The sequence below is a fragment of the Oncorhynchus keta genome, chromosome 30 (genome assembly GCF_023373465.1).
Source record: "Oncorhynchus keta strain PuntledgeMale-10-30-2019 chromosome 30, Oket_V2, whole genome shotgun sequence".
Lineage (NCBI taxonomy): Eukaryota > Metazoa > Chordata > Actinopteri > Salmoniformes > Salmonidae > Oncorhynchus > Oncorhynchus keta.
Window position 1 is genome coordinate 45,554,434 of NC_068450.1, and position 72,089 is coordinate 45,626,522.

General features: G+C 42.2%; 2 protein-coding genes across 11 annotated transcripts in view; both read right to left on the minus strand.

Moving 5' to 3' along the window:
- Window positions 1-6,755, minus strand: part of LOC118363594 (glutamate receptor 2-like) — a 65,389-nt gene extending 58,634 nt beyond the window's left edge. For 4 of the 10 annotated variants that reach the window (XR_004821427.2, XR_008087599.1, XR_008087598.1 and 1 more), the window contains exons 1-2: window positions 6,370-6,754; window positions 6,034-6,174 (exon numbers count right to left, since the gene is read on the minus strand). Coding sequence is in view for 7 of the 10 variants with exons in the window: in XM_035744605.2 (XP_035600498.1) it covers window positions 6,034-6,174; window positions 6,370-6,502 (274 nt within the window). In the remaining 3 variants the exon portion in view is untranslated. Of the gene's footprint in view, window positions 1-6,033; window positions 6,175-6,369 lie in introns of all 10 variants that reach the window. The other 6 variants (XM_052488479.1, XM_052488478.1, XM_052488481.1 and 3 more) reach the window with 2 other exon arrangements.
- A 24,151-nt stretch (window positions 6,756-30,906) lies between these two features.
- Window positions 30,907-60,227, minus strand: LOC118363976 (glycine receptor subunit beta-like). The gene is made up of 7 exons (XM_052487020.1): window positions 60,223-60,227; window positions 57,672-57,754; window positions 48,155-48,304; window positions 38,144-38,296; window positions 36,523-36,621; window positions 35,720-35,910; window positions 30,907-32,266 (listed from the first exon to the last, which is right to left on the minus strand). The coding sequence occupies exons 1-7, from the start codon at window positions 60,225-60,227 to the stop codon at window positions 32,021-32,023; spliced, it is 927 nt and encodes a 308-aa protein (XP_052342980.1). The 3' UTR covers window positions 30,907-32,020.
- Window positions 60,228-72,089: the final 11,862 nt, after the last annotated feature.

Here is a 72,089-nt window from a genome sequence, read left to right on the forward strand (position 1 = left end):
AATATGTCAGGCTTTTTGATGAGGGGGGAGTGGGCTAAGTTGAGACATTTTTTACCTTCATCATCACTCCGCCAAGGGAAATATATTATTATTTCTAACAAAGATATTTAAATATACATTATTTCAGGATGTTGTGTATAATCAGAATTCATGTAAGTTTTGACATTTTTAAAACATAGCTTGTCCAAAAAAAGTGGTCCCTTGGCAGATCTTACGCCTAAAAATGTCTTCCCTGAATTAAATATTACCACTACCTTTTGTCTATCGTTACTTACCAAACACAATCGCTTATGTCTTTTAATAATTTTAAGCATATTTTAACACAGGCTTAACACCTAACAACATTGTACCTGTTTTTTAGTTTTTTTTTACACTTTTAACATAGGCCAGGCCCTGTTGTTGCCTCATATCCCAGCAACAATGTCTTGCATTATGCTTGGGAAGAAAACATTTCTATTTGATCAACTTGCCATTTCCTCAACTTACCCCAAGGCAAACATTTTGTGTATGGTTTCCTAGCAACAAGGGTGGCTTAACACACCCCTTTGGCTCCACTTACCCCACTCTCCACTAATAAGAAATAAACCTACAACAGCGTCCCGATTCAAATCGTAATCAAAACGAAAAATTCCTCTCCATCAGAGGGGTAGTGAGCTCGGCATCTAGTGTTGCTAATGAATGCACCCCTACAGCAAATATCCCGATTAGAACAAACAGAATAATAATATGCGTTTTCCAAATTGATCCAGCATCAAATCGACTATACAAATATTGTGTTACTGGAGCTCCTGAGTGGCGCAGCGGTCTAAGGCATTGCTTCTCAGTGCAAGAGGCCTCACTGCAGTCCCTGGTTCAAATCCAGGCTGCATCACATCTGGCCATTGTTGGGAGTCCCATAGGGTGGTGTGTAATTGGCCCAGAGTCATCCAGGTTTGGCGGGGGAAGGCTGTCATTGTAAATAAGAATGAATTCCCATAAGGTGGTGTGTAATTGGCCCAGCGTCATCCAGGTTTGGCCGGGGTAGGCTCTCATTGTAAATAAGAATTAATTCTTAACTGACTTGCCTAGTTAAATAAAGATGACATTTAAAAAACAACAAGACACCCTCTCGATGTTGATTTATGACCTTCATTTCCACACCGTACTAAGGATTTCACTGCATCTTACAAATTCTGAGCTAAATGGTGACCAGTGCATATCAAGGGGTAAAACCAGACAGAGAATTAATTATGAAGCATATAATGAATATGCTGTTGCTGAACCCGTAGCTATAGAATATATTTATATGACTGAACCCACTTAAGGCATGCATTGTATTACATATCACTCAACGTAAGTGGCTCTGAACACAAACATCTACCAATGGACTCCAATAAATATAGGGCTATGATCTGTCCACCACACTTGTACCTCTGTGCCCAAATGTGACAGAATTCGATCAGGTGAAGTGGGCAATATTAACCTGGTACTAGATTTGTTTGGTGCCGTCTTGCCGACTGGGTCCAGGCAGGACAATAAGTCCAGCATTGTTTTTACCATGTGTCGTAGATGCTGTTCTGAAGTGTAGCTATTTATTATAATGGTGATAAGTCTCAGATGTCAAGGACGGCTGGTACACAATCATAATTGTGCTCCATCTTCTGCCTTCGGAGTCTCGAGTGGAACAGTAAATAGGTGTCGCTACAGTGCCCTTGGTGTACCGTAAGCCTAGCTACAGTTTGATAAAGGATGAGCGATACTGGACGTGCGTAGGAGCCAGGCGTGTTTTTTAAAAATCAGGTCCTAGATCAGATTAAAGATCATCTTTATTTGAATGAACACATCAAGATCGCATCCTGTGGGATAAGGGTGAGACAGTATGGTCCGTTTTCTGTTTCCACCTATACTAGTTAAGGTTAGGAATGGGGAAGGGGATGATGATTTGAGATCTGCGACTTTAACTTTAGCTACAGGTTATTACGAAACACGGCTGAGTCCTCTCACTAGTTGAACATATAGTAGCAGCCCACAAATGCAAGAAAGCAATAACATCAAGCTCATTATTGTTTCGCTAATCTAACTTTCTTTGACGGACAAGTGACATACAGTGTATGCACTGTGACTCCATATAGAGCACATCAACGTGAATAGACTTGACCTCGCTGCCTCGGAAGCAGTGAGCGGGCTAAGCAATGTGATATGAGACAAGAGGAGACGACTTAGACTAGAAGTGAAGTCTTTGAACAAGCGTGTAATTGATATTTCAGCTCTGTGTAGTTTTTAAAAAGACATCCCACTTACAGTATGTGTGGATGGAGGATTATTAAAAGGAGATGTGTGTGCCAAATGGCACCCTTATCCCTATGTAGTGCACTAATTTTGGCCAGGGCCCATAGGGTTCTAGTGCACTACATTGGGAATAGGGTGGCATTTCGAATGCACTCTAGGTTAAGGAGAGTATTCAGGGCAGGCTAAGGTCCACAGAGGGCTGTCTATCCTCGATTTATGAAAGGCCCAACTTCCTAGCCTACTTAATATTTTACAGTGTCTTCTATAAGAGGGCATTTAAATGTATTTAATTAAGATTGTACAATAAACTGACCATGGAATATGCTTTCTGCATGATTCAGATTTTTGCATTTGATCATAAGTGAACATTTAAAATGACATGATTGCAACAAGGTAACTGCCAAAATAAAGGAAACACCAACATAAAGTGCCTTAATAGGTCATTGGGCCACCACAACCCAGAACAGCTTCAATACACCATGGCATAGATTCTGCAAGAGTCTGGAACTCTATTGGAGGGATGCAATCCCATTCTTCCACAAGGAATTTAGTCATTTGGTGTTTTGTTGATGGTGGTGGAAAACGCTGTTGCAGGCGCAGCTCCAGAATTTGTTCAATTGGTTCGAGATCTGGAGACTGAGCCGACCATGGCATATGGTTTACATCGTTTTCATGCTCATCAAACCATCCAATGACCACTCGTGGCTTGTGGATGGGGGCATTGTCATCCTATGGGGGTATTTTTGTGTCACTATTATTTTACCAGGTAAGTGGACTGAGAACACATTCTCACATACAGAAATGACCTGGGGAATAGTTACAGAGGGGAGAAGAGGGGATGAATGAGCCAATTGGAAGCCATGGTAGCCAAAATAATGACCTGACCAGCATTTCTAATACATGACCCTAAGCATGATGGGATGTTAATGACTTAATTAACTCAGAAACCACACCTGTGTGGAAGCACCTGCTTTCAATATACTTTGTAGCCATCATTTACTCAAGAGTTTCTACACTGAACAAAGATCTAAACGCAACATGTAAAGTGTTGGTCCCATGTTTCATGACCTAAAACAATAGTTCCAATAAATGATCCATACGCACAAAAAGTGTATTTCTCTTTAGTTTTGTGCACAAATTTGTTTACATCCCTTTTTGTGCGCATTTCACATTTTCCAAGACAATCCATCCACCTGACAAGTGTGGCTTATCAAGAAGCTGATTAAACAGCATGATCATTACACAGGTGCACCTGGTGCTGGGGACAATAAAAGGCCACTCTAAAATCTGCAGTTCTGTCACACAATACAATACCACAGATGTTTCAAGTTCTAAGGGAGCATGCAATAGGCATGCTGACTGCAGGAATGTCCACTAGAGCTGTTGCCAAAGTTGAATGTTCATTTCTCTACCAACGTCGTTTTAGAGAATTTGTAAGTACGTCCTGAATAAAAATGTACAAGCTCTTGTCTTTTCTTATGGTCACTATGAAAGCATATCCAACAATATTAGAGTAAAGGAATTATTATCTGACTCATTGCATAACCTGTACAGAATTGTCTGAGAAAATGTCAATCGACTTCCTTATGAATTAGCTTATCCCCACAAGGCAGACGTGTAAGGGAAGCTTATGCCTTCAATTTGACCTGGATTCTACTGTACTTTGGGCTACGATACAGCTTGGTGATTTAGCTAATCAGAGTGTATTTCATCCCAGGGATGTCATTCGTTCTATTCATGAAAAAATGTCCCATTGACTGGTTACATTGTTTCAGCTAATGTACAAGCAAAATGATCCATCTAATTTTTAATATGGCTTCTATAAATGTCTCTGTGCCCAGTTTTAATGTTGCTTTCACATCTGAAAATGTATGTTTTCAATATGAAGGGGAATTACTGTAATGCCTTCTAATGTATAGTGTCATGTATTGGATTAAAAGAGTAGCCTATATAGTCAAACGCTTGAGAAGAGCCTCTCACTCTCTAATAATATGTCTGCATACAGGAAACACACACACATATATATACATATATATACATATACATATACACATATATATATGTGTGTATATATGTGTGTATATATATATATATACGTGTGTGTGTGTTGACCAATTCGTCGACTAAAGGCAAGGTTATCACATATCTATCACAGGAGGTTGGGGCAGGGAGGACGGCTAATAATGGCTGGAATAGAGAGAATGGAATAGTATCAAACACATGGAACCATGTCCTTGCTACCATTCCATTACAGCCATTAGGAGCCCGTCCTTCCCAACTAAGGTGCGACCAGCCACCTGTGAGATCTATTGTCCCTATTCTTTTCAAATAAATGATGACACCTGTCAATAATAGGATACAGTAGGCCTATGTCCAAAGAACATACTTTCAGCCCTTTCCCTACCGAAGAGTTTAGAAATAATGATCCTAAAAGTTACTATTTTGTAAAGTGCATATGTGCATAATAAGTGAGGCAAATGTGTAAGTTACAATGATTCCATCTGCTTCTCATTTACAGTAGACTACTTACTGAATGAAGCCATGTGTAACACTACTGCATGAGAACAACCTCTGACATAACAGTTATGGGGATTGATGTTGTTGCTTAGAACCCAAAGCGGTCCCTGACATGTCGCTGTTCTCTTGATCCAGCATCATCAGGCATCTGACGCGTTGAGGCTATTCAACACAACAAGCTTTCATATGGAAAGTGTGGGAACGGTGATTCTAATCGATGCACATGGTATAAAAGTATCCTTGAGTTTTGATATAAAATACCTCAGAGACGTTTTTCCAAACGAACTGTCGCTTGGCAACAGCTAGATGAAATGGGGAGCCCATCCATTTTAGAGCTGCGCTCATTAATAGCTCAGTGAACAGATCAAATCGAACCTATTTTTTTTTACTATTACATAATGTCAGTTTGAATATATATATATATATATATATATATTGTTTCGGTTGATTGTTCTCAATATATATATCTATAAATAAATTGTGTTGAAGAACCTAATAACATAACGAATGTGGGCCAAGAAGTGGTAGGCAATAGGCTGGTCCAGAAGGCTATAACCTCCTCTCAATACCCAGAGGGAAACCTTAATGATTTAATTATTACACTTGGCCTATTTTTCTCATCCACAGAACTACATGTAATGCATAGGCTACCTGATATAGGTTAGTTCCTTTACTAAATACGGTTAATAAATGCCTATTAAATATGTGGAACAATAAACTCATGTTCAATTAACGGGCGTGAATGTATTTTAACCTAGGTCATGTCTATCATAGAGATGAAAAGCTATTGCAAATGGATACCATATTTGACGAAAGATAATAGAACTGTCTTGAATTTGATTAAAATACGTAATTACAATGGATACTCCCAGTGCCTACTTGTCATGCAAGACATTACGCGCGCCTGTGTCAATGGAGCATCACTGTGACTTACTGTTACTGTGGAAACCAACTTTACCTTGTCATTTCTCACACAGAGAAGATGAACACTAATCCACATAAGATATTATTTTACAAACAGCCTACTTGTCCATGTCTTTCCACAACAGATGTGGTTTCACCGACTTAAATAAACTCACAAATTACGCGCTAATTGAGTGGTTCCATGCACCGTTTCTAAGTAGCCTAATTGAATCCATCAATTGATAGTTTTGCTGTGTTTTCTATTGGTATATTTGAAGGGGATGACAATTGATTTCATTGTTAACTTTGTAAAGAGACCTGACATAGACTACATTTGTTACTTACAACAATTGGTGACGGCAAAACTGTTTGCTACTTCCAGATTGTCAATATGGGGCGTCAATCTGAATTCGGGTGTGCCGAATAGACCCATTCCTATCCGAAATGCACTGTATTCCTGATCAGCACCCCTTGGAAAGAGTCCACCTGTAATAGAAACAATTGGACATCTCAATATACTTGTGTATAGCATTTTCCAAAATGTTATATTGTTGATGTATTTGATTTAATTTGCATGACCAGCTTTCATCATGCATTGGCAAAATCCCTAGCCTACTTGCGGGACATATGTCCCAAAAATATAGGCTATCCTTCAAATGAACGAATTTGCTTGATACATACCAATTTGTACACTTTGAGAGCCACCAAGCACCAAACCCCATAAAACAGGTAGAACGAAAACCGATAAATTCATAAACTTAGGCATTTCCATGAAAAAAAGTGCCCACATCCACCCAAGAATGGAGATATTCATTGTTTCTCAACAATAGTCTATGTTAGATCCGACACATATCGGCGACTTGATGTCAGGAAAAATGCACTGGTGAGTATTTTCTGCAGGTGTTTTTTTTTTATAGAAAACGAGGGCTCCTGCTCCAGGTCCAACAGTGAAGGAATGCTATAATGTAAATTAACCGTCTCTTCCGGTCCTCCTCCTTGCGCTGTCCGCCTGAGAGTCGTAGATACCTCCTTTAAGCACTGGAACAATGCTCGTCTTCGCTCCGTGCGCTGGAGATCCTTTCAGCGTCATAGACAAGTGACGAATGTTAATGAGAAGCGTAAAGACACGAGAGGAGCCGAGCGTGCGCTCCACTTCAGTGCCTCGCGACTCATTAGTGTGTGTGTGTGTGTGTGTGTGTACATGTTTGTTCAGCATGTATATAATAGATGAAATGTGTGCCCTTGACTTTACATTTTTGAACTACGAGTCATGGCAAACCATGAGACAATCTCATTATCTCAGGGGTTTGCTTCGTGTTGTACAAATCATTATTTGACGGGTCAGGCCTCACTGTATCACTCTGCATTAACATGGAAAAGTATTGCATCAATACATCTTGTATTAATTAACCTGTGGTGCCCTGCTGATAATCAGACTCGGTCACAAAAAAATCATGCAGTTAAGCGACAAATAGCCATGCCCGTTTGAGTGGCAACTTACTTATTCCATAGGTAGTGTGTGCCATTCTCAAATGCAGGTAGCTGTGCCAGCTATTGACCAACACCTGCTTCTTAGGCCTGAAACACTGATGCATTGTTCTGTCTATGTCTCGGAGACATTTAAATTGCACCTGATGAACTAAACAAGATTCAATTTATCTCGCATGTCCAAAAAAAACTAAAAAACAATACTGTTGCATACCTTCCAACCAAAATAGGAGGAACGAACAACAAACTGAAGGTATTCAAGGTTGAATCAAACAGGAGCTCCCCTCCAGTCAATAACGGTTTGTACAGGCTGACATTTAGATGCATTTCACTTGTAGTGAATCTTGTCAAGGTGTGTGTGTATATGCGAGTGGGTGTGCAGGTATGTGTGTGTACATACGTGCGTATATGTGTGTGCGTGTATTTGCGTGCGTGCGGGTGTGCGTGTGCGTCCATGTGTGCTCAACGGCCCCGTGTGTGTGCATGAACAGGTGTCTCCTTCCACTCCCATCTCGCTGGGATTAACTACCAAATGAATGCGCTCTTTACCTTTGATCTATTGGTTGTTTTCCACTATTCCATGCATACTAATTGGAGCCGAATATGTGTGGCGCTTGTTATTGCCATTTTACTCGGGGTAAAATGGAACAGGAGCCCCACTCCTGTCAATAAAAATAAATGTCATCCCTGTTCCCCGGTTTATGATATACAGGCTACAGCTGCACCTTTCTCTCACAGTCTTACATCAGAATTAGACGTTCATCCACGTCTCAAATATCGAAGTTTGCAAACGTCAAATTTCCAAGTGTTTAAGGTTAAGGCTAGGCATGGACTCCGAATGGTTAAGGAACGGGTTAAGGTTTGGGATAGGTTTTTAAACCGAAATCACAAATCCAACTTTCTATCACTGGATTTGAATTTGCAACCTTTGTAATCAGAGGCAGATGCTTACGCCCATCCACCATCCCTGTCCACAATGACCCCCATCAAAACCGACACCTACTTGAAGGTGACAGCGCTCACTGTTGCCCCTAGTGGCCAGTTTCCATTTCATCTCCTGACGTCCTCAGATGTCGAATATTGTATCACGGGTGACCTGGCTGACACCTCAGCTTCCAGAGACATATACATATTAATCAATGGGAGCTGCAAGATGTTAGTTGTAAAAAGCTAATACGATTGAGAGTACAGGAGGTTAGGATGTTGGCAGTGGTGGGATGTTGTAGGCAGTACAGTGGGAGGGGAAATGAAACGGGCTCATATCGTTCAGCACCATGGACAGGGGTGAAATTATATTCTCTCCTAGCTTTCAGCAACATGGATAGTGGTTCACTCGCTAACTACTTGACCTTGCTGGGGTTGATGTATCTATGGGTGTCTATGATGTGAATGGGTGCACTTCTGTGTGTATGGGTGCACTTCTGTGTTTATAGTGTTAAGTCATGTTCCTCCTTGACTACATTACATATATTTCGTCACCAACAGCTGGGGCTCTGAATCCCTTCCACATAACTAAATAAGGGATTGTTTGGTTCACACATACACTGTAGCAGTAGATATGAAGTTATACTATGTTTAGTGTAAGCTATGTTTTTGCATAAAACATGATCTAATTAGAGATGCAAATAAGTGTATAGTCCAGTCAGTGTTTACGAAAATCTATAAACCAGAAATGTCAAGTGAGGTTTTACTCTGTACACTGTGTTGTGATTAAGCCAAATCCGAACATTTCATTTTTATACAAAAGACCCATTACACAGCCACCCATGTATGGTTCATGCCCACGTGTTACTGTCAAGTAAATATCAAGTAAGTCACACACCTTAGGACACATTTTCTCATCTGCTTCTCTTTGTAGCTTTGTAAATTTCAATTTACAAAAAACATAATGTATTTTTGATACTGTCGCAAAGCTAACTCAAGAGAGGATGTGCTTCACTTCAGCAACGATGAATTCTGAAAAGCTTGCTTCAGCGCTCTGGTGTTTTCTGTACACCAGGGAGCTAATTTCTTGTTACAAATGTTGTTTGTTTTTAAGGGTGGGACTGCATCTAGGCTATTACGCAAGGTTAAATTTAGATCCTCAGTTTGGTGGTTAACCGATGTTTGTACTCCGATGTCCTTGGGTAGATGGAGGGAGTCTAACGAGTTAGCTAGCTAACATACCGGAAGTACCTAGTGCAGTAATGATATGCTATGCGGTTCATAAAGTTAGCCTTGCCAACCAAATGTAAATCATTTGAAAAGTTATTACTTCATTACATTGCTCAACTTTTTCACATTTGACATAATTAGTTAAATAAATTAATTTGTATCCGCTGCATAATTTCTACGATTTTCTTCAAAATCTGAAAACGTTGTAAAGCCACGCCCATTTCCTGAAGGATTGCATTATGGGCCCTAAAAGTACAGAAATAGTGTCTACTGCGTGTATACTTCGTATTTTGACAAATGTAGTACGACATCCAGGAACTTTTGGCATACCAACTCTATCCATGCTATGACCAATATGCATACTACATACTCAATATATGTCACAAATAGTATGGTTAGTGCAGTTAGTATGAGTATTCGAACACAGCTACAGACTGCTCTCTCTGCTACCGTGCGGCAAGCGGAACCGGAGCGCCAAGTCTAGGTCCAAAAGGCTTCTGAGATATGTGGCGTCCCACCTCGCCAACAGCCAGTGAAAGTGCAGGGTTCCAAATTCAAAACAACAAAAATCGCATAATTCTACCCCAAGCCATAAGACCCCTGAACAGCTAATCAAATGGCTACCCATACTATTTGGATTGTTCACCCCCCTCCTCTTTTACACTACTGCTACTCTTTGTTTATTATCTATGCATAGTCACTTTAACTCTACCTACATGTATAGTGGTTCTTCCTGTAAAAGTTGTGTCATGTTGCAGCACACCCTGCGGGCTGCCGCACGTTGAGGGTCAGCCTTTGTTGCCATTAATGCAAGTTAGTGCTGGTTTGACCACAAGAGGGCATCTTTGAGAAGCATTTGACAGTATTTAATATTGGCTGTACTAGAGAATTTTTTTTTCGTAAGAACATAGCATATGGGATTGATTTTAAGAAATTTAGCTTTATTAATTTGATTAAAATGATGGTGTTTCTATTCCAAGAAAAACTAAACCCTCAGGGTTTCATTAGGAAAATATGGCGCTGTATAACTGACATCAATTACCTTGAGCGATCTCACTCACATCTGGTTTGTCTGCCATTGTTGATTTGAGTTCTGCTGACAGTCTAAACCATAAGCTATTGACGCATCCCATGGATCCCATGTACTGTATATAGCTTTGCTACTGTTATTTTACTGCTGCTCTTTAATTATTTGTTATTTAATTTTTTTACTTAACACTTATTTTCTTAGAACTGCATTGTTGGTTAATTAAGGGCTTGTAAGTAAGCATTACACTAAGGTTGTTATCGGTGCATGTGACAAATAACATTTGATTTGAGCGTGTCCTTGCCACCACCATGACACAACCATATATATAATATAATAAATAATAATATAATGCCATTTAGCAGACGCTTTTATCCAAAGCGACTTACAGTCATGTGTGCATACATTCTACGTATGGTTGGTCCCGGGAATCGAACCCACTACCCTGGCGTTACAAGCGCCATGCTCTACCAACTGAGCTACAGAAGGACCAACCATCTTTCAGAACCTTGCCCACAGCTGGTTCCCCTCAATCAATCACAACAAACAAACCTCTTGCAGGTTGATTACAATAACTACAGGCAGATATGAGAAAAATATAATTGCTTAATTTATGTAGATATTCTAAACTAGGTTTTTGATAACTGTCGAATGTAGTAACAGGTCCATGTAAAATAAACAACCCTTTACATAATACCATAGAACCAGTGTCAATTTAACAATGTGCACCTTTCATTATCATTCCCTGGCTGATACAGATACTGTGCCTATCTGCATTTTGTCTAGTTTCAATGGGACTACCTTGGCAAACATACCTTCCTGTGTGGTGTCCCTGTCTACAACAAGAGTTCCCTGATCTTGGTGCAGAATGTGCAGGGTTTCTCCATCCCCATATTAACTGATACTAAATCTTTTCAACAATAATTTAAAAAACAATACAAATAAAAATAGTCTGGTAAAATGTTGAAAATGAGTGCCAGGTCTCTCTATTCAGATACATCAGTATCAAGCCTGTCTGTCAGTCTAGACTTCATCACATCATCTTGCCATTCGTCATGTGTTAGATCCATGTTTCTCTGAACACATAGTCACTGTTATATTACCAATGGCAATTATGATAGGTAATATCTGACACACAAAACATATACTATGTTGACGTTTGAACAAGTCAGACTAAACCTACCTAATTGGATGACAGTTGGTGAGCAGGCAAGAGGTGAGGTCTTTGTCAGAGCCCCATTGATGTGCATAGCAGCATAGATCAGCTCCGGGCCCCTCAAAGTTACTGGTCAGTCACACACAAACAGAGCACTGATGACATTATCAGTGATGGTTATGATTATCTTATCACCAATAGTTTGCTAGTTACACAACACAGGAATGCATTTATGAAATGTTAATGAACCTGTATTCATTTTTTTAAACTTTCAAAACATTTGTACATTGGAGCGCTCGTGAATATAGCTATGCCGTGGTCGACACAAACTTTCATCACTGTCCCAAAATTGTCCTTAAGTGCAATTTCAACTGTCCCAAACTGAAGATGAACTGTTCCAAATTAAGATGCTTTGTTTATTTTTATGTTTTGAACTGCCAACATGGGTCTACATTCGATGTACAGGTAACCGACAAAATAACGGAAACACTTGAGTAAATGAGGGATACGAGTAATATTGAAAGCCGGTACTTCCACATAGCAGAGGTTCCTGAGTTAATTGAACAAATAATATCCCATCATGCTTGGGGTCATGTACAGTATATAAATGTCCAGTTTCCCATTATTTTGGCTACCATTGCTAGAAGAAAAGATCTCAGTGACTTTGACAGTGGTATTTCAAAGGAGCATAGGGGGTTTAAAGTGTGTGTATTTGTGTGTGTCACCAGATCTCAACCCAATTGAACACTTATGGGAGATTCTGGAGCGGACCCTGATACAGCGTTTTTCACTACCATCAAATAATGGAATTTCTGATGGAAGAATGGTGTCGTATCCCTCCAAGAGTTCCAGACACTTGTTGAATCTATGCCAAGGTGCATTGAAGCTGTTCTGGCAGCCCGAGCCCTATTACGACACTTTATGTTGGTGTTTCCTTTAGCAATTCCCTGTACATAAATAATTAGTGTAGCCCAGGTGAAATGCCCACACCGATGCTGACCTGACGGAGGCACCAGAACATGTAGACAAACTTTAATGAGACTTTTAATTACATAAACACCGGACAAATGGCCAGGTATGTTTGACACGTATACTGAGTGTACAAAACATTTAGAACTCCTTCATGATATTGAGTTGCACCCTCTTTTGGCGTCAGAACAGCCTCAATTCGTTGGGGCGTGGATTCTACAAGGTGACGGGAGTTTTCCACAGGGATGCTGGCCCATGCTCTTTGGGTGGTGGACCATTCTTTATACACATGTGAAACTGTTGGGCATGACAAACCCAGCAGCATTGCAATTCTTGACACAAAGCCTGGCTCCTACTATCATACCTGGTTCAGAGGCACTTCAATATTTTGTCTTGCCCATTCACCCTCTGAATGACACACGTACACAATCTACGCCTTAAAAGACAATTCGGGTGATAAAATCCTTCTTTAACCTGTCTCCTCCCCTTCATCTACACTTATTGAAGTGGGTTCAACAAGTGATATCGATAAGGGATCATAGCTTTCACCTGGATTCACCCGGTCAGTCTATGCCATGGAAAGAGCAGGTGTCCTTAATGTTTTGTACACGCAGTGTATAAGGTAATTAACATGAATGTCCAAAAAGAGAGAAAGGCCAGTGCCCCGTTGTGCACCGCGTATCACTCACCTTGCAATCTGAGGGGAGGCAGTCAGCATTTTGAAACTGCTTGACCATAACGTTTAAAACCTGGAGGCACGTCTTATCTCGTTTCAAAGTAGCCTAGACAAAAACAGACCATAAGAAATAACACTTCCTTATGCCATTGAAACCAGCATTTCTCTCATGTTCTATTGGTTTTCAAATCAACTTTCGTTCATTGTCCAGCAGCCAAAGACACAATCCTAGTCATATAAGCAACCCATGCGAGTCGTTGCATCTTTAGATCTCCCCTCTTTTTACATTTTGAACAGATGACTTCATCTCTCTCACAATACACTGCTTGCATGTGTGGTGTGCTGTTTATTAGGAAGGTGTGTTTCTGCTAATGGCATTTTGGAACATTTGTGCGTATCCTACTGTCATGTGCGCATTGCTGCACTTATGTTCAGAAATAATAGTTTATCAACATTTAAGCTAAACATTCTCGTTTTTTGTGTCAGCCTCATTGCTTTTTAACACTGTTTGATGTACAGTGGTGTTAAGGGATTTTTATGAATAATGACTAAATTATGTATACATTTAAATCAGAACTATGACTAAACAGAATACTACTATGTTACCGTATGGATGTATGAATCTTATTAGAATCATATGACTGAATGTAATGTGTGTAGTTTTTGTCCAGAATTAGAAGGACTGTCTGTCCCTTGCTCGAAACGAATGGAGCTATCATCAGAGAGAAGGAGGAGCAGCATTCCAAACGCTATGACGAAATGTGATATAAACCAATGTACATTGTATTATGATGAGTACTCTCGAGAATAAACGCTATTGATTGATTTTGAGACTGGTCTCTGTCCATTTCATGCAAATAATGATCTTACAAATTCTTAGAAATGGGCAGAGTGTTTTAATTGAATTGGTTGATGAACATATAGGAATCAAATTCCTTTAACAAGTGGTTGTATGAATTTTGGCTCTCTAACTGTCCCTGAGTCGGTTTTGAACCGTCCCAGAAAATATTGATATTATCCCCAGGACGACAGAACACGTAGTGCGCGCTGCTGAACTGTTACTGCAGACTGAAGCAATACATCACAGACTGCTGAAAAGGGAAAGAGGAGAAATTGTGCGTTTCGGGCAGACGGCCTCTGGGGATCAAAAGCGTATTTGGTGGCGGGGGGATGCAATCATAAAATGAGGAAATTAGTCACTGTGGTGCAAAGCAACATAAAGCCAGTAGCTGCCTGGCGCTTAACAGTGGCGATTTCCCCCCCAATCAAACTCATCATGGTATATTATGGGAGAGGGGGGTCAAATTGGCCTGTTACCTAATATTGGTCAAGTTACGTGCCTGGTGGAATATACTGTACAGTATCCTGAGGTAGTTTAACAGGGTTACACTATGTTAAAAAGTGAGAGGGAATAGCTTTAGAAATTAACTGACATACGGTTCAGTAGGCTTACACATGCAACTTTGGCTGATAAGTCCTAAAACAAGAGGCGGCTAGAGTGATCGCTGACTGACAGTTCATGCTATTTGTGTTGAGAGAGGGACTAGATACAAGAGGCGTCAAACCATCTTTGCATATTAGTTATAGTGAGACAATTGTGATAGGGGGGTTGTGCAATAAAAACATCTGTTGCACTGTTACACAGTGGTACAGTGGCAGTACAGTAGCTGGGGTGAATTGAGCTTCTATAGCTGTAATTTTCATGAACTGTTCCTACTCCCTCAGGCTCATGGCTGCATGATGATATTATGATACACACACAATAACTTGCACAAGAGCTTAAACTACGTGATGTCTGCTAAGGCAGAAACTGCATGAAGCAGAAAACAAGATAATCCCTTATTGACTGAGAAAGGAATAGGCTAAATCAATCTGAGAAGAATTGGGTAACACTGCCAACCTAAGACTGACCAAGTTTGTGAAATCATACCCTTTTGTGAGGTACTGGATTGATAGATTCTGGGTTAAACTTGGAACCTTGTTATATTAGAGACATGATACATCAGGAGTAATACTATAGTATATGAGGAGTGATAGAGACTGGTTTTCACATCAGAAGTTAATGGTTATCTGTAGGAGCCAGATGGCTTTGGAATGTACTGAGTTGAGGGGAGGCAGTCACATGATTGCTATAGGTGATACGGGTGGAGAGCTTTGGATTAGGCATCAAGGCGGTTGAGGTCAGGTCAGGCCTCCTTAAGGGAGAAGGAACAGTTATTACCCCATCACTTCGTCTTCCCGTCAAACCCTAAAATATGTAAGGGTTGGAGAGAAGGAGGAGTGCATCTAAATTGGAGTATATATACTTGTGTTGGTGGAAACATGTTTTGTCTGATGCAGCTGTATTGACCCTCTGGGAGAATAAACTTGGTTAAGCTTTCATAGTGTCCGTTGAGTTTTTTACTTTGAGAATTAGAACCTAACAGGATGGAGCATCAAACATTCCCCAGCAAGAAACTAAAAATAAAGGCTCAAACAGAAAGGGGAATTAACAGTCACTAACAACAACCAAAAGATGCGGGGTTCTAGGAGGGGTTCAGAGACACTCATGGGGTTGTTCCCTGAAAGTTGACAAGCAACAACTGGGACCGAAAAGACACCCACCATGAGTGCCCAAAAAAGTAGTCCCAAGAAGAGGCAAACACAATTAAAACCCACACCAAGATTAAAGACAGGAAGCAAAAAAAAATAACACATATGGAATCATGTAGTAACCAAAAATGTGTTATATTGGGATTCTTCAAAGTAGCCACCCTTTGCCTTGATGACAGCTTTGCACACTCTTGGCATTCTCTCAACCAGCTTCATGAGCAATGCTTTTCCAAAGGTCTTGAAAGGGGTTCCCACATATGCTGAGCACTTGTTGGCTGGTTCTCCTTCACAATGCGGTCCAACTCATCCCAAATTCTCACTTGGGTTGAGGGAGTGTGATTGTGGAGGCCAGGTCATCTGATGCAGCATCATCACTCTTCTTCTTGGTCAAATAGCCCTTACACAGCCTAGATGTGTGATGGGTCATTGTCCTGTTGAAAAACAAATGATATAGTCCCCTTAAGCGCAAACCAGGTGGGATGGTGTTTCCCTGCAGAATGATGTGGTAGCCATGCTGGTTAAGTGTGCCGTGGATTCTAAATAAGTCACCAGGAAAGCACTCCCACACTATCACACCTCCTCCTCCATGCTTCACGGTGGGTACCACACATGCGGAAATCATTCAGTCACCTACTCTGCATCTCACAAAGCCCCAGCGGTTGGAAACAAAAATCTCAAATTTGGACTCATCAGACCAAAAGGACAGACTTCCATCGGTCATGTTTCTTGGCCCAAGCAAGTCTCTTCCCTCTTAGGCCGCCCCATCCCGCATGCGGGATCGTGACTACAGCCTCAAGCTCATTACCATAACGCAACATTAGCGATTTCTGAAAATTGCAAATGAAATGAAATAAATATGCCTGTCCTCAAGCTTATCCTTTTCTTAACAATCCTGTCGTCTCAGATTTTCAAAATATGCTTTAGAACCAGAGAAAATCAATAATTTGTGTAAGAGTGGTGATAGCTAGCTTAGCATTTAGCGTTAGCATTTAGCACGCAACATTCACAAAAACCAGCAAAGGGATCAAATAAAATAATTTACCTTTGAAGAACTTCAGATGTTTCAATGAGGAGACTCTCAGTTACAAAGCAGATGTCCAGTTTTTCCTGAAAGATGCTTGTGTAGGACACAACGTTCCGTTTTGTTACTATGCATTTGGCTACCGAAACTAACCGAAAATTCAGTCACCTAAACGTCGAACTTTTTTCCGAATTAACTCCATAATATCGACTGAAACATGGAAAACGTTGTTTGAATCAATCCTCAAGGTGTTTTGTCATATATCTCTTCATTGAAATGCCTTCCCTGGAAGCGTGCATTCTTCTCTGATTCGGATGGAAAAATACTGGTACCTGACTTTTGCGCACCAATTTCCACGCAGACACCGTGCGGGACACTTGGTAATTGTAGGCTCTTATGGTCAATCTTCCAATGATATGCCTACAAATACGTCACAATGCTGCAGACACCTGGGGGAAACGATAGGAAGTGTCCGTTCATTCCTGTCGCATTCACAGCCATATAAGGAGATCATGGAAAACGTGCCTCCAGAAATCCTGTTGATTTCCTGGTCACTCAAACATCTTGGTTTTGCCTGTAGATTTTGTTCTATGGCACTCACAGTGAAAATCTTTGCAGTTCTGGAAACGTCAGAGTGTCTTCTTTCCAAAACTATCAATTCCAAGCATAGTCGAGCATCTTTTCGTGACAAAATATTGCGCTTAAAACGGGCACGTCTTTTTATCCAAAAATGAAATACTGCCCCTATAGGACTAACAGGTTTACTGGTGTCTTTTAGTAGTGGTTACTTTGCAGGAAATCGACCATGAAGGCCTGATTCACACAGTCTCCTATGAACAATTGATGTTGAGATGTGTCTGTTACTTGAACACTATGAAGCATTTAGTTGGGCTGCAATCTGAGGTGCAGTTAACTCTAATGAACTTATCCTCTGCATAGGTAACTCGGGGACTTCCTTTCCTGCAGCGGTCCCATTCAGAGCCAGTTTCATCATAGCACTTGAGGGTTTTTGTGACTGCACTTGAAGAAAGTTCTTGACATTTTCCAAATTGACTGACCATGTCTTAAAGTAATGATGGACTGTCGTTTGTCTTTGCTTATCTGAGCTGTTCTTGCCATAATACGGACTTGGTCTTTTACCAAATAGGGCTATCTTCTGTATACCACCCCTACCTTGTCACATGACAACTGATTGGCTCAAACACATGAAGAAGGAAATAATTTCCACAAATTAACTTTTAATAATGCACACCTGTATTTGAAATGCATCCCAGGTGACTACCTTGTGAAGATGGTTGATAGAATGCCAAGACTGTACATAGCTGTCATCAAGGCAAATGTTGGCTATTTGAGGAATCTCAAATATTAAATATATTTTGATTTCTTTAACACTTTTTTTTGGTTATTACATCATTCCATGTTTTATTTCATGGTTTTGATGTCTTCACTATTATTCTACAATAATAATACCAAAGCGACCGTCTCCTTCTCGATAGTTTAGTGTTTTTGAAAAGTACCCCTTATCGTCTATCTACAGGAACACAGCCCCTGCTCCTACATCGCTGGCATTGGTGTACAAAGCAAATGGACAATGGAAATCCGGAGCAGCGAGCACCAGTGTAGAAACCAAAAGGGTCCCAGCATTTTAAAACCTGAACAGGAGAGACGAAGGTAGGAAAACAAACCATCAGGAGAAACAAAAGGAAACAACTCTTTGGCGCTCTCAGTTAAATGGACCTGCCAATATCCCTTCAGCAGATCCAACTTGCTAATGTACTTAGCAGGGCCATACAGTCCACACAATCGTCTATCCTGGGCAAAAGGTAAGAGTCTGACTTAGTAACGGTATTGAGTTAGCGAAAATCGGAAACAAAACCGCAGAGACCGATCCACCTTTTGTGACCAGGGGGCAGTATTTTCATTTTTGGAAAAATAATATTCCCGTACTAAACGGGATATTTTGTCAGGACAAGATGCTAGAATATGCATATAATTGACAGTTTAGGATAGAAAACACTCTAAAGTTTCCAAAACTGTAAAAATATTGTCTGTGAGTATAACAGAACTGATAATGCAAGCGAAAGCCTGAGAAAAATCCAATCCGGAAGTGCCTCATGTTTTGAAAGCGCTGCGTTCCAATGCGTCCCTATTGAGCAGTGAATGGGCTATCAACCAGATTATTTTTTCTCCATATTCCCCAAGGTGCCTACAGCATTGTGACGTAGTTTTACACATTTATGTTGAAGAATACCCGTAAGCGGCTACATTGCGCAAGTGGTCACCTGATGCTCTCAGAGTGATTCTCGCGTAAAATACAGAGGTAGCCATTATTCCAATCGTCCCGGTGGATATATTATCGAATAGATATTTGAAAAACACCTTGAGGATTGATTATAAACAATGTTTGCCATGTTTCTGTCGATATTATGGAGCTAATTTGGAATATTTGTCTGCGTTTTCGTGACTGCAATTTACAGGGGATTTCTCAGCCGAACGTGAAGATCAAACAAAGCTATTTCGCCTACAAAAATAATATTTTTGGAAAAAAGGAACATTGGCTATCTAACTGGGAGTCTCGTGAGTGAAAACATCCGAAGCTCATCAAAGGTAAATTATTTAATTAGATTTCTTTTCTGATTTCCATGACCAAGTTACCTGCTGCTAGCTGGACAAAATGCTATGCTAGGCTATCGATAAACTTACACAAATGCTTGTCTAGCTTTGCCTGTAAAGCATATTTTTATTTTATTTTTTGAAAATCTGAGATGACAGGGTGATTAACAAAAGGCTAAGCTGTGTCTCAATATATTTCACTTGTGATTTTCATGAATATGAATATTTTGTAGGAATATTTATGTCAGTTGCATTATGCTAATTAGTGTCAGTCGATGATTAAGCTCCCTCATGTGTGATGGGGAGTCACTAGATTTAATGTACAGGGCGAGCTCCACAGACTATTACCACAATGTGCAATGCCGTGCTCAAGCATGAACTCCACCTGAATGTGGAGTTCTCTCTTTTCAGGATTCACTTGATAGGCATGTTGTTTGATTGGGGAAGTGTCCCGAACATCAAAGTCATGTTCTAGTACATTTGTCTGAGTTGGTACATCCGAGAACAAACCCAGACATTCCAAAATAAGTGCAACAATGTCGCCTTTTTCCTCCAGAGACAAGTGTGACAAAAAGACATCAAGGGTTTCAAGAATCTCTGAGTTACTCAGCCAGCACACAGGCATAGGATATATTGGCATTTCTTTGTGCTCTTGAGGAAGACTATAGTCAACAGTGACAGCAGTGGCCACAGGCAGAAGATGACTACCGGTTTCGGCCCGATCGTAGTGGGAGAAGTATGGTTTCAACATGTTGACATGACACAGTCAGGTTTTTTCCCCTGAGCTCTGGAGTGGCGATGACGTAATCCACATTACTGATTTTTTTTCACTATGGTGTAACGGTTTGGAAAGCCATCTTGCAACAGTGACCCCAGAACATGCAACAAAACCAGGACTTCGTCAGCCACGTCAAACGTGCAGCTTGGGCCTTTTAATCGTCCCAAATTTTTATTTCTGTTTGTGCCTTCTCCAGAATCCCACTGGCAAACTCACAGGCACGGTGCGTTTTATATTGAAAAGCGCTAACACGCTCCAACAGATTCGTTTTTGTTGGCCGTTGTCCTGAAACAACCCCTCTCTCAGCAAGCTCAATGGTCCTCTGACATGATTTACAAACACAAGCTAATTCTGACTGACTGAAACCAAGAGATTCCCGAACAACCTCCTCACTGCAAAATGCACAAGAGGGTCCCCTTCATCCTAGTCTTTCTCTAACTCAATTTTAGGGATGTGGCAATCCGTTTAAACAGAGTAGAATGTACATCCACCTCCTTTTCGTTGAAAGGTGATATAAGCGGGCTGTTCCGACCAAGATCAAACTTTGCTGAGGTAGCAGGATGGCCTGACTTGATTCAGAGTACTTCTAGATCTCTATTTGTCGTGCTACCAGCACCATCTCTTTTAATCGAATGGCATGCTCACATTCCTGTTTTTGTCTTAAATGGCATCTCCCATGTAGGGGTTTCCACAAATGCTTCCAACTTAAAGTCCACAGCGTTATTGTTTATGAAGTTTCAAAATAATTCCACCAATCATATAACCACTCTGGTTGGATGTCTGTGAGAAACTACCACAAGTGTATTTAGAACACTCAAATATCTGATTAGAGCAACTACCATATTGCAGGGAAACAAAATCCTGGACGAGCCCCTATTTTGTTAGGTTCCCTAGCAAGAAACCATAAATTGTTGCTCAAACAGTAGGGGGAACCAACAAAGAGTCATTAAGAACCGAAACAAAACAGGTGGGGGTCTAGGAGAGGTCCTCAAAGACATTCATGGGGGTGTCCACTGAAAGTTGACGAGCAACAACAACTGAGACCGAAAAGACACCCACCATGAGCTCCCACTAAATTTGCCCAAGAAGATGCAAACAAAATGAAAACCCAAACTATTCTTAAAGACAGGAAGCAAATCAAAAGGTGGAACAAAAACAGGGAAGAAGGATTTTTTGTTTTTGATCAAATAGGGAGAGCCAACTAAAGGTGTTTAACCCTCCCCATCTCTCAAGCCAACTGGAGCACTGGGCCAGCCGCTCTTAAATATCACCTGTGCCAGCGAGATGACAAGTCACCACAGGTGTAACACATACTGACAATGAAGTGACACCAATTAGTGTGCCCAACACGCTAACGTCAACCTCTAAATATAAACAGAAAAACCAAGGCCTATAACAAACCCCAAACAGCCAACCTGAAATCCAGTTAGAACATCTGCAAGCCTGAGTAATCATTTCATAGAAGAATAAACAGAAATATTTGCATATTAAAGGTTGTCACTGACAACCATGGATGACGACAAGATAATGATTCCTGGCCCACTTTTGAGGAAATTTCCTTTCAAATTGTGCTTCTTGGAGAATTTAGTTCACAGCAACATGGTCAATTGATGAGGGACGTGAGGACACTGCATCTGCCACTGTCTTCTAATGGCAGTCGCTGATGCCTCAGTGACCGAAAATGCATATACTGTATACAACAAGGTGGCGGCATGAATCCATTAATAGTCATGAGGCGAAAAATGTGTTAGGCCAAGCATATTGCAACAATTCCCATGACCCAACCTATCATTGATATCATGTGGCACCGATATGAGTCCAACATGTATTATACTGTCAAAATTGACTAGAAAGTGTAAATAGAATAATTTTGGTCATAAAGTCAGTCTCATCCAAAACAGAATTTTGTGTGGTCGTGACTACATCACAACGTAAATGTAGGTTGGGCTAGTTTCAATCCTGCCCACAGCTGGCAGTAAACAAGTAATCATCAATTCGGAGTACAGCTGCATGCGACCCAATTGTAATGTCTGTGGTAAGTTTAGGTTGGCTTTGGATATCCCTATGAGGCTAGTTAGGGACTGCCGGTAAATTACACAATGTAAATGGGACAATATGTTACAATTCCAATAGCTCCAATTTTCAATGACTTAACCTGAAAACCAACTACACATTGTAAAAATTCATTAACAAATAGTGAAAGCATTTAATTAGAACCGAAAGGTGTGCAACATTAAAATGGTCTTATTTACATTGTGTCATTTATTAACTAGCCCCGGAGAAACCAACGTTGCCATGATCGCACACCCAACCGCCTGCAGCTAACGGGCTAAATCGTTTTTTGAACTCTTCCCAACTCACTTTTAACTTCAGTCATGGCTGCTCGCATTTCTTATCAATGAACCAAATCTAAAACGAGGCCAAATTAGGACGTTTAGACACCCTTTACATTAGAGATAGTTGAACTATAACACACTCAGAATATATACACTGATATACACTGATCTCTAATTGATGTCACTTAAATCCACTTCATCTACACAGAAGGGGAGGAGACAGGTTAACAAAGGATTTTCAAGTCTTGAGACATGGATTGTGTATGTGGGCCTTTGAATGGGGTATGGTAGTAAGTGACAGGCGCACGGGTTTGTGTCACTAACTGCAACACTGCTGGGTTTTTTCACGCTCAACATTTTCCTGTGTATATGAAGAATGGCCCATGCCCCAATTAATTGAGGCTGGTCCAAGGCCAAAAAGGGGGGTACAACTCAATATTAATGTTTTGTACACTCAGTGTACATATGCCTAAGATATTATAATTATAAGATATTATAATTATCCTATCATTTGTTCACAGTAAAATAGTGCTTGAGATGATTGTATTGGCCTTATCTAGAAGAGCCCTGAGACTCCTTTCAGGGAGTTGAGGGGGCGTAAATGGCTGAGGTTGGAGATGGTTAACACGGTTTATTAATAACATGTTTTAACAACACTTCCAGGTTTCTAGATGGTTCTTCTCTTCAATTTTTCTTCTGTCTCTCTCGTTCTGTGTGACTCCAGTAATATTTTACATGATGATTTGTGTTCTCTTTCCTTCTTGCACGCTGTCACACTTCCTCTCTAACTTGCTCTCTCTCACAGATACCCAAACACTCTTTCCTTCAAACTCCATTCATCCTTCCCTTTCTTCACTCTCAGGTCTGAGCAGAACTAACTGGTTCACTCATGGCAACCGAGCCAGGAGTCATGGACACCTTGGCAATTGCTTCAGTCAGCTCAGCTCAAGCCCGGAGTTGAGACGCCCACGACCCCATTCTGTGACAGGAAGTCATAGTGGCCACAGTTCCTTGAGTCTTGCAATGAACATAATCTAGGCACCTTAATTTGATCTGCATCTCATTAAGAAGTAAACCTTGCTCAAATTCAGACTAAGGTACAGTAATTGGTGAGTTAACCTTTTTGAATACAGCAATTGAGGTTGTTAAATCCAAAGAGAGTGCATTCGGAAAGTATTCAGACCCCTTGACTTTTTCCATATTGTTACGTTACAGCCTTATTCTTAAATTGATTAAATAAAAACAAATCCTCAATCTACACACAATACCCCATAATGATAAAGCAAAAACAGGTTTAGACATTTTTGCAAATGTGTTAAAAATACAAAACAGAAATACCTTAATTGCATAAACTACCGTTAAAAAGTTTGGGGTCACTTAGAAATGTCCTTGTTTTTGAAAGAAAAGCTAATTTTTCATCCATTAATTAAAATAACATCAAATTGATCAGAAATATATTGTAGACATTGATAATGTTGTAAATAACAATTGTAGCTGGAAACTGCAGATTTTTTTATGAAATATCTACATAGGTGTACAGAGGCCCATTATCAGCAACCATCACTCCTGTGCTCCAATTGGCACCTGTTAGCTAATCTAAGTTTATCATTTTAAAAGGCTAATTGATTATTAGAAAACCCTTTTGCAATTATGTTAGCACTGCTGAAAACTGTTGTTCTGATTAAAGAAGCAATAACATTGGCCTTATTTACACTAGTTGAGTATCTGGAGCATCAGCATTTGTGGGTTCGATTACAGGCTCAAAATGGCGAGAAACAAAGACCTTTCTTCTGAAACTCGTCAGTCTATTCTTGTTCTGAGAAATGAAGGCTATTCCATGCAAGAAATTGCCAAGAAACTGAAGATCTGGTACAACGCTCTGTACTACTCCCTTCACAGAACAGCGCAAACTGGCTCAAACCAGAATAGAAAGAGGAGTGGGAGGCCCCGGTGCACAACTTAGCATGAGGACAAGTACATTAGAGTGTCAATTTTGAGAAACAGACACCCCTCAAGTCCTCAACTGGCAGATTCATTAAATAGTACCTGCAAAACACCAGTCTCAACATCAACAGAAAAGAGGAGACTCTGGGATGCTGGCCTGATGAAACCAAGATTGAACTATTTTGCCTGAAGTCTGGAGGAAACCTGGCACTGTCCCTACGGTGAAGGATGGTGGTGGCAGAATCATGCTGTGGGGATGTTTTTCAAAATGTATTTGCCACATGTGCCCGAATACAACAAGTCTAGACTTTACCTTGAAATGCTTAATTACAAGCCCTTTACCAAAAGTGCATTTCAAGAAGAAAATATTTACCAAGTAGACTAAAATAAAAAAGTAATAATAAAAAGTAACACAATAAGAATAACGAGGCTATATACAGGGGGCACCGGTACCGAGTTAGTGTGCAGGGTTACGGGTTAGTTGAGGTAATTTGTACATGTAGGTGGGGGCAAAGTGACTATGCATAGGTAACAAACAAACAGTGAGTAGCAGCAGTGTAAAAGAGGGGGGCTTCTCAATGTAAATTGTCCGGTGGCGATTCTTATGAATTTTTCAGCAGTCTAATGGCTTGGTGGTAGAAGCTGTTGAAGCGCCTCTTGGTCCTAGACTTGTTGCTCTGGTACCGCTCTCCGTGCGGTAGCAGAGAAATGACTGGATGGATGACTGGAGCCTCTGACAATTTTATGGGCTTTCCTCTGACACCGACTACTATGTAGGTCCTGGATGGCAGGAAGCTTGGCCCCAGTAATGTCCTTGGCCATTCGCACTATCCTCTGTAGCGCCTTACTGTCAGATGCCGAGCAGTTACCATGCTAGGTGGTGATGCACCAGGTCACGATGCTCTCGATGGTGCAGCTGTAGCACCTTTTGGGGATCTGGGGATCCATGCCTCTCCACACTCTCGACGCACACAACTACAGCCCCGTCAATGTTAATGGGGGCCCCGTCAATGTTAACGTGGCCAACCTTTTCCTGTAGTCCACGATCAGCTCCTTTGTCTTGCTCACATTGAGGGAGAGGTTGCCAATTCTCTGACCTCCTCCCTATAGGCCGTCTCATCGTTGTCGATGATCAGGCCTACCACTGTTGTGTCGTCAGCAAACAATGATGGTGTTGGAGTCGTGTTTGGCCACGCAGTTGTGGGTGAAAAGGGAATACAGGAGGGGATTAAGTACACACCCTTGCCTACTCTTACCACCTGGGGGCGGCCCGTCAGGAAGTCCAGGATCCAGTTGCAGAGTGAGGTGTTTAGTCCCAGAGTCCTTGGCTTAGTGATGAGCTTCGTGGACACTATGGTGTTGAATGCTGAGCTGTCAATGAACAGCATTCTCACATAGCTGTTCCTTTTGTTCAGGTGAGAAAGGGCAGTGTGGATTGCGATTGAGTGCGTCATCTGTGGATCTGTTGGGACGATAGGCGATAGGCGAATTGGAGTGGGTCTAGAGTGTCCGGGAGGATGCTGTTGATGTGAGCCATGACCAGCCTTTTTAAGCACTTCATGGCTACCGACGTGATTGCCACAGGGCGGTAATAATTTAGGCAGGTTACCTTCGATTCCTTGGGCACAGGGACTATGGTGGTCTGCTTGAAACATGTAGTTATTACAGACTCGGTCAGGGAGAGTTTGAAAATGTCTAAACTGACACTTGACAGTTGGTCCACTCATGGTTTGAGTACATATCCTGGTAATCTGTCTGGCCCAGCGGCTTTGTGAATGTTGACCTTTTTAAAGTTTTTGTTCACACCGGCTACCGAGAGAGAGCGTTATCACACAGTCATCTAGAACAGCTGGTGCACTCATGCAGGCTTCAATGTTGCTTGCCTCGAAGCGAGCATAAAAGGCATTTAGTTCGTCTGGTAGGCTCGTGTCACTGGGCAGCTCGCATCTGGGTTTACCTTTGTATTCCGTAATAGTTTTCAAGCCCTGCCACATCCGTCAAGTGTCAGAGCTGGTGTAGTAGGATTCAATCTTAATCTTGAATTGACGCTTTGCTTGTTTGATGGTTCATCTGAGGGCATAGTGGGATTTCTTATAAGCATCCGGATTAGTCTCCTGCTCCTTGAAAGAGGCAGCTCTAGCCTTTAGCTCGTCATCGATGCACTTATTGATGAAGCCGATGACTGAGGTGGTGTATTCCTCAATTCCATTGGATGAAAAAAAATGTAATAAAAAAATAGCTTTGTAAATATGGGGTATTGTGTGTAGATTGATGAGAAGAAAACATGTTTAATCCATTATAGAATAAGGCTATAACGTAACCATATGTTGAAAAAAAGGATTGGGATCTGAATACTTTCCAAATGCACTGTGCATCAATCATTAGTATTATCTGTGGTTTAATCTCTATCATTTCAGAGGCTGAGCTACAGAAAAAATGTAATAATAATTTCAGAGTTGAAGATGATCTAATGCCTCAAAATTACCACCTTTTTATTTTACCTTTATTTAAATAGGCAAGTCAGTTAAGCATAAATTCTTATTTAGAATGACGGCCTACCCCAGCCAAACCCTCCCTTAACCCGGACGAGATGCAGTGCCTTAGACCGCTGCGCCTCTCGGGAGCTCCAGGAAAGCTTAAGCACAATTAACCCTAAGTTCCATAACCTGGAATCTATAGAGTGAAGTGGAAGGAATAATTGAACATAGTGTACTGTACATTTAAGAGACAACTCAGCAATCACTCCTTTTTGAGCTAATCAGCTATAACTATCATCCTGGTTCCTCACAATTAACTTTGTACCATCTTGTGAACCTGACACCCATTGGGTTATGTGGGGGTGGTAATTGACCACATGTCAATTCTAAGATAAGATCCAGTGTGGGAATAGCTCCTATTTTAGCTCATCACCTCCAACTGTCACTCAGGTCTGCTGGTTACCTGTGTGTCCCATGGGGTGGGGGGAGGGGGTGTCCCTCTGTGAAAGGTCAGGTTGGATTAGAAGACAGTCTGTGACTTATAGGATACAGAGCTGTGTTAGCGGCATGGAGGCTGAAGGTGGGTGGGGTTGGTGCCGATGCAGAGATGTGTTAGCAGCAGGGGGGTGGAGGAGGATGGGGGTGGTGCAGATACAGAGATGTGTTAGCGGCATGGAGGCTGGAGGTGGGTGGGGGTGGTGCAGATACAGAGATTTGTTAGCGGCATGGAGGCTGAAGGTGGGTGGGGGTGGTGCAGATACAGAGATGTGTTAGCAGCAGGGGGTGGAGGAGGGTGGGGTTGGTGCAGATACAGAGATGTGTTAGCGGCATGGAGGCTGAAGTTGGGTGGGGGTGGTGCAGAGACAGAGATGTGTTAGCAGCAGGGGGGTGGAGGAGGGTGGGGGTAGTGCAGATACAGAGATGTGTTAGCGGCATGGAGGCTGGAGGTGGTTGGGGGTGGTGCAGATACAGAGATGTGTTAGCAGCAAGGTGGGTGGAGGGGGGTGGGGGTGGAGGGGGGTGGGGGTGGTGCAGATACAGAGATGTGTTAGTGGCATGGAGGCTGAAGGTGGGTGGGGTTGGTGCAGATACAGAGATGTGTTAGTGGCAGGGGGTGGAGGAGGGTGGGGTTGGTGCAGATACAGAGATGTGTTATAGCGGCAGGGGGTGGAGGAGGATGGGGGTGGTGCAGATACAGAGATGTGTTAGCGGCATGGGTGGAGGAGGATGGGGGTGGTGCAGATACAGAGATGTGTTAGCAGCATGGGGTGGAGGTGGGTGGGGGTGGTGCAGATACAGAGATGTGTTAGCGGCAGGGGGTGGAGGAGGGTGGGGGTGGTGCAGATACAGAGATGTGTTAGCGGCATGGAGGCTGGAGGTGGGTGGGGGTGGTGCAGATACAGAGATGTGTTAGCAGCAAGGGGGTGGAGGAGGGTGGGGGTGGTGCAGATACAGAGATGTGTTAGCGGCAGGGGGTGGAGGAGGGTGGGGATGGTGCAGATACAGAGATGTGTTAGCGGCATGGAGGCTGAAGGTGGGTGGGGGTGGTGCAGATACAGAGATGTGTTAGCAGCAGGGGGGTGGAGGAGGGTGGGGGTGGTGCAGATACAGAGATGTGTTAGCACCAGGGTGGTGGAGGAGGGTGGGGGTGGTGCAGATACAGAGATGTGTTAGCAGCAGGGGTTGGAGGAGGGGGGGGGTGGTGCAGATACAGAGATGTGTTAGCGGCAAGGGGTGGAGGAGGGTGGGGGTGGTGCAGATACAGAGATGTGTTAGCGGCAAGGGGTGGAGGAGGATGGGGGTGGTGCAGATACAGAGATGTGTTAGCGGCATGGGTGGAGGAGGATGGGGGTGGTGCAGATACAGAGATGTGTTAGCGGCAAGGGGTGGAGGAGGGTGGGGGTGGTGCAGATACAGAGATGTGTTAGCGGCAGGGGGTGGTAGAGGGTGGGGTGGTGCAGATACAGAGATGTGTTAGCGGCATGGAGGCTGGAGGTGGGTGGGGGTGGTGCAGATACAGAGATGTGTTAGCAGCAAGGGGGTGGAGGAGGGTGGGGGTGGTGCAGATACAGAGATGTGTTAGCGGCAGGGGGTGGAGGAGGGTGGGGATGGTGCAGATACAGAGATGTGTTAGCGGCATGGAGGCTGAAGGTGGGTGGGGGTGGTGCAGATACAGAGATGTGTTAGCAGCAGGGGGTGGAGGAGGGTGGGGGTGGTGCAGATACAGAGATGTGTTAGCACCAGGGTGGTGGAGGAGGGTGGGGGTGGTGCAGATACAGAGATGTGTTAGCAGCAGGGGTTGGAGGAGGGTGGGGGTGGTGCAGATACAGAGATGTGTTAGCGGCAAGGGGTGGTAGAGGGTGGGGGTGGTGCAGATACAGAGATGTTTTAGCAGCAGGGGGGTGGAGGAGGATGGGGGTGGTGCAGATACAGGGGGGTGGAGGAGGGTGGGGGGCGGTGGAGACTCAAGAGTTATCACGGTTACGTCAGTGATGAAAGAGGATGTGAAACGGAGACGAGCTATGAGTACTGTAACATAAATACTTTCCTTCATCTCAAATGCCATTGACTACAATAACATTGTTTTAAAGAATAGTGATAAACGAGACAAATTCTTGTCTCATAATGCTGTTTCTATGGGAACAAGGCATCTGACTGACCCAAAATAACCTAGATTGCATGTTGATTTGTAGTGAAGGAATAAGACAAAACGATCATACACAAAAGGTGATCAAAATGGCTATTTAATCAACTGGCTTCTGGTTTATTTGTTGGTGTGGTATTTGACTACATACTCCCCCTGAATCACTTGTTTATTTTCTGTTCCAAGGGAACCTTTAGATTCTAGATCCATGTGAGTGAATGAATCTCCTCCAACCATTTGAATTAGAGCCAGCATTAGAAACATCCTCTAGCGGGCACGGCAGAGGTCAATCTTATTCTCTGAGACTTTCAAAATAAGGTTAAAAACCTTGGGGGATATTCCATGGGAACCAGTTGATTTTAACGACAAACCGATAGATTTTCTTGGCAAAATCAATATAACCAACACATTTCGGCCCTAAAAACCGTGCACCTCCAGAGTAGTATAAGTATACCTTTTAACGAGGAGATTAGTTGAGCTCATTTTTAACTCACCTGCTGTTATTGTTTTGTCTAGACTTTATCGTCTGGCAGGTGTCCTCATTCCAGAAACATCAGTCGGCGAGATTGGTTGCCTTTCAGTGACCACTGAAATGTTCCCTCCATTATGTCTGTTACCATGACAGCAACAGGAAAGTCATCATGATGGTAGTTATGTGCTTGGTAAATAAGCATAGAATCAACACATGTTATTAATGAATCTATGGACCAACCCCAAGAAATATATCCACTGAAATGACTCATTTTCTTCTATCCTTTCCATCCTCAACAAACCAGATCTCCTTCTGCTTCCTTTATATGGGCCATTTGTCATGACACGAGGTCGGTATGTATCTTGGTTCATTCAGTCGGAAACAGATTTCATATTGAGGAGTCTCGCAATGATACTCTGAGGTCAATATCCAAACACATTTCCAATGTATAATTAATGGCTTGTTGGTGGATTAGGAGAGGGGCAAGACTCTGACGGGGAGAAACAGCTGTGTGGCGTGCTTAATGTGCAGGTTGCATGTTGGGAAAATATGGGTCGGCCCATGGAGGGAGGAGAAAGAAGGATAGATATTCCCCCAATTATCAATCTTACTGGGAATGATTTTTCACAAATGTGACTGTTTTTATGAGTAGAAGTTAATCTTTTGATACCATGTGAATACTTTAGTGGGATGGGGGTTATGTTTCAGGTATCTGACAATACGGTCTTCCAAAATGAGATCAATCTTACTTTCTTTAGTTATTGTAGTAAATCTGTGATAAATGTGTTTAGGGACAGACAGATTTAGACTACTACAAATATCACAAATACATAAATGTGTGATTCATATAAACATTTATTGGTTAGTTTGTAAATTGCACATTTGTAAATAATATCTATATGGTCAGTTTGTTAACCCATTTACACATGATATGTAGTCATGTGAGAGATGGTCATAAGTTACAATTCTCGTCGTGGCAATGTCAAATAACCATCTGAACAAGGATAAGATGTTTCACATATCAACAGGAGTACTGGAGAAAAAAAAGTCATATTAATAAACATTGATAGATCTAATATACTGTATTTATATTCATATCAGCAATTTTTTACATGCAATTGTAAACTTTTTGCCAATGCCATCTTATCAAACTTGCCAGCAAGTTCCGGCAATTAGCGCCAAAATCAGAGGACTGTAACGGCGTTCGTTTGTTGAAGGAGAGTCGGACCAAAATGCAGCGTGGTGGTTACTCATGATCTTTAATGAAAAAAATAGCGATACATGAAATAACTAAATAAATACAAAACAACAAACGGAACGTGAAAACCTAATTACAGCCTATCTGGTGAACACTACACAGAGATAGGAACAAACACCCACGAAATACACAGTGAAACCCCGGCTACCTAAATATGGTTCCCAATCAGAGACAACGAGAATCACCTGACTCTGATTGAGAACCGCCTCAGGCAGCCAAACCTATGCTACACCCCTACTCAGCCGCAATCCCAATAACTACAAAACCCCAATACGAAATACAACAAAATAAACCCATGTCACACCCTGGCGTGACAAGGACCTGGCATTTACACTAATATTTTCAATAAATAATTAATTGAATCTATTTGAATTTATACTTTAACAAAAACGTAATTCTTGATCAATTTTTCATTGATTATTATTTTCTTAATTCTATCTATTGTCAAATCATTTGTATATTATTCATCTCATGAAATACACCTGTGATGCTTTTCTTCTTTTCCTAGTGCCAATCATGAATTAATGGACGATGTGATTTTTTTCTAGTGCTAATAATGATAGTTAATAATATATAGATTCATATAAATACATAAACAACTTGAATTAAGGAAGAATGGATCAAAATACGAGATCACAGGGCAAAGATGGAAATGAGTAGAAAATGTGGTCTACAAGCACAGCTGGCTGTGCCCAAAATCCTTAAATTAATTCCATGATCAACAAGTTCACGGATCAATAGGTGACGTTGAAAAGGGGTCGACCCGCTTGGCGGCTGAGGGGATGACGGGTTTGGGCGGTGGCGGTTTCTTGGCCTTGGCCTGGCTTTTGCTAAAGCCGTGATGCAAGGTGATGGGCTTCCCGTAGCAGTCGAAGAGCTCAAAGTCCTGCGGCAGTGAGCCAACAATGCTGAAGTCATTGGTGCGCAGGTCCGACTTGGAGGTGCAAACCTTTTTGCACCGGGTCTCTCCCACCTGGAAAAGGGAAAAGTGGATAGAGTAACAACTGCACAATCATTGGAGGAGCAGAGGGTCAGCCAAAGAGCAGTGCCCCTTAACCCCTTAACTGCTTAAATGCTGTGCTCAAGTGCACAATGGCAGTGGGTGGTGAGGTGGTGATGGGAACAATTGAAAACATTGCATTAGTCCCACTACTCCAAACACTCCTGTCCAGTCACTCTCCAGCTCTCTGACTTTCTCTCAGTTAACGGCAACATACATCTCGGCAGGCAATGCAACAGGAGTCAGCTAGAGCTCCAATCACATCCCATTTCCTCCTCCCTTGCTACAGATGGCAGCTACTGCCAATGCTGAGCCATTGCGGCCAGAGCCAGAGAGACGTCGACAGTAGTGTTAAGCCAACCAGAGAGGAGCCTGACTCAACGTGGGGGAAAAAAATCAACAAATGCCCTGTTCTGTTTCTGTCATAGCCAGCGACTCAGTCTCACATTTAAGGAGCCGGGGAAGCGCGGAAGGAACGCAAATGGGTGCCACAGATCACCTGGCCCTTATTACCAGGGGAAGGGGGAGACAATGGAAGAATTGAGGACTTGCCTGACTCGACTTTGGAAAGGAATGGTGATGATGCTTGCCATACCCTTTGTACATCTCAAAGCCTGTCCTCCGAGCACCTCCAATTTAATTAGGCCTTCATTCGTGTGACATTCTGACATGAGCAGATTTATGACTGCGGTGCTTTGCCAACCCTGTCAGGACTCTTTGGTGTGGTTTCGATCAGATCTGTTCTGTTTTTTTCCAATGGTTCTTGGGTGGTTGTAGGGTAGGATGGAGACATACGGAGATGATCACTCTTGCACGTCCATATATATACATATATATACAGTGGGGCAAAAAAGTATTTAGTCAGCCACCAATTGTGCATGTTCTCCCACTTAAAAAGATGAGAGAGGTAGGTACACTTCAACTATGACAGACAAAATGAGAAAAAAATTCCAGAAAATCACATTGTAGGATTTTTTATGAATTTATTTGCAAATTATGGTGGAAAATAAGTATTTGGTCACCTACAAACAAGCAAGATTTATGGCTCTCACAGACCTGTAACTTCTTCTTTAAGAGGCTCCTCTGTCCTCCACTCGTTACCTGTATTAATGGCACCTGTTTGAACTTGTTATCAGTATAAAAGACACCTGTCCACAACCTCAAACAGTTACACTCCAAACTCCACTATGGCCAAGACCAAAGAGCTGTCAAAGGACACCAGAAACAAAATTGTAGACCTGCACCAGGACGGGAAGACTGAATCTGCAAGAGGTAAGCAGCTTGGTTTGAAGAAATCAACTGTGGGAGCAATTATTAGGAAATGGAAGACAAGACCACTGATAATCTCCCTGATAATCTCCCTCGATCTGGGGCTCCACGCAAGATCTCACCCCATGGGGTGGCTGACCGAATACTTTTTTTTCACACTGTATATGTGTATAATAGAGGTTGACCGATTAAATCGGCATGGCCGATTAATTAGGGCCGATTTCAAGTTTTCATGACAAATGGTAATCGTCATTTTTGGACGTCGGGTATGGCCGATTACATTGCACTCCAGGAGGAGACTGCGTGGCAGGCTGACCACCTGTTATGCGAGTGCAGCAAGGAGCCAATGTAAGTTGCTAGCGAGCATTAAACTAATCTTATAGAAAGCAATCAATCAATCTTAACATAATATATTTTCCAGATTTGACCATATTAATAACCTTAGGCTCTTATTTCTGTGTGTTTGTTATATTATTAAGTCTATGATTTGATATTTGATAGAGCAGTCTTACTGAGCGGTGGTAGACAGCAGCAGGCTCGTAAGCATTCATTCAAACAGCACTTGCCTGCGTTTGCCAGCAGCTCTTCGCAATTCTTGAAGCACAGCGCTGTTTATGACTTCAAGCCTATCAACTCCCGAGATTAGGCTGGCAATACTGTAGTGCCTATAAGAACATCCAATAGTCAAAAGGTATATGAAATACTAATGGTATAGAGATAAATAGTCCTATAACTCCTATAATAACTACAACCTAAAATTTCTAACTGGGAATATTGAAGACTCACGTTAAAAGGAACCACCAGCTTTCATATGTTCTCATGTCCTGAGCAAGGAACTTAAACGTTAGCTTTTTTACATACATATTTTACATATTGCACTTTTACTTTCTTCTCCAACACAGTGTTTTTGCATTAGTTAAACTGAATTGAACATGTTTCATTATTTATTTGAGACTAAATTGATTTATATTAAGTTCAAATAAAAGTATTCATTCAGTATTGTTGTAATTGTCTTTATTACAAATATATATATATAAAAATTGGTCGATTAATCGGTATCTGCTTTTTTTGGTCCTCCAATAGTCGATATCAGCGTTGAAAAAAATCATAAATCGGTCGGCCTCTAATGTATAAATCTCGACGTATACAAAGAGTGCAACATTTTGACAGTGTAGTGGTGTTGTGCAGTAGTGTTGTTGTCAAACCACCGTATTACTTTAATGCTAACTGTCAGTTTCTTTCAGGAAGAGATGAGAATGCACCAGATACACAATTACCTCATGCATGGCAGAATGCCCCTAATGTTGATGTTTTGGAGCTGTAATCTGGATTTTCTATTTTTTTCTTTGGTGAACCGACATGCTGTTTGTTATGTTACAGCAGAATCAGTGGGAAGTAACTTCTGAAAACACACATTTCAATCTTTCTCATCGGCTACAGGGGAAATGAGATACTAATCATACAGTTGCTACTTTTTCACTCAACCATTAAGCTCATTAATTGGCGTTAATTTGATTTACTTTAGATTTTTGATTTGATTTTTCCTTTATTTAACTAGGCAAGTCAGTTAATTAAGAACAAATTCTTATTTTCAATGACGGCCTAGGAACAGCCTAGGAACAGTAGGTTAACTGCCTGTTATCTGCCTGTTCAGGGGCAGAACGACAGATTTGTACCTTGTCAATTCGGGGGCAACCTTCCGGTTACTAGTCCAACGCTCTAACCACTAGGCTACCCACATTCCACTAGAGTCATCTTCTCGCAAATCGCAAGTCTTGACTAACATACATGACGATGTAAATTCATTTCTATGAAGTGTATGATGGAAAATAACATTTCACAAACTAAATCTGTACCTGGGTCAATCTTTATCCATGTAAGGCCAGAGTGCAGGAGATGTTAGGACAATTCAGTCACTCATAAATGCCATCTATTGGTATCTCTAACTTCCCTCTCATCATGCTTAAGGATATATGCAAGGTTAAATAACCATTCCTCATTCAACTGTGAGGGAAGTGGTTAGGGACAACTTCATCTTGACCTTAGATCAGTGTCTGGGGGCAAAAATCACACAAACCTCCCCCCACTCACCAGAAACAAGCCCATCCCCTTACCCACCTTTCCCTCACCCGCCACACACAACCACCCCTCACCCACCTGCAGTGTGCTGACATGACTGGGCGTCCCGCTGGTGCCGTTGACCGTGTTGTTCCTGCCCGCCGCCTTCTCCTTCCCCTTTGCCTCGGACGCCATCTTGGCCTTGTCTGCCTCAATGCGCTTGGGGCTGTTGAGCATCACCTGCACCACGGCGTACTCCACCAGCGAGGCGAAGCCAAACAGCAGACATCAAATCAAATCAAATTTATTTATATAGCCCTTCGTACATCAGCTGATATCTCAAAGTGCTGTACAGAAACCCAGCCTAAAACCCCAAACAGCAAGCAATGCAGGTGTAGAAGCACGGTGGCTAGGAAAAACTCCCTAGAAAGGCCAAAACCTAGGAAGAAACCTAGAGAGGAACCAGGCTATGTGGGGTGGCCAGTCCTCTTCTGGCTGTGCCAGGTGGAGATTATAACAGAACATGGCCAAGATGTTCAAATGTTCATAAATGACCAGCATGGTCAAATAATAATAAGGCAGAATAGTTGAAACGGGAGCAGCAGCACAGCCAGGTGGACTGGGGACAGCAAGGAGTCATCATGTCAGGTCGTCCTGGGGCATGGTCCTAGGGCTCAGGTCCTCCGAGAGAGAGAAAGAAAGAGAGAAGGAGAGAATTAGAGAACGCACACTTAGATTCACACAGGACACCGAATAGGACAGGAGAAGTACTCCAGATATAACAAACTGACCCTAGCCCCCCGAAACATAAACTACTGCAGCATAAATACTGGAGGCTGAGACAGGAGGGGTCAGGAGACACTGTGGCCCCATCCGAGGACACCCAAGGACAGGGCCAAACAGGATGAGCCAGACGTCGATGGCCTTCACATAGGTCACCTTGGGCAGCTCTGAGGCCAGGGACGTGCACTCAGAAGACAGGGAGAGCACCGAGAGGATCCCTGGGAGGTTAACAGGATGGGAGTGAAGATGTGGCCTTGTCAATTAAACATCCAAGGAAGGAGAGCATAGCTTAGCGTTGGGGATACTTCTACATTTGTCTTAGGATCTCAAATTAGCATTTTACCCCTGGACTCTCTAATGCGCGACATAAAATGCACAGCAGACAAGGAGATTCAATTTCAGACCATGAGGATCGCAGTATTTTATTTGTTTTCATCATTGCCTTTAAATCAGAGGTCTAGACTTTGATCTAAACCAGGTGAGTGGTTAATAGCATGGAGAAGACACAGCAGCCCTTGAGAGTTGGAATTGAATACCCCTGGTGTACAGTACATAATAATGGATATATGAATCACCTAAACTAGGCAGTGGTAATGAAACACTCACAAGCCCATATCCCAGGATTTACAGTACAAAGAGCCCAATTATAAACCTCCTTTACCTTTCTCTTTCTAGTGATGAAGATGGTTCAAATAGCCACTGATAACGGAGGGCTATTTTTTTTTCTCCAAATGAACAATTAATCTAGGTTGTTGTATGCATAAAAATCTTTATATAAAAGCGGGGTCCTTATTTCGGATGATGATCTAACCCCATTCGAGTTCACCGTTGCTCCGAAATCATTTTCATCACAGCATGTAAGATGGCCTATTTTTACATAAGACAAGGAAGATGTTGGCTCTGTTGAAACAGCATAATGTTTTGTTTGCCGACGCTTGGTAGCATGTATGGAAGTATTCCATACATTTAATAACATGTACGCTAACATACACACACACTCACAGACATGAATGAATGACATATGTCAAATGGTCACACGCAGGAGATGACTGACCTTTGCTGATCCCATTTACTGAGGTGTCATGAGGTGGCCCTCCAGAGGAAATGGCGGGATGGGATGAAAGTGACAAACAGCTGGAGGTGAATGGTCCTCTTATCCACACAGCTCTTTCCAGACCCATCGGACTGTGTGACGTGACGTCAAATGGGTGAGAAGTTTACATTTCTGACTCATGCAGGCCTGTTGACAATGGACCAGGCGAGTTACCCATACAAAATAAAAAGGTATCTATTATGTATCATGTAGGGGCGACAGTGGAAAGACAATAGGTGGTCCCATTCACTTCCTCGGACAGAAAAGGTAACATGGGAGACTAGATTATATGAAAAAATGGAAAGCAATCATGTCATCATGCAGTGATGGCTAATATTAGGCTGCATTTGATGCCTCGATATGTCAAGACTAGCCTTGAAATCTAAACAATAGTGAAAGTTGGTGTGGATTCAAACTGAATCACACTACGTTTCACTATTGCTTCAATTAGTGAAGCGAAAACAATAGTGAAAGTTGGTGTGATTCAGTTTGGATTTGGAAGCGAACACCACAGACGACACCACAGTGACATGGGAGACTAAAGCAGGCTTGTCTGTTACCCAAAGGACCAACGAATCACTGCTTTCAGGGTAAGGTTAGGATAGGGGTTTACGGTCAGTGGTTAGGATAGGGATCAGAGGTCTTACCCAGAGGGACCCTGGCAGCGCTGGCATTAGGGTTGATCCAGAATGAGAGCCAAGAGAGGACCATGATGAGGAGTGTAGGGGCATAGGCTCCCATCATGTAGAAGCCCACCTGCCTCCTCAGGGTGAAGATCACCTCCACACACGTGTAGTAGCCTAGAGAAGTAAAGACAAGGGGGTGGGGCAGAGGAGTGTGAAAAGCCTGCACAACCAGATGAATGTTGGCCATCCCTTGTATAAGTAAACATTCACAAACTAAAGTGTACCAAGTTTTTCACGCTACTGTTAGGGTAATACACATTGATAACGAAGTAATCTAAAAATGTATTTGGGTATACAATAATATGACTACTAAATGACTGTTGTGATAACTAACTATAATTGCTAAATACCATTGCATTACATCAGTCTATGAATGAAATCATAATAATGAACTACACCTCTTTTCCAAGAGTTTGACTAAGGACAAGCAGAGGGAGAGAACGCATCATCATCAAGATACCCTATATACCAGGCTAAATGTGTATGTTCTCACACTCGTCTAATACCGGAGGCTATTTCCTCTTGGATCTTTTTTCAGAAGCAGAACAGGAGGGGCAGCCCCTGGCGTGTTCCATTTTGTCAGATTCCGCTCTCTTTCCCCCTAGCTCTCTATCCCCCTAGCCCTCTCCTGTACTCCCTGTTCACCCACGACTGCGTGGCCACGCACGCCTCCAACTCAATCATCAAGTTTGCGGACGACACAACAGTGGTAGGCTTGATTACCAACAACGACGAGACGGCCTACAGGGAGGAGGTGAGGGCCCTCGGAGTGTGGTGTCAGGAAAATAACCTCACACTCATAACCTCACAGTAGTGGAGAGGGTAGCAAAAGTTCCTCGGCATACACATCACAGACAAACTGAATTGGTCCACTCACACTGACAGCGTCGTGAAGAAGGCGCAGCAGCGCCTCTTCAACCTCAGGAGGCTGAAGATATTCGGCTTGTCACCAAAAGCACTCACAAACTTCTACAGATGCACAATCGAGAGCATCCTGGCGGGCTGTATCACCGCCTGGTACGGCAACTGCTCCGCCCTCAACCGTAAGGCTCTCCAGAGGGTAGTGAGGTCTGCACAACGCATCACCGGGGGCAAACTACCTGCCCTCCAGGACACCTACACCACCCGATGTTACAGGAAGGCCATAAAGATCATCAAGGACATCAACCACCCGAACCACTGCCTGTTCACCCCGCTATCATCCAGAAGGCGAGGTCAGTACAGGTGCATCAAAGCTGGGACCGAGAGACTGAAAAACAGCTTCTATCTCAAGGCCATCAGACTGTTAAACAGCCACCACTAACATTGAGTGGCTGCTGCCAACACACTGTCATTGACACTGACCCAACTCCAGCCGCTTTAATAATGGGAATTGATGGGAAATTATGTAAATATATCACTAGCCGCTTTAAACAATGCTACCTTATATAATGTTACTTACCCTACATTATTCATCTCATATGCATACGTATATACTGTACTCTACATCATCGACTGCATCCTTATGTAATACATGTATCACTAACCACTTTAACTATGCCACTTTGTTTACTTTGTCTACATACTCATCTCATATGTATATACTGTACTCGATACCATCTACTGTATGCTGCTCTGTACCATCACTCATTCATATATCCTTATGTACATATTCTTTATCCCCTTACACTGTGTATAAGACAGTAGTTTTGGAATTGTTAGTTAGATTACTTGTTGGTTATCACCGCATTGTCGGAACTAGAAGCACAAGCATTTCGCTACACTCGCATTAACATCTGCTAACCATGTGTATGTGACAAATACAAATTGATTTGATTTGATTTGATTTATCTGCTAAAGCTCTGCTGTTTAATTGCATTTGTGAATAACCATGGTATCTCACTTCCTAGACAGACTGCCGTTTCACCATTTCTTTCCCTTGTTATCTGCTTTGGAGTAACGTCATTGAAACACGTCTCTCTCATGTTCCCCTTCAGTCAGTCACTCGGTATAACACACTAGGGGAGTCAACGACCAATCGTATTCACCTTAAGAAAACTGAAATCATGCCCAATGGATGCCGAGCCCGCCCCCTTCATGGCTATAATAAATCCGGGCTCGCACTCATTTCCTAATTTCTTCGCTCTTCAGCTCCTGTCACGCAATTTACAAACTTTTCAAGCACACGAAGACCACGAGATTCGGCTCCGACTTAGTTGTCTGTTAGTGGGAACAGAGCGTACTCCTCCTCCTAGATCAGGGGTCTCCAACATGTCGATTGTGAGCTACCAAGTAGCTTGTAGCCCACCCATGAGTAGCTCGCCAAACAATTCTGAAAGTACATCCAAATTTCACATGTCCCACCGCAAACTTTTGTTAACAAATCTCACAAGTATCAGACACTGCAATCTCCCAGCTACTATCTAAACAATGCAGCATTGATAGTATCCCTGCCCTAGTTAGCCACTATTGGATTAAAAAGCCAAACCTAACAAAATATCTGCAAATACATTTCCAGCAATATTGCCCCTGTCGGTCTGTGTGGTGCGCGCGTTTGTCTTTCACTCCGTGTGTTGATGTGATAAGGGTCTTGTGGATTGACAGAAATACTTTCCCCCAAACCTTCGCAATTAAATGTGAACTGCAAAGTAGGTTTACTTGGCAGAAATATACAGTATCATGAGTAAGTACATCATTTGTATCTATTATTTGTTATTGGCAAAGTATGCCATGAAATGAGCAGTAGCAGTTCAGACTCATCATTAGACTAGCCTATTAGATGGCACCTTCCTCACTTGCTAGATGCACACTTAAAAGGGAAATTACACTCAAAAATACATTTTTGTTTTCTTCCAGACCTAAAAAAATAGGTCAGCATTTCAGCATTGACATGGACTCAGTACTTCCAATTGTGTTGTCTCTCTTTGAACAATTGTAATTTGAGAGTGAAAAAACAACATAAAACCAGGAAAAATAAAACTGAGAAAACTAGGAAAATATAACAATTGGGGAGAAGAAAACCCACAGATTTTATAGGGCCCCCCTTAGAGTAATTAATTAACCATTATTTTACCAGATATATTGGCAGAAAACAGTGCACTACTTTCTCTTCTACACTAAGAACCCGGGGAAGAGTTGCAGGGGAGAATAAAAGAGAAGAATGTGCCAACATGTTTAATTTTTTAAAAGTAGCTCTCATGCTAGAAAAGGTTGAAGACCCCTGCCCTAGATGTTGTGAATGTTGTGTATTGGTTTTTGCAACAACAAAAAAAGCAACAACTTTCTGCTCTGCTTGTGTCGCTAAAGCTTCCTTACTTGGGTAGGATTTGTGTTTGCTAAAAGCCCATTAATTGCTGCTCTGCTTGTGTAGCCAATGCTTCCTTACTTTAGTAAGATGGCCAGCTTAAGACTAAGTTCAAAAAGGCTGACCTCCAACCGCGCCTTAGGGCATGTGGTTTTCAGAATGACAATTTAAGATACTCGCGGGTGCGGTCCTGTTTTCCTGGGGTGAAAACACACTCAGGAGTGAGGCCAGGAGGGATCAGCAGTGGTTGTCGGAGTTGATAGGGGTGTCATCCCAGCCGAGGTGAGGCTCATTCCAGTTTCTCTGGCACTGTTCAGAGTCTGGATTCTGGTGATAATATACTATCCCTGGTTGGCTCTAGAGAGTTTTCAGAGTCTGAATTGGATGACATCAGTCCGGGGCAGCCTAAAGCTCTGGCTTTGGATTCGGCGGGGGAGAGTGAACCATTGGTGGTTAATGCGCCTTTGATGGAGCTGTGTCATAGGGCAGCAGATCACCTGGGGGCGGATTGGCCATCTTTTCCCCCACAATGAAGTTCCTCCAGGTTTGGGGGAAGGTATTTACCTCGTGACCTGCAGTGGTGAAGCGTAGCTTACCGCTGTTTAAAGATTTAGCCTGATGAGCTAAAGTCAACCTGGGATTCCCTTCATTCGGCCGTGTTGGTGCTACCAGGTTATTTAGACTTCATGAATGTAGAGGGTATGGAGGTGGTTTACATACAGCCGATGGATGGAAAGCAATTTACTTAACTCCAGAGGTTAAGAAGGGGGCTAATCCTAGCATGGTGCTTCCAAATAAACAGTGCAGGTTCTCGGCAGATCAGCTGGACAAAGTGTATCAGGATGAGCGTTGGCGGCCAGGTCGTTGAATGTGGTTACAATGCTGCAGATTTATCATATTGGTTTGCTGCAGTAGCTGAATAGGACCGTGGAGGTGGAGAAGCCGGATTCAGAGCTACCCGACACAATCCGTGCTATGGCTGATTTAGTGCTGCATCTTTCCCGCTGTATTATCCAGATTCCAGAGGAGGGACAGGCGGATGTATTTGGATGAGTCAGTTACACCAATAAGGTTGTTTGGCTCGGCTATGGAGTCCTTATAGGCCGTTTCGAGGATGGGTGATGGGGGCTTCAAGATCAGTTTTTGACTGTTTTGGTGCTTCTGGGCAGCGGTGGACATCTTGGCACAGATGCCATGCTGGGTCAAAGGAGAGCAGGGTGAAAGTAGACTCTTCAATGGCGCAGGGTGAAGAAGCAGACCTTGTGACCCTATCTGGAGGCCGAGGTAGGGGGCATGTTCTCGGCGCTCTCGTCCCCAAGCATTTACTGTGTCAATGGGGGCAAGTTACTGGTTGCCGAAGTCCCCGAACCCTATGTGGGCCGGATATTAGAACGGAAGGTACGTTAAGAGGGTCTGTTGTTGATTCTGGTGACTTCCTGTTGGCCCAGACAACCCTGGATCCCGGAGATCGTCCACCTGTTGGGCGGGGACCTGTGGAGGGTTCTGTGTTATTGGGATCTATTGTGTCGGGGGCACAGGAGAGTTTGGCACCCACCACTGCAGACATGAATCTGTGGGTTTTGGCCCCTGAAAAGTTGAATTTGACGGCTACGGGTTTTCCTTTGAACATGATTACGACGGTACAGTCAGTGGGTGTATAGGGTGTTGTATACATATAAGTGGCACGTTTGAGGGTTGGTGTCAGGGAAAAGGAATTTCTCCTTTGGTGGACATTTTGTTGTTCTTGCTAGAGCTCTTTGAACAGGGCCTTTCTTTTTCCACATTTAAGGTATATTTGGCAGCCATCTCAGCTTGTCATGTATGGATTGAGGGTGCTACCCCGGGGCCTCATACACTGGTGGTGTGGTTCCTGAAAGGAGTGCGTCGGCCCAGACCAGTGTCTAAGCCTATGGCTCTGATCTGGAATCTGGCTTTGGTCCTGGACGCTTTGTGTGAGCCTTTATTTGAACCATTGGAGTCTGTGGACCTGAAAGGCCTTTCATACAAGCCTTTCTCATGGCCTTGGTGTCGGCCAAGCATGTTGGGGGTTCTCGACACGTACACCTTTCCTGTTTGGAGTTCGCACCTGGTTATGTTACGGCATAATGCAGTTTTTGTTCCCAAGGTAATGCTTATGTCTTTACAGGTCCCTTGCTTTCGAGCTGTTCCCATTCTCACCTCCTCCGTTTACTTCTAGTGAACAACGGAGGTTGCAACGCTTGTGTCCGGCATGCACTTTATGCACGGATATGGATAGAACCAAGGATATCTGCGTTCTTGGCCAGATTTTTGTCTGTTTCGATAATCCAGCTCGTGGTAGGCGGCTTTCTAAGCAGCGTCTTTCTCATTGGATTCTGAGGGACATCAACCCAGGACATACGACAGCAAATGACAAGGGTTGCCTAGAGGTGTGCATGCTCACTCCACCAGAGGTGTGGTGGCTACTTGAGCATAGTTCAAGGGTATGACGACTGGTATTTTTTGTTGTTGTATTTATTAAGGATCTCCCATTAGCTGCTGCTCTTCCTGGGGTCCTTCAACATTAAGGCAGTTATGAAATGTAATATTTAAAATTGTATATAACACTTTACCCAATACATTTAATGTTTCCCTCAGGCCACTACTCCACTATCACATATTTACAATAAAATATCCATGTGTACGTGTGTGTAGAGTGTCTTATGTGTATGTGTGTCTGTGCCTGTGTGTATGTCTTGATTTGGAATAGAGTTCCACATAGCTATGGCTCTATGTGGTACTGTGCGCCTCCCATAGTCTGTTCTTATCTTGGCAATTGTGAAGAGACCTTTGGTGGCATGTTGTGGCGGGTCTGCATGGGTGTCCGAGCTAGGTGCCAATAGTTTAAAAACAGACACCTCAGTGCATTCAGTATATCAACACTTCTTACAAAAACAAGTAGTGATGAAGTCAATCTCTCCTCCACCTTGACATGCGTGTTCATTTAAGGGCGAGCTATGCTGCCTTGTGTTGAGCCAATTGGAATTTTCTGAGGTTCCTCTTTGTGGTACCGGACCACACGACTAAACAGTAGTGCAGGTGCAACAGAACTAGAGCCTGTGTGACCTGCCTTATTGACAGATTTGTTAAAAAGGCAAAACAATGCTTTATTATGAAAAGACTTATCCCCATCTTAGCTACTGTTGTATTAACATGTTTTGACCATGACAGTCACCTCAACTTGATCAATTTCCTAATTATTTATCACAAGATTTTACAATACAATGATTTTAGTTTCTGAAGTATTTAGGACAAATGTATTCCTTGCCACCCATTCAGATACTAACTGCAGCTCTTTGTTAAGCATTGCAGTCACTGTAATAGCTGAAGTGTATTGTGTTGAGTCATACACATACATAGAGAAACTGGCATGTCATTAGTAAAGATTGAAAAAAGTAATGGGCCTAGACAGCTGCCCTGGGGAATTCCTGATTCTACCTGGTTTATGCCTGGTTTAGGCTTCCATTAAAGAACACCCTCTGTGTTCTGTTAGACATGTAACTCTTTAACCACAATATAGCAGGGGGTGTAAAGCCATAACACAGGTTTTTCCATCAACAGACTATGATCGATAATGTCAAAAGCCGTACTGAAGTCTAACAAAAGACCTCCCAGAATATTTTACATTAGTATTCAGACCCTTTGCTATGAGACTCGAAATTGAGCTCAGGTAAATCCTGTGATCATCCTTGATGGGATTCCACCTGTGGTAAATTAAATTGATTGGACATGATTTGGAAAGGCACACACCTGTCTATAAGGCCCCACAGTTGATATATATCAACCTGGTCTCAAGGCATTTAGTATTATTCTGTACGTAAATCGAAGACTTAATTTAGTATGATATTTTTGGTTTGTATGTGATGCATTAATTTGTGGATGTCCATCACCCATTTTGTATGATATGTTGCTAAACGTATGAGTGTGTTACGAATTCTAGCTATGTCAGCTAGGTCGCTAACATTAGCTAGCTGGCTAACGCTAGCTGGGTTAGGGGTTAATGTTAGGGTTAAGTTTAGGAATGATGTTAAAGGGTTAAGGTTATGGGAAGGGTTAGCTAACATGCTAACTAGTTGCTTAGTAACTAAAAAAGTATTAAGTAGTTAAAGTTGCTGATTAGCTAAAATGCTAAAGTTATCCATGAGGAGATTCAAACTCGTAACTTTTGGGTTCCTTGACGTTTGCGTTATACGCCCACCCATCCACCCTTTGCTTAAGTAACCATTTGTCTTGTGTAACCATACCAAACTTAAGATATCATACTTGGGCTGGCAGGGTAGCCTAGTGGTTAGAGAGTTGTCCTAGTAACCGAAAGGTTGGAAGTTCATATCCCTTTTGCTGACAAGGTACAAATCTGTCATTCTGCCCCTGAACAGGCAGGCGGTTAACCCACTGTTCCTAGGCCGTCATTGAAAATAAGAATTTGTTCTTAACTGACTTGCCTAGTTAAATAAAGGTAAAATAAAAAAATACTAATTGAAGTAACGCATATGTACATTTACTACAATATATCAAGGCTGGCTATATTCATAACTACTCATTTTCACACCCTGTTTCCTGGCTACTCACTCTACCTTTCCCTTCAATAGAGCTTGTGTTTAGTATTTTATTAGGATCTCCATTAGCTTTTGCCAAGGCAGAAGCTATTCTTCCTGGGGTCCAAACAGCTTGCCTGGAATGTAGCTTGCCTGGAGAAATGGAACCAATGGAATAGTCACAGAAGTGCAAACCCCTGCCCTTCTGGCACTCAAACATGCTCAATCAAACATTTGCTGAACCAGGCAATCAAACAACCTCCAGTCTCATGATCATGTTTGTAGAACAGGCTCTCACTTTGTGTTCACTGGTCACAACAATCCCATTAAAAAGGTCAGCCTCACTGCCAGCTGCGATGCTCCCCTGTGTGAGTGTGCTGGGGTTGTGTTCAAACTGAGTGCTAACTGTGTAGGCGTTTCGCTATTGGCGCTATGCTAGTCTCCAGTGACAATCGCTGCTTTGTTTTTAGTCTTAGCCTTTTGGTTCTCACACTGACAAGTGAAAAAAAGGCCTGGGTTTTCAAAGTGCATTAGAGAAGTGTGACATATCAAGGTTTTAATATCTCCAGGCATTGAGCATGAGGGCAACTATGGATTTCTTCCATGTGCAAGTGCAGGACAAGTGTAAAAAAAGACCAATAAAGCTTTGGCCAAAGCTAGTTAGCTACATACAGTGATGCAGTGATGAGGATCGTATGGAATACTACGTTACAAGGCTACTCTTGAATTATTATTGAAATGTGGTTTGTGTTTTGGCGCCACGTGACTGCCGTGGCTTCAACTAAGTAGGTGCTTTAGTTTGGTAAAAGTGAAGGAGTAAATCAAATCAAATTTTAGTCACATGCACCGAATATAACAGGTGTAGACCTTACAGTGAAATGCTTACTTACAAGCCCTTAACCAACAATGCAGTTTTAAAAAATACGGATAAGAATAAGAAATAAAAGTAACAAGTAATTAAAGAGCAGCAGTAAAATAACAATAACAAAAAAAAATACAGGTGGGTACAGAGTCAATGTGCGGGGGCACCGGTTAGTTGAGGTAATATGTACATGTAGGTAGAGTTATTAAAGTGACAATGCATAGATGATAACAACAGAGAGTAGCAGTGGTGTAAAAGAGGGCGAGAGAGGGGTGGGGGGGCAATGCAAATAGTCTGGGTAGCCATTTGATTAGATGTTCAGGAGTCTTATGGCTTGGAGGTAGAAGCTGTTTAGAAGCCCCTTGGACCTAGACTTGGCGTTCCGGAACCGCTTGCCGTGCGGTAGCAGAGAGAACAGTCTATGACAAGGGTGGCTGGAGTCTTTGACCATTTTTAGGTCCTTCATCTGCCACCTCCTGGTATAGAGGTCCTGGATGGCAGGTAGCTTGGCCCTGTGATGTACTGGGCCGTTCGCACTACCCGCTGCAGTGCCTTGAGGTCAGAGGCCGAACAGTTGCCACACCAGGCAGTGATGCAACCTTCTGAGGATCTGAGGACCCATGCCGAGTATTTTCAGTCTCCTGAGGGGGAATAGGTTTTTAAAGCCCTCTTCACAAGCTACGGATTCCATGAATTGCAGTGGCTGAGCTCAAACGTCCTACTATGGAGAAGCCACACAGGGCGGAGAGACACCTTAATCACACCATGCTGCCTGCCCGCCCTTGCTACAGAGACCATCTTTGGTTGCTCTCCCCCTTTGAACACCTCCCGCCGTTGACCACTCAAAGCATGCACTTTCCCGACCCTCAAAATTACCTTCTATCTCATGTAAGATATCTTTGTTTTTCTGTATTGCTTGTCTTTTGTGTTTCTTTAAAGCAGTTTGAATTCATAGGGAATAATTAATGAATAGATGAAAAGGGAAAATCCAGAGCCTTTACATTCTCAAGCCAAGCACATGTAGGTCTCTGACACTCCAATTTATGGTAAAGCTTAATCAGGAGACTTGAAGTTCATTGGTTCAAAGGATTTCTCACTGTGCAACCAAATGCAAGGGAGAGTCTGGCATAAGTAAAATCAATTAGACCAATCTGGTTTCATTCGCATATTCCTTATAAATAAAGGTATTTATACATACATGCATATGACAAGTAATCATGACTTATACCTGTAGTTAGCACAGTTTCACAAATGCATGCATATGAGGAGCATACCTGTCCCTGCGTAGAATTTGGTGCAGTTGCCATACTCTATATCCTCCTGTTTGATATCAAACTGGGGCAGGGCGATCTCCTCCATCTGGACAGGGTCCCCTGACTGCCACATAAACTGCAGGTCATCTGTTGTATAGCCAACTGTAGACACAGACAGACGAATTCACACACAGAGAAGCATACATAGGCACGCGTACACAGGCAAACACACGAACGCACGTGCAAACACACCCACACACATCGTCGTTAATACTATATATAAATCTCCATCCAGGCATGATTACACTATATCTCAATGTTATTTGAAGTACATTTTCAAATAATAGTAATCACACTCTGCTAAGAAGATGATTTTTCCAGTAGTCATTTTCAATTACTTACAAACATGAAATATAGGCAGATTTACATGTCCTATAGATTTTACTAGTGTTGTTTTTTAAAACCAGGCTAGTCAGTTAAGAAAAAATTCTTATTTACGATTACGGCCTGAGAAGTGGTGAAGGGCAAGTGCAGCTCTAAATAAATAAAACAAGACAGGAAAGAGACAACAGGAAAGACATCGCAAGACATAAGACAGTGCAGACAGTAACAACAATGCATACTAAAACAGTGACAAACTGGTTATAAATTAAACAAATTGGTCTCTAAATCGGGTTGAATGGCGGGAACCCGCTTACCGAGACTTTACCACCCAAAACCACTCCCTTTCCCTGGGATAAATAACAGCGAGATAACGGGGCATGATAATTAATTATTTAAATGAAGGGCATGGGCGTGAAATGGAACTGTTAAATTATATGCAATGTCTAAATCTGGCTTATCTACGGCATCTGCATGATGAATCATCAGGGGGGGACAGACAGCCCATCTCAGATTGGAGCGCAGTTCACAATCAAATCAAATTGTATTTGTCACATACACATGGTTAGCAGATGTTAATGCGAGTGCAGCGAAATGCTTGTGCTTCTAGTTCCGACAATGCAGTAATAATCAACGAGTAATCTAACTAACAATTCCAAAACTACTACCTTATACACACAAGTGTAAAGGGATAAAGAATTTGTACATAAAGATATATGAATGAGTGATGGTACAGAGCGGCATAGGCAAGATGCAGTAGATGGTATCGAGTACAGTATATACATATGAGATGAGTATGTAAACAAAGTGGCATAGTTTAAAGTGGCTTGTGATACATGTATTACATAAAGATGCAGTAGATGATATAGAGTACAGTATATACGTATACATATGAGATAAATAATGTAGGGTATGTAAACATTATATTAAGTAGCATTGTTTAAAGTGGCTAGTGATATATTTCCCATCAATTCCCATTATTAAAGTGGCTGGAGTTGAGTCAGTGTGTTGGCAGCAGCCACTCAATGTTAGTGGTGGCTGTTTAACAGTCTGATGGCCTTGAGATAGAAGCTGTTTTTCAGTCTCTCGGTCCCAGCTTTGATGCACCTGTACTGACCTCGCCTTCTGGATGATAGCGGGGTGAACAGGCAGTGGCTCGGGTGGTTGTTGTCCTTGATGATCTTTATGGCCTTCCTGTGACATCGGGTGGTGTAGGTGTCCTGGAGGGTAGGTAGTTTGCCCCCGGTGATGCGTTGTGCAGACCTCACTACCCTCTGGAGAGCCTTACAGTTGTGGGCGGAGCAGTTGCCGTACCAGGCGGTGATACAGCCCGACAGGATGCTCTCGATTGTGGATCTGTAGAAGTTTGTGAGTGCTTTTGGTGACAAGCCAAATTTCTTCAGCCTCCTGAGGTTGAAGAGGCACTGATGCGCCTTCTTCACGATGCTGTCTGTGTGGGTGGACCAATTCAGCTTGTCTGTGATGTGTACGCAGAGGAACTTAACATTTACTACCCTCTTCACTACTGTTCCATCGATGTGGATAAGGGGGTGTTCACTCTGCTGTTTCCTGAAGTCCACAATCATCTCCTTAGTTTTGTTGACATTGAGTGTGAGGTTATTTTCCTGACACCACACTCCGAGGGCCCTCACCTCCTCCCTGTAGGCCGTCTCGTCGTTGTTGGTAATCAAGCCTACCACTGTTGTGTCGTCCGCAAACTTGATGATTGAGTTGGAGGCGTGCACGGCCATGCAGTCGTGGGTGAACAGGGAGTACAGGAGAGGGCTCAGAACGCACCCTTGTGGGGCCCCAGTGTTGAGGATCAGTGGGGTGGAGATGTTGTTACCTACCCTCACCACCTGGGGGCGGCCCGTCAAAGTCCAGTACCCAGTTGCACAGGGCGGGGTCGAGACCCAGGGTCTCGGCTTGATGACGAGCTTGGAGGGCAATATGGTGTTAAATGCTGAGCTGAGGTCGATGAACAGCATTCTCACATAGATATTCCTCTTGTCCAGATGGGTTAGGGCAGTGTTCAGTGTGGTTGAGATTGCATCGTCTGTGGACCTATTTGAGCGGTAAGCAAATTGGAGTGGGTCTAGGGTGTCAGGTAGGGTGGAGGTGATATGGTCCTTGACTAGTCTCTCAAAGCACTTCATGATGACGGAAGTGAGTGCTATGGGGTGGTAGTCGTTTAGCTCAGATACCTTAGCTTTCTTGGGAACAGGAACAATGGTGGCCCTCTTGAAGCATGTGGGAACAGCAGACTGGGATAGGGATTGATTGAATATGTCCGTAAACACACCAGCCAGCTGGTCTGCGCATGCTCTGAAGGCGCGGCTGTGGATGCCGTCTGGGCCTGCAGCCTTGCGAGGGTTAACACGTTTAAATGTTTTACTCACCTCGGCTGCAGTGAAGGAGAGTCCGCATGTTTTGGTTGCGGGCCGTGTCATTGGCACTGTATTGTCCTCAAAGCGGGCAAAAAAGTTATTTAGTCTGCCTGGGAGCAAGACATCCTGGTCCGTGACTGGGCTGGTTTTCTTTTTGTAATCTGTGATTGACTGTAGACCCTGCCACATACCTCTTGTGTCTGAGCCGTTGAATTGCGATTCAACTTTGTCTCTATACTGACGCTTAGCTTGTTTGATTGCCTTGGGGAGGGAATAGCTACACTTTTTGTATTCGGTCATGTTTCCGGTCGCCTTGCCCTGATTAAAAGCAGTGGTTTGTGCTTTCAGTTTCACGCGAATGCTGCCATCAATCCATGGTTTCTGGTTTGGGAATGTTTTAATCGTTGCTATGGGAACGACATCTTCAACGCACGTTCAAATTAACTCGCTCACCGAATCAGCGTATTCGTCAATGTTGTCGTTTGACGCAATATGAAACATATCCCAGTCCACGTGATGGAAGCAGTCTTGGAGCGTGGAATCAGATTGGTCGTACCAGCGCTGAACAGATCTCAGCGCGGGAGCTTCTTGTTTTAGCTTCTGTCTGTAGGCAGAGAGCAACAAAATGGAGTCGTGGTCAGCTTTTCCGAAAGGAGAGCGGGGGAGGGCCTTATATGCTTCGCGGAAGGTAGAATAGCAATTATCCAAGGTTTTGCCAGCCCTGGTTGCGCAATCGATATGCTGATACAGTTTAGGGAGTCTTGTTTTCAGATTAGCCTTGTTAAAATCCCGAGCTACAATGAATGCAGCCTCAGGATATGTGGATTCCAGTTTGCAAAGAGTCAAATAAAGTTTGTTCAGAGCCATCGATGTGTCTGCTTGGGGGGGAATATATACGGCTGTGATTATAATCGAAGAGAATTCCCTTGGTAGATAATGCGGTCGACATTTGATTGTGAGGAATTCTAAATCAGGTGAACAGAAGGACTTGAGTTCCTGTATGTTGTTGTGACCACACCACGTCTCGATAACCATAAAGCATACGCCCCAGCCCCTCTTCTTACCAGAAAGATGTTTGTTTCTGTCGGCGCAATGCGTGGAGAATCTATCACCATGGTAACTTTTTTTCTTGTGACAGGATAATTTAGCCCAAACAACTACCTCTTTCCCTACTGTATTTAATTTATTTATTTATTTTGCTCCTTTGCACCCCATTATTTTTATTTCTACTTTGCACATTCTTCCATTGCAAATCTACCATTCCAGTGTTTTACTTGCTATATTGTATTTACTTTGCCACCATGGCCTTTTTTTGCCTTTACCTCCCTTATCTCACCTCATTTGCTCACATCGTATATAGACTTGTTTATACTGTATTATTGACTGTATGTTTGTTTTACTCCATGTGTAACTCTGTGTCGTTGTATGTGTCGAACTGCTTTGCTTTATCTTGGCCAGGTCGCAATTGTAAATGAGAACTTGTTCTCAACTTGCCTACCTGGTTAAATAAAGGTGAAATAAATACAGTAAATAAAAAGCCCACATTTGCTGCAGCATAGTCTATAACGGGGTTACCCAACTGGTGGCCCGCAGGCTGAATTTAGCCCGCGTGTGGTTTTATTTGGCCATTTTCATTGTTGTACATAAAATACTATAAAAACACCAGGATTTCAGCTCCAAGTGATTTTAGTTTATGAAACTCTGTTCCCAAGTATTCCCACGCATAATACAGAAATATGTGACTGTATAGAAATAATAATAATTAAAAATTAGATTTATATAGAGCTTTTCTATCAACTGAGGTACTCAAAGCGCTTTACATAGGTGAGGGAAATTCACCCCATCCACCACCAATTTTGTGCCAGAACGCTCACCACACATCAGCCAGCAGGTGGAGAGGTGAGGAGATATATACACTTACCGGTCAAAGATTTAAGAACAGCTACTCATTCAACGGTTTTTCTGTATTTTTAGTATTTTCTACATTGTAGAATAATAGTGAAGACATCAAAACTATGAAATAACACATATGGAATCATGTAGTAAACAAAAAAGTCTAAAACAAATCAAAATATATTTTATAAATTACATTCTTCAAATAGCCACCCTTTGCCTAGATGACAGCTTTGCACACTCTTGGCATTCCCTCAACCAGCTTTATGGAGGTACAGTGGTTGCTCCACTAAAAGTTTTGTGATTATGCTGCGGGACTGAGAGGTAATGTGTGGTTTAGTACGTTACCCTGCGTCACTGCTTCATTGCTCCAGAACAGCGCAAGGGGGAGTTAGAGCACTGATTATGCTATTGGGTCCCAAGGCACTACTGTGTCTCTGTAGTATTGTAGCCTACTCCCGGCCAGTCACGTTGTACTGTGCCTTAGTGGCGCAGCAGTCTAAGACACTGCATCTCAGAGCAGGCGGTGGTGGACCCCCACCCCGCCCCACTGGGTAGCACATAGCAACAAATTTAAGGGGGCATTGCACTAATAATGGCACTGACTTGGGAAATGTTCCCGCTGTTCTTAGTGCCAGTCTTCATTTTCAAACTAAAACAATATAACTAATAGTGGCGTGAAAAATGCCCCTTAGATATGAATTCGGAGAGCAAATAATATTATTTATTTTTTGAATCATTAGACCTCTCACTGAACACGTCACTCAAAAGTTATACTTAAATCCAAACTGGATTTAACCTCTTGGATTTAGGGGGCGCTATTTAAATTTTTGGATGAAAAACGTTCCCGTTTTAAACAAGATATTTTGTCACGAAAAGATGCTCGACTATGCATATAATTGACAGCTTTGGAAAGAAGACACTCTGACGTTTCCAAAACTGCAAAGATATTGTCTGTGAGTGCCACAGACCTGAATGCACAGGCGAAACCCAGATAAAAATCCAACCAGGAAGTGCCGCATTTTTTAAAACCGCCTCATGCCAATGACTCCTTGGCTGTGAATGAGCTACGAATGAGCTTACGTTTTCCACGTATTCCCCAAGGTGTCTACAGCATTGTGACGTCTTTTTAGGCATTTCTATTGAAGAATGGCTGTAAGGGACCATATATAGCATGTGTCTCCCTCCGAAAATCTTGCGTAAAATACTGAGGTAGCCATTTTTTCAATCGCTTCTTATGAGAAACCAATTGCCTCGACGGATATATTATCGAACATATATGTTAAAAACACCTTGAGGATGGATCCTAAACAACGTTTGTCATGTTTCTGTCGATATTATGGAGCAAATTTTGAAAAAAGTTTTGGCGTTATAGTTTTAAATAAATATATTCAAACCTGGCGGGTTCATCAGGTCGTCGGTTCAACCTGAAATTTCCAGTCCTCTTCTGACAACAGAACTTGACCAACTGCTCACCAGGAACAGCAAGAGCCGCCCGGACCGTTATGCTGTTCTGCTATAGGATAATAAACAAATGCAGGTGGCTTATATCTTAAAAATGCTTTAAATGCTTTATTATCCAAATGTAAAAGCATATACTGTATAGTACTGTATTTCTTCATCAGCATCTTTATGCTTTCGATAGTAAAAACCAATGAATTACACATATATTGGAATAAAGTTGTCTAATGAAGGTAAACAAATGGTTGCTTATTGAAAACATACTCTTTCAAAACACACACGGTCATGTTGTACAGCGCCATTATAGATATTAGCAGGTAGCTGGACAATAGACTTGCATAGAAGAAAGGCATGTGTATTTCCCACTGTAAAGCATGGAAGAGATGGTGTTGTGGTGTGGGGGTGCTTTGCTGATGACACTGTCTGTGATTTATTTAGAATTCAAGACATACTTAACCAACATGGCTACCACAGCATTCTGCAGCGATCTGCCATCCCATCTGGTTTGGCTTAGTAGGACGATTATTTATTTTTCAAAAGGACAATAACCCAACACATGTCCACTGTGTAAGGGCTATTGAACCAAGAAGTAGAATGATGGAGTGCTGCATCAGATGAGCTGGCCTCCACAATCCCCTGACATCAACCAAATTGAGATGGTTTGGGATGAGTCGGACTGCATAGTGAAGGAAAGCAGCCAACAAGTTCTCATACATATGTGCGAAATCACGAGTGCTGGAAAAGCATTCCAGGTGACGCTGGTTGAGAGAATGCCAAGAGTGTGTAAAGCTATCATCAAGGCAAAGGCTGGCTATTTGAAGAATCTCAATTATAAAACATATTTAGATTTGTCACTTTTTTGGTTACTACATGATTCCATAGTTTTGATGACTTCAAAACCCTTGAATGAGTAGGTGTTCTAAAACCTTTGACCAGTAGTGTACGCCAATTAGGAATGAGGGGGATGATTAGGTGGCAATGATGGAATGTGGCCAGGTTGGAAATTTAGCAATTACACCCCTAGTCTTACAATAAGTGCCAAGGGATTTTGAATGACCACAGAGAGTCAGGACACTTGTTTTAACGTCCCGTCCAAAAGACAGCACCCTACACAGGGCGATATCCCCAAATGTAATCAAGGTTTGAAATTATTAGGATTTAGTCAAATATAATATCTGTTTAGACTTCTTGCGGTCAATTTACAGTCTAAAAATATTTGTTTTATTATGTTCCGGCCCCCGTGTCACGAGTCCGACCGAGGGTGGCTCCCCTTCCCGGTCGGGTGGCTCCCCTTCCCGGTCGAGTGGCTCCCCTTCCCGGTCGGGTGGCGCTCAGCGGTCGTCGTCACCGGCCTATTAGCTGCCACTGATTGTTTTTCCTCCCCCTCCTTGTATGTTTATTGTTCGCACCTGTTCGTGAAACATTAGTTGGGCTTTATTAGACAGCCAGCCCGCCTGTTTCTTTGTGCAGGATTAATTATTGTGACCTTCGGTTATGTAGTAGAGGAACGTGTTTGTTCCTGGTCGTGTATTCTGCTTGTATTATTTCCGTCCCCCGTGTTTGGGGCATTTTGGTTTTGAGCACCCAGTGTTGCGTTAGTGCATTAAAGAGCACAGTATTGCACTCTCTGTTTCCTGCGTCTGACTCCACACCCATGACACCCGGAGCGTTACACCCCGACCATCTGCTCAAGAAAAAATAGTCTGGAGGCTGAATCTAGATGATCCCTGGTCTATAAAATAAAGACAGAATGTCTATTTCATTTACCCATCTCCATCTGGCTTTTGGGGGTCACCTCTTTTTTAAAATTATAATTTAAAAGAATTGATGCTGCTGAGTTTTAAAAACAGCCTATCACTCGAATATCTTAGCTTTAAAATCAGTGCACGCATGAGCACTCTCTCGCAGTCTTTTTCTCTCTCCATCAATTCCATTCAAAATCCATCCAAAATAGATCATCACGTTCAACTGATATATAGCCCTATATATTGATGTCCTAGCCTACCTCTTTCAGGTAATACATTCAATTCAGTATTAGCCTTATAATGATCTAATTATGCATAATAAGCTTCTAACTTATAGCCTCTGTCTCTTGAGCAATATGCATTTACCTGTGCTCCGCTGGCCTCTCCTTAAAAAAAACGATCCTTAGCTCTTGGAGTCCCATGCAGGAAAAGCTAGACTAGAATAGCGTGCAGGACATTTTCTTATACCAAAAGACGATTGTTTGCTGAATGTTAAAAACAGCAGCGAATAGGAAATCACAGGTACTTTGAAAGAAGAGCGAACATGCGATGGCTTTAGGCTATAGCAGTTATTTATTCAGACCCATAACTATTGAATCTTCGTGAAGACAAGTTAAAGCCTTCTCCATCTAATTCTAGTCCTATAATATTCAAGGATGTCGTTTGAATGATGGAGATAAGGACAACGAACCTGATTTAATTTAACTGTTGAAAGCAAGGATGGAATGAAGCGATAATAAAGAGTGAAAGAGCCTACTAGACTAATAACATTAAGGGAAATATTATGAAAGGTATACATGCGTCAGCCTACTAATTAAACAAATAGGCCATATTATATTTCAAAATTAAAATAACATTTGCTAGCCTATACTTGTAACTTTGTAGGCCGCATGTGCTGCATTTTTCTATTTTTTTATTTCACCTTTATTTAACCAGGTAGGCTAGTTGAGAACAAGTTCTCATTTACAACTGTGACCTGGCCAAGATAAAGCATAGCAGTGTGAACAGACAACACAGAGTTACACATGGAGTAAACAATTAACAAGTCAATAACACAGTAGAAAAAAAAGAGAGTCTATATACATACATTGTGTGCAAAAGGCATGAGGAGGTAGGCGAATAATTCCAATTTTGCAGATTAACACTGGAGTGATAAATGATCAGATGGTCATGTACAGGTAGAGATACTGGTGTGCAAAAGAGCAGAAAAGTAAATAAATATAAACAGTATGGGGATGAGGTAGGTAAATTGGGTGGGCTATTTACCGATAGACTATGTACAGTAGCCTACAACATATACAGTATTTAATGGATAACGGCACAATCATTTGGGCTTTTTTGGGCTTGGGCTCATGAAATATATTTAATGTATGGCTCATAAGACTCCGCTAGCATCAGGCTTGAATTTTCGATCAAAGCTCTAATCAAATCCAAACATAGGCCTATTTATATGTTTTATAATGCTTTTTAATGACACATACGTTTTTGGCGGGAAATACCTGGTTAACCGGGGGAAAAGTGATTTATTCTCAGGATGGAACATTTGTAAAATACCCTTGTCTCTAACTGAAATATTCCTTTCACATGAATTCAGGAATAACTATAGCGACCTCCTTCTCTAACGGATACCATATATGGTCATGTAAAACTGAGTCATTATCAGTTACTCACAGCTCTCCAGCTGCATCTTACAGCGCTGCGTATCCATGGGAAACAGGGTCAGGTCCAGGGGACAGGATAGAGTGACAGACAACCTGGGAACAGAAAATGCAGAACCACAATTATGCAAATAAATTGAATTATCGTCTGTTAGTTGCAATTGTTTCTTAAATGGTATTGACTGGTCAAACTGACGTGAAAAATGCATAAAAAAATGTCCGTGTCCTTGAATTTAAGTATGAGCTAGATGGAGATAGAGCTGCTGGGGATTCAGACTTCTAAAACTCTTTCCCCAAAAAATCTGTTAATGAATACTGCAAAGCTACATTATTCAGCGGAATTAGAGCCTCTATTTCATCATTTCAGAGACAATGGAGAGTGCTGAATGATTGAAAATGACTGTTCCTCCCGCTCTTAAAAGCTTTTTTGTCGGCTCTGGAAATAAATTCTTAATGCAAGCGACGCCTTTATTGTGCATGAGCAGAGACAGAGTTGCATATTTATTTCCCAGCCTTCCATTTGCACATGAAAGCTTTGTTTTTGGGTGCTCCAGAATCTAGAGGTATGCAACACCACTGAACAGGGTGGTGTTACTTTAGTATTTTTACAGCTTTCTCCATCCAATCCTGTGTATACACAGTACACACATTACAGTAGATCATCACAAACACAGTAAGCTTAGGGAGTGACTCCGAGTTTTTAGCCCTGAGTGACATAAAAATACATGTGTGGGGCATCCAATATGGGATCGGAATTAAGCAGTCAAGCAGCCAAGCTTCAGTACTTGAGAGTGTGAGGTTCAAAACTAAACATCATCCTGTCCAGATACTGTAGTTACAACAGCTAGTGCCACCTTGTCAGGTGACTTATAGGGAAAATACTAATGTCATGTCTAGACTAACCTAACATAGCAGGCGTAAAAGAAGCGACTGAAACTAGATCCCCAACATACTGGTCTTGACAAGAAGACAAATGTTGGAGGAGGTTCGCTTCTGCACTGTTCAACCAATCTAGTAAATTTGTTGATAAGATGGAGTGTCGCCTTGTTAACGTCCAAAAGTAGAAGTCGTGTCACAGGCTCCCATTACATTTCCCCCAAAAACCAGAACATCCGGTTGTTGGGGACTCAGCAGAGGCTAAGTCTTGACAGATGGGGAGCAAGTAGAGGGAGAACTGACTGGGGAGATGAACATTGGACTGTATTAGTGGGGGAAAGCATTTTTAATGTGCTAAGCTTTGGGCTGGGTGAAGCGGAGTGGAGTACTGTGGGAAAATACAAACTAGCAGTGAGAGAAGAAAAAGGGAGTGGGTGAGGGAAGACCACCCAGCTAGTAGAGTAGTTGTAACCAGCTGGTAGAGTGGAAATGGTGGGGATCTGAAGGGGGCATGATTGCAATAATGTGTGTCTGTGTGTGTGTTAGTGGTGCGCGGGTCAGCTGTTTGCTCATCCACACCTGCCCGCAATTGCTAATAACCCATCCACAACCACCCGACTATGTACTATGTGATGAAGGGAAAATGAGGCCCGTACCAAACCTTATCCCGCTAATACAACTGACTTGGTATCCCCTTTCCTTTCCCTTTCCTTAATAGAGTAAATGCGCTGTAGGTTACAGTCAGAGACAGCAGAACAATTTGACCGATTAAGAGGTTTCTGATTCTAATTTCCGACATTTGGTAGGCTTTGTGTTTAGTCAACTTGTCTATAACTAGATACATACAGCTTATCTTCTGCCAATTTACAGTATGTTGCCGTAGAAAACAAAATAAACCCTTGCTCACCAGAATAATGTAATAAATGATTGAATGAATGCTTCAATATAGTTGACGTTCGTTCTGTCTTCTCTGCTTCTTTCGTGGAGCAAAAACACTTACAGACCATGGTCAAAATGCAATTGCTTTAAAAATAAATAGAAAATTAAAATTTGTTTTAAAAAAATGGAAAGAATTGTCAAAATGTCCATATATCATCTGTTTGACCAGTTTTAAGGAAAATAGAAATCTATGAACATCCCAACATGTTTCTGATAAGATTGTCAGTTCAGCTGTGATTAATAGGCCTATTTATGTGGTTGAAATACTATCAGCTTTTATACTGAACAAAAATAAACAACAATTTCAAAGATTTTACTGAGTCACAGTTCGTATAGAAGGAAAATCAGAAATCCCCCCCATTGTGGTCGTGGGAGACGCAAGCCTCACAAGACTCGTCTGAATGTCCCAGGTACCAGTTTAAAAAATGAATGGAATTATATATGGAGATAGTTTAGTGCCGAAAATAATGGGGATAAATACATGTAAATAAAATAAAAAAATGTTTCCTGATCTTTCTTATTTCTCTCAGATATAGGAGAGACACTTCAGAAACACACTTCCTTCAGATAATTGTTTTGACTATCTGTTGTTCCATATAACGAATCGGTTATTCAATGCGTTTATTGAATAATAGCAGTAAATGCCAAATTAAATGTTTCATCCCCATCTCCCCCATAGGACGATTAGCAATACACATGTATGCTTCTAAACAAGTTTCTCTTCTAAAATACATAAATGTAACACTCACCTCATACTGATGAGTACGTCACCATTGCGGAAGATGAAGAGGAGAATGTTCTCCTGGGCGACATCGTGGAAGTTGGCACTCTTCTCGTTAGCGAAGAACAGATCAGGTTTCCACAGGCATTTGAACATCTTTGGATCCACGGTGAGCGAGTCAGACTTAACGTCCCAAGGTAGCTTGAGTCTGGGATCGTTCCATCGCTACCTCAGGAAGATGTTCACTCTGTAATCCTGTTATGTTCACAGTTGGGAACACAAAAAAATGGTAAAACCTTAGTCTTGTGGTTATTGTCAGTAATGGAGAGATTTGTCCTTGTATGTTAGCAAGTTTTAATGTACACAAATGTACACAAAACACCTGGCCCACAGCTATGCTAACCAATAGGTGAGCTAATGTTATGGTTCAATGTAAAGTACATATATAATACTCTCAATACACTCAGCAAAAAAATAAACGTCCTCTCACTGTCAACTGCATTTATATTCAGCAAACTAAACATGTGTAAATATTTATGTGAACATAACGAGATTCAACAACTGAGACATAAACTGAACAAGTTCCACAGAAATGTGACTAACAGAAATGGATTAATGTGTCCCTGTACAAGGGGGGTGGTCAAAATCAAAAGTAACAGTCAGTACCCACCAGCTGCATTAAGTACTGCAGTGCATCTTCTCCTCATGGACTGCACCAGACTTGCCAGATCTTGCTGTGCGATGTTATCCTACTCTTCCACCTGCAAGTTCCCTGACATTTCTGGGGGGGATGTCCCTAGCCCTCACTCTCTGATCCAACAGGTCCCAGACGTGCTCGATGGGATTGAGATCCAGGCTCTTCGCTGGCCATGGCAGAACACTGACATTCCTGTCAGGAAAACACACACAGAATGAGCAGTATGGCTGGTGGCATTGTCATGATGCAGGGTCATGTCAGGATAAGACTGCAGGAAGGGTACCACATGAGGGAGGAGGATGTCTTCCGTGTAACGCACAGCGTTGAGATTGCCTGCAATGACAACAAGCTCTGTCCGATGATGCTGTGACACACCGCCCCAGACCATGACACCTCCAAAACGATCCCACTCCAGAGTACAGGCCTCGATATAACGCTCATTTCTTTGACGATTAACGCAAATCCAACCATCACCCCCGGTGAGACAAAACCGCAACTTGTCAGTGAAGAGCACGTTTTCACAGTATTGTCTGGTCCAGCGACGATGAGTTTGTGCCCATAGGCGATATTGTTGCCGGTGATGTCTGGTGAGGACCTGCCTTACAACAGGCCTACAAGCCCTCAGTCCAGCCTCTCTCAGCCTATTGCGGACAGTCTGAGCACTGATGGAGTGATTGTGTGTTCCTGGTGTAACTCGGGCAGTTGTTGTTGCCATCCTGTACCTGTACTGCAGATGTTATGTTCGGATGTACCAATCCATGTGGTCTGCCACTGCAAGGACGATCAGCTGTCCGTCCTGTCTCCCTGTAGTGCTCTCTTAGGCGTCTCACAGTACGGACATTGCCATTTATTGCCCTGGCCACATCTGCAGTCCTCATTCCTCCTTGCAGCATACATAAGGCATGTTCATGCAGATGAGCAGGGACCCTGGGCATCTTTCTTTTTGTGCTTTTCAGAGTCAGTAGAAAGGCCTCTTTGGTGTCCTAAGTTTTCATAACTGTGACCTTAATTGCATACCGTCTGTAAGCCGTTAGTGTCTTAACGACCATTCCACAGGTGCATGTTCATTAATTGTTTATGGTTCATTGAACAAGCATGGGAAACAGTGTTTAAATCCTTTACAATGAAGATCTGTGAAGTTATTTGGATTTTTACTAATTATCTTTGAAAGACAGGGTCCTGAAAAAGGGACGTTTCTTTTTTTGCTGAATTTGTTGTCCTGCTAACAACGGAGTTAATAATATATAAAATATATATATATATATATATATATATATATATATATATATATATATGTGAGAATATCCAATGTGCTTTTATATCATTCGAAATTAATAATAGCCACTTAGTTAAAAAATAACAAGATTTTGGAGATTTCGTTTTCAAATAACAAAATGAGTGAGAAAAAAGGCCATTCAAGAACATGGGGTGGGACGTTACTAACTTCTAAATAAAGCCAGTTTGTTAATTTGAATTATTTATTTATGTTTTTTTAAAAACCTACAGTCATCTCATGGATCTCCCAGTCGAGGTCGGCACAGATTGTTGAACCAGAATCTGCAGCAACAAGTAGCCAGACTTGCTCTGATTAATATTTGACAAGCAAACCTGACTTTCTGGAGTTAAATGTCAAAAAAGTGTGATTACTATTCATAATTTATTTACACAATTCTGATATTTTATTTACTAACTGGTCTTCTGAAAAATATCGGATGTGAAAAGATCTGATGTGATTGGTCAAAAGACCAATTAATGGGAGAATAAAAAAATCTGAATCGGGCTACCTGTGTAAACATAGCCCAAGTTACTTCAACATGATATTCTTAGGTTCTACAGATGCAGAGAAAGGCTGATTGTATTTCTATTTAGAGCAATCAATACAATGGTAACATGAAATTAACTGTTTAGGTAGGGGTGTTGCAATGGTTCAAAGGGTTATCAATACAGCAACAAGGAATGATGCAATAGCCTATTTAAGAGCTCAGACCATAATTGTTTACGAGAACATTTCACTCAGTGACGTTTTATGTAACATTCTGTTGTGGTGTATGCCAAATTCTGTTGAAGAGCAGGTGTAGGGAGGGGCTATTAGTGCAAAACATGGAGACGGATGACCTGTCAAATAATCTTCAAACACACTAGCTGTGTCTATGTGTGTGTGCCTTGTTAATTTTTTTATCAGTTCAATTAACAGTTTTTTTAACCATCTTCATTAACAGTATAAATTCATAAACAAAATGTCCAATAGTTCTTCAGCTGTAGGGTATTCAATGCGGCAAGCGGGTGGTTTGATTTATTATGATTTTTTCTTTTGAGGGGGAGCTCACTCAATATACTTTAAAGTGACTAAAACCAATTTGAAACTGTGTAGAAATGATAATGGACCTACATTTATATTGTTTGACTGTGTCCAGCTCACTAATAATCACCTAAATTTGAGCTAGACAGTCAGGGAGTATCGAAAACTGACAGAGAGGAAATACACATGACCAAAAGTATGTGAACACCTGCTCACTCGACGTCACATTCCAAAATCATGGGCATTAATATGGAGTTGGTCCCCCCTTTGCTCCTATAACAGACTCCACTAGATGTTGGAACATTGCTGTGGGGACTTACTTCCATTCAGCCACGTGAGGTCGGGCACTGATGTTGGGCGATTAGGCCTAGATCGCAATCAGCATTCCAATTCAACCCAAAGGCGTTTGATGGGGTTGAGGGCAGGGCTCTGTGCAGGCCAGTCAAGTTCCTCCACACCGTATGGACCTCATTTTGTGAATGGAAGCATTGTCATGCTGAAACAGGAAAGGGCCTTCTCCAAACTGTTGCCACAAAGTTGGAAGCACAGAATCATCTAGAATGTCATTGTATGATGTAGCGTTAAGATTTCCCTTCATTGGAAGGGGCCTAGCCCAAACCATGAAAACTCCTCCAAACTTTACAGTTGGCACTATGCATTGGGGGCAGGTAGCGTTCTCCTTGCATCCACCAAACCCAGATTAGTCTGTCGGACTGCCAGATGGTGATGCGTGATTTATCACTTTAGAGAGCGCGCTTCCACTGCTACAAAGTCCGATGGCAGTGTGCTTTACACCCCTCTGGCCGACGCTTGGCAAAGCAAATTTGTGATCTTAGGCTTGTGTGCGGCTGCTCGGGCCTTGGAAACAAATTTCCCGACAAACAGTTATTGTGCTGACGTTGCTTCCAGAGACAGTTTGGAACTCGGTAGTGTGTGTTGCAATCTAGGACCCCCGATTTTTACACGCTACTTGTTTCAGTACTCACAGGTCCCATTCTGTGAGCTCTTGTGGCCAACCACTTTATGGCTGAGCCATTGTTGCTCCTAGACATTTCCACTACACAATAACTGCACTTACAGTTGACCGGGGCAGCTGCAGCAGGGCAGAAATTTGACGAACTGACCTGTTGGAAATGTGGCATTCTATGACGGTGGCACATTGAAAGTCACAGAGCTCTTCAGTAAGGCCAATCTACTGCCTATGGTTGTCTATGGAGATTACATGGCTGTGTGCACAGTTGTATAAACCAGTCAGCAATAGTTGTGGCCGAAATTGTGAATCCAATCATTTGAAGGGGTGTCCACATAAAGAATGAAGGAGTGTCCACACGTTGAAGACCGAATGCGGCGCCTGGGGCAAAGTTTGTTTGACATCCCTGCAATACATTATGGCCTTAAAAACGGCTGCATTGGACCTTTATCTCAATATCATATGTGAGCCAATCGAATATAAAGCATATTTTAATAAAAAAATAAACACATGTGGGCAGAAATGCCTCCTGGAACATGTGAACTTTCAAGTGCCTTAATTTTGGGGCTAGGGGGGCACAAGGAGTACCCTAAAGGGAACACCCCCTCCCATTCAGCTGAAAAAAAAACATTATTTAGACATATTTAACTTTCACACATTAACAAGTTCAATACAGCAAATGAAAGATAAACATTTTGTTAATCTACCCATCGTGTCCGATTTAAAAAAATATTTTACAGCGAAAACACAACATATATTTATGTTAGATGACCACCAAATTCAAAAACACAAACAGCGATATTTCACAGTCACAAAAGCATAAATATAGATGAAATTAATCACTAACCTTTGACTATCTCCATCAGATGACACTCATAGGACATCATTTTGATTCCAAAACATCCGGTAATTTTGCAGAAATACTCACAATAAACATTGATAAAAGATGCAAGTGTTATTCACAGAATTAAAGATAAATGTATCCTCTATGCAACCGCTGTGTCAGATTTATTTTTTAAACCTTACGGAAAAAGAATCATCTGAGAACGGTGCTCAAAACCCAAAGAAATAACCGCCATTTTGGCATCAACAGAAGCTACAAAAAACACTCTAAATATTCACTTACCTTTGAATATCTTCATCAGAAGGCAGTTCCAGGAATCCCAGTTTGACAATAAATCACTGATTTGTTCCATAAAGTTCCAAAAAGCCCATAATTTAGCCACTTGTTGTTAGCTTGTTCAGCCCAGCATTCAATCCTCAAAAAGCACGAGCAATTCCTCCAGACAAAAACTCAAAAAGTTCCGTTACAGGTCGTAGAAACAAGTCAAATGATGTATGCAATCCATATGTAGGATGTTTTAAACAATAATCAGCAATAAGGTTCCAACCGGAGAATTTCATTGTCTGAAGAAAAGCATAGGAACGGGAGGACACTCTCTCGTGAACGCACATAATGAGACAAAGGCTTTCTGCCAGACCACCCACTCAAAGAGCTATTATAAGCCCCACCTTTATAGTAGAATCATACAACCAGCATCTAAAGACGGTGACATCTCGTGCAAGCCCTAGGAAGTGCATGCTCATCCATATCTAAGGTGGACATCCAATGGCACTGTTTTCTAAATTGAGTTCTCACTTCCTGTTTGGATTTCTTCTCAGGTTTTTGTCTGCCATATGAATTTGGTTATACTCATAGACATAATTCAAACAGTTTTAGAAACTTCAGAGTGTTTTCTATCCACCTGGAATAATAATATGCAAATATTCCCATCTGGGAAAGAGTAGGAGGCCATTTACTCTGGGCACGCCTTTCATCCAAAAGTGAAAATGCTGCCCCCTAGCCTCAACAGGATATTTTAACTCAAACAAAATCTGTTGCATTCCAAATTTCACACCTGATTTTTGTATATCTCTAAAGATTAAATGTATTCTCCACGGCCGGGTATCAACCACACGTCTGCCACTATGAATTTGGCAAAGATTTAACACATCCACCAAGTGTAATCAAAGAGGAAAACTAGAGTCGGAGATGCCTTATAAAACATTGTGGGGATTTATTGTCCACTGCAAAGTGAAATTAGTCATCCTCTGCAGGCAACTGTGCCTCAAAGTGAAAATGGATGTATTAACTATGGTGGGCGTGCAGCAGAGAGGAGTATTCAGCCGAGGTGTAAATGACCGACGAGTATTTAAAAGCACCGTTGAGTGATAAATGGAGAACCAGCTGTCTCTCTTCACCCCGCTCTCTTTCCGCCCTCTCTTTTTCCATGCTTGGATATAGCTAAGTGGAAATATGAAAGAAAAGAAAAAGATGAGCACCTGTCTGTGTCTTCTTTCTTTATGACTTTGTCTCTGTCTGTCTTTCTCACTTTTTTCCCTCTCAAAAAGCCAACCGCTAACTCTGTAGAAAAAAAAGGCAAAAATCACTGTTAGCATTAAGTGCGCCGGGAGACCGCAGACACACAACACTGATCATTGGACAAAACATTCCAGAATACAAAATCTAAGGCTTTGTTATGGTTGTCACTCCCCATGAAGTGCAAAGACATTGGTAAGGGAATACCTCCCTTAATTGGACAAAAATGAATGGGAACATATTGCCATTGGGCAAAACATATGCATGATGGAAGATACCACTCAATTGGATGGCAATTCATCCAAAGCTTATGGCAACTGGCATATGGCAAATGCCAAGTGTCATACAGCAAAAATCCAGCAAAAAGAGGGCGAGCACGCTCCACCGTAAATTTCCATATTGAAAATGGACATCAAGTCAACACCCCCAAGTGTCAAATTTTGAAAATGTATCACCCTCTAAAAAAGTGCTTTTTGGACCCTTTTTCAAAATTAATTTAGATTTTTTTGTCAATAATAATGTATAAGAACTGTATGAACATGCCTTTGTCATATTTTATGGATGTCCATAGGCGTATGTTTTGTCCATTTGCAATATGCTATCATAGGAAGTCTGAAAGTCAAAGACAAAGGTCAGTGAACCATTGCCAAATGCAATACAAAACGTCCAAATGCAATATGTAAGTATTGAAAGTGCCAAATCAGAATGTTATGTCCATTTGCCATATATGATCATAGGAAGTCAGCTTCCGAACCCAAAAGTCAGTGAACCATGTCCAAATGGAATTAATACTGCCCAAATGATACAGTGGGGCAAAAAAATAGTATTTAGTCAGCCACCAATTGTGCATGTTCTCCCACTTAAAAAGATGAGAGAGGCCTGTAAATTTCATCATAGGTACACTTCAACTATGACAGACAAAATGAAGAAAGAAATCCGGAAAATCACATTGTATGATTTATTTATGTATTTATTTGCAAATTATGGTGGAAAATAAGTATTTGGTAACCTACAAACAAGCAAGATTTCTGGCTCTCACAGACCTGTAACTTCTTCTTTAAGAGACTCCTCTGTCCTCCACTCGTTACCTGTATTAATGGCACCTGTTTGAACTTGAACAGTATAAAAGACACCTGTCCACAACCTCAAACAGTCACACTCCAAACTCCACTATGGCCAAGACCAAAGAGCTGTCAAAGGACACCAGAAACAAAATTGTAGACTTGCACCAGGCTGGGAAGACTGAATCTGCAATAGGTAAGCAGCTTGGTTTGAAGAAATCAACTGTAGTAAAAACTAAACTCGTTGTGTTTGGAGGACAAAGAATGCTGAGTTGCATCCAAAGAATACCATGCCTACTGTGAAGCATGGGTGTGGAAACATCATGCTTTGGGGCTGTTTTTCTGCAAAGGGACCAGGACGACTGATCCGTGTAAAGGAAAGAATGAATGGGGGCCATGTATCGTGAGATTTTGAGTGAAAACCTCCTTCCATCAGTAAGGGCATTGAATTTGAAACGTGGCTGGGTCTTTCAGCATGACAATGACCCCAAACACACCGCCTGGGCAACGAAGGAGTGGCTTCATAAGAAGCATTTCAAGGTCCTGGAGTGGCCTGGCCAGTCTCCAGATCTCAACCCCATAGATAATCTTTGGAGGGAGTTGAAAGTCTGTGTTGCCCAGCAACAGCCCCAAAACATCACTGCTCTAGAGGAGATCTGCATGGAGGAATGGGCCCAAATACCAGCAACAATGTGTGAAAACCTTGTGAAGACTTACAGAAAACGTTTGACCTCTGTCATTGCCAACTAAGGGTATATAACAAAGTATTGAGATAAACTTTTGTTATTGACCAAACATTTATTTTCCACCATAATTTGTAAATAAATTAATTTAAAATCCTACAATGTGATTTTCTGGATTAGTTTTCTTCATTTTGTCTGTCATAGTTGAAGTGTACCTATGATGAAAATTACAGGCCTCTCTCATATTTTTAAGTGGGAGAACTTGCACAATTGGTGGCTGACTAAATACTTTTTTGCCCCACTGCATATATCACAATGTTAAAAACCTCTTAGAACCACCCATCCCGGATCCGCTATATTTGTCATCAGCAACCGCTGAATAGCATAGCACAGCAGTCAAAAAATATTACTAGAAAACATTCATATTCATGAAATCACAAGTGAAATATAGAGAAACACAGCTTAGCCTTTTGTTAATCACCCTGTCGTCTCAGGATGATTGCTTTACAGCGAAAGCAATACAAGCGTTATTGTAAGTTTATCGATAGCCTAGCATAGCATTATGTATACTTAGCATCAGGATGCTTGGTCACGAAAATCAGAAAAGCAATCAAATTAACCATTTAACTTTGATCTTCAGATGTTTTCACTCACGAGACTCCCAGTTAGACAGAAAATGTTTCTTTTGTTCCATAAAGATATTTTTTCTATCCAAATACCTCCGTTAGTTTGGTGCGTTATGCCCAGGAATCCACCGGAAATAGCGCTCACGACAACACAGACAAAAATTCCAAATGATATCCATAATGTCGGCAGAAACATGGCAAACATTTTTTTTTATCAATCCTCAAGGTGTTTTTCAAATATCTATTGGATAATATATCAACCGGGACAGTTGGCTTTTCACTAGGACCGGGAGGAACAACTCTCTCTTTTGCACAAAAATCACTCTGAGAGCCCCCACCTGTCCACTTACGTAATGTGGTCGTTCACGCTCATTCTTCAAAATAAAGATCTGAAACTATGTCTAAATGCTGTAGACACCTTAGGGAAGCCATAGAAAAAGGAATCTTGTTGATATCCCTTTCAATGGTCAATAGGGATGCATAGGAACACAGATGTTTCAAAATAAGAGTCACTTCCTTATTGGATTTTTCTCAGGCTTTCGCCTGCAATATCAGTTCTGTTATACTCACAGACAATATTTTTACAGTTTTGGAAACTTTAGAGTTTTCTATCCTAAACTGTCAATTATATTCTAGCATCTGGTCCTGAGAAATAGGCTGTTTACTTTGGGAACGTTATTTTTCCAAACATAACAACAGTGCCCCCTAGCCCTGAATCAACCTAGGTCTATTTGTCATGTATGATGAGAGAAGTGGGACTCTGTCGTTATTTTAACGATTTTTTGAAAAACGTCCAAAATGACCAGGGGCACTACTGGATGGGCACATGTGGGGGGGCCCTTGACCCCCCTAAAGGCATAAAACACGTTTTTTTAAATGGGCTCCTGGTAACCTGTTCCGATCACCAGGAGCACGGCTGTCCATTTCCAATATGTTTCAATCAGTAGTAGTCATGAAGTGCTTTGAAAGGCTGATCATGGCTCACAACACCATCATGCCAGAAACCCAAGACCTACTCCAATTCGTATACCACCCCAACAGATGACACAATCTCAATCATACACTGCCCTTTACCACCTGGACAAAAGGAACAGCTATGTGAGAATGCTGTTCATTGACTACAGCTCAGTATTCAACATCATAGTGCCCTCAAAGCTCATCACTAAGCTAAGGACTCTGGGACTAAACACTTCTCTCTGCACCTGGAGCCTGGACTTCCTGACGGGCCGCCCCCAGGTTGTAAGGGTAGGCAACAACACAGTTGCCATGCTGATCCTCAATACTGGGGCCCCTCAGGGGTGCGTGCTTAGTCCCCTCCTGTACTCCATGTTCACCCACGACTCTGTGGCCAAGCACGACTCCAACACAATCCTTAAGTTTAATGACGACACACCAGTGGTAGGCCTGATCACAGACAACGACGAGACAGCCTATAGGGAGGTCAGAGACCTGGCAGTCTAGTGCAACAACAACCTCCCCCTCAATTTGAGCAACACAAAGGAGCTCATCGTGGACTAAAAAGAGGGCCGAACGGGCCCCCATTAAATCAAATCATACTTCTCACATGCGCTGAATACAACAGGTGTAGACCTTACCGTGAAATGTTTAGTTACAAGCCCTTAACCAACAATGCAGTTCAAGAAATAGAGTTAGGAAAATATTTTATTAACTCAACAAGTTTTTTTTTAAAGAAAAAGAAATGTACATGACAATAATGAGGCTATATCCAAGAAGTACCGAGTCAAATGTCCAGGGGTACAGCTTAGTGTAGGTCATTTATTAATGAACATTGACGGGGCTGAAGTGGAGTGGGTCGAGAGTTTCAAGTTCCTTGGTGTCACCAATTTACTATCGTGGTCCAAAAACACCAAGACAGTTGTGAAGAGGGCACAACAACAACTATTCCCCTCAGGAGAATGAAAAGATATGGCATGGGTCCCAGGATCCTCAAAAAGTTATACAGCTGCACCATTGAGAGCATCGTGACCGGTTGCATCACCACCTGCTTTGGCAACTGCTCGGCAACTGACAGTAAGGCCCTACAGAGGGTAGTGCGTACAGCCCAGTACATCACTGGGGCCAAGCTTCCTGACATCCAGGACCTATATACTATCCGGTCCGTACGCACTACCCTTGCGGTCGAAGGCCGAGAAGTTGCCATACCAGGCAGTAATGCAACCCATCAGGATGCTCTCGATGGTGCAGATGTAAAACCTTTTGAGTATCTGAGAACCCATGTCAAATCTTTTCAGTCTCCTGAGGGGGAATAGGTTTTGTCGTGCCCTCTTCACGACTGTCTTGGTGTGAGGGGGCTGGGCACGCACCCCTGATGCAAAGGTGTTTAGTCCCAGGGTCCTTAGCTTAGTGATGAGCTTTGAGGGCACTATGGTGTTGAAAGCTCAGCTATAGTCAATGAATAGCATTCTCACATAGGGTTTCCTTTTGTCCAGGTGTGAAGGGCAGTATGGAGTGCAATAGAGATTGCATCATCTGTGGATCTGTTTGTTCAGTATGCAAATTGGGGTGGGTTTAGGGTTTTAAGGATAAATACTGTTGATGTGAGCCATGACCAGCCTTTCTAAGCACTTCATGGCTACAGACGTGAGTACTACAGGTCGGTAGTCATTTTTGCAGTTTACCTTAGTGTTCTTGGGCACAGGGACGGTGGTGGTCTGCTTGAAACATTTTGGTATTATAGACTCAGTCAGGGAGAGGTTGAAAATGTCAGTGAAGTCACTTGCCAGTTGGTCAGCACATACTCGGAGAACACATCCTGGTAATCCGTCTGTCCCTTGTGAATGTTGACCTGTTTAAAGGTCTTACTCACATTGGCTGCGGAGAGCGTGATCACATCCGGAAAAGCTGAAGTTCTCATGAATGTTTCAGTGTTACTTGCCTAGAAGCGAGCATAGAAGTGAATTAGCTCGTCTGTTAGGCTCGTGTCACTGGGCAGCTCTCGGCTGTGCTTCCCTTTGTCCTGTGTAATAGTTTGGAAGCCCTGCCACATCCAACGAGCGTCGGAGCCGGTGTAGTACGATTCGATCTTTGTCCTGTATTGACCCTTTCCCTGTTTGATAGTTCGTCGGAGGGCATAGCGGGATTTCTTATAAGCTTCCGTGTTAGAGTCACGCTCCTTGAAAGCGGCAGCTCTACCTTTTTGCTCAGTGAGAATGTTGCCTGTAATCCATGGTTTATCGTGG

What these genes read in the sequence shown, in the direction of transcription:
- LOC118363976 (XM_052487020.1), bottom strand. An exon ending in CATCGACGTCTGGCTCATCC is followed by an intron (nt 35,911 to 36,522) that starts TGTTTGGCCCTG and finishes TTGATTTGATTT; the next exon opens with GATGTCTGCTGTTTGGCTTC. An exon ending in GTCATGTCAGCACACTGCAG is followed by an intron (nt 32,267 to 35,719) that starts GTGGGTGAGGGG and finishes TCCCTTTTCCAG; the next exon opens with GTGGGAGAGACCCGGTGCAA.